The 61,453-nt window shown below is 41.2% G+C and overlaps 2 protein-coding genes across 2 annotated transcripts; one reads left to right on the plus strand and one right to left on the minus strand.

Moving 5' to 3' along the window:
* Nucleotides 1-2,272: 2,272 nt before the first annotated feature.
* SLC9A2 (solute carrier family 9 member A2) lies at nucleotides 2,273-35,122 on the plus strand. Its single transcript, XM_075137650.1, has 12 exons — nucleotides 2,273-2,549; nucleotides 8,059-8,522; nucleotides 14,003-14,253; nucleotides 20,965-21,182; nucleotides 22,535-22,737; nucleotides 25,576-25,665; nucleotides 27,089-27,159; nucleotides 28,635-28,796; nucleotides 29,376-29,472; nucleotides 30,380-30,511; nucleotides 32,416-32,506; nucleotides 34,641-35,122. The coding sequence occupies exons 1-12, from the start codon at nucleotides 2,273-2,275 to the stop codon at nucleotides 35,009-35,011; spliced, it is 2,427 nt and encodes an 808-aa protein (XP_074993751.1). The 3' UTR covers nucleotides 35,012-35,122.
* A 6,041-nt stretch (nucleotides 35,123-41,163) lies between these two features.
* Nucleotides 41,164-51,871, minus strand: SLC67A2 (solute carrier family 67 member 2). The gene is made up of 6 exons (XM_075136075.1): nucleotides 51,576-51,871; nucleotides 49,058-49,145; nucleotides 47,713-47,756; nucleotides 46,277-46,406; nucleotides 44,783-44,992; nucleotides 41,164-44,232 (listed from the first exon to the last, which is right to left on the minus strand). The coding sequence occupies exons 1-6, from the start codon at nucleotides 51,738-51,740 to the stop codon at nucleotides 43,442-43,444; spliced, it is 1,428 nt and encodes a 475-aa protein (XP_074992176.1). The 5' UTR covers nucleotides 51,741-51,871; the 3' UTR covers nucleotides 41,164-43,441.
* Nucleotides 51,872-61,453: the final 9,582 nt, after the last annotated feature.

The following is a 61,453-nucleotide window of genomic DNA, read 5'->3' on the forward strand; positions in this document are numbered from 1 at the left end:
CTGAAGGCACAGGTCAGGTAACTAGAGAGGATCGGTAACACTGCTCTTAGGAGAGCAGGTATTGACACTTTCATAATCGTATTTTTCAGGAAGGCTTTCTTCATCTGCAGGAAAGGTCATAAAGTGAGACATGCAAGTACAATTAAAGATCTTATGATTTTAGACTGAATTAAATTTATGATTTACAGTCTGATATGCATGCGAGAGATAATGCTATCTCCTTCACCCGAGTGTTAGACTTCTTTTCTTATGGATGGTCTTCTGAGAGGGACTAGGAAATTCAGGAATGAAAGGGCATTTTCTTTTTGTATTTTTTTTTGCATATAAAGGAAATGTCCTCAGAATTGGCAATATTTATCTGTTTCTCTTATTTCAGAGAATCTAATATAACAAATAAAAGGACCTATGAAGATATCACATGCAGTGAGAGGGTTAGATGGTGTACGCATTGGTTAGGTATTCAAGCGTGTTCTCCTGGCTGACTTCTAGATAAAATAAAGAAAAACCTTTTATTAGTGTCATGGTTTTAAATTTGTCATTAAAGCCATAGGCTTAGTGCCCTGTTTTCAGGTTGTAGGGTAAATGACAGCTACAGATACTCAGCTAATTGATTCCAACCCCCTACAGAAATGGTAGCCACTGGTTACTTTGTGCCATTTGGGGAAAAAAGCAGAGCTCTTACTACCTGCTTTAGTTTTATTTGAAGTCCAGAAAGACATGCTTTGTTATAAAGGCACGCAGAATGGCGTGCTATAAAGATTTTATGAGTTTGAGCTTTGGAATACTGTCTTACTCACAGGTGGTGAAGTCATGAGCAAATCATGGCTGAGATTCCATTCTTTCTGAAATACAAAAAGCCGGTGCTCAGCAGTATCTGATGGAATACCGGCCGTGCTGAAATTCATGGCAAATTCCCAATGCCTTCTGGAACAGGATTTTGCCAATCACATGTTCAATATTGGCAACACACACTCACATACACATATACACACACACGTAAATATATTATTATTTATATATTTATATATACATATATGAGAATATATGTATGAACACTCACATATGCTTATATAGTGTGTTCTTTTAACTCTCTGAATTAACAGAACGTAAATCTCTTAATTAACAGGAACAGGATTGTGCCTATCACGTGTTTGATAGGGGGCAACATATAGGTAATATATATTCATATACCTTATATTATTTTATATATTGAATATGTAATATACTTACACTATATAATTATGTCATATATTATACTATATATATTATATAGTATGTATATACATATATATGAGTCTCCATACATCTATGAATACAGAGTGTGTTTCTTTTAACTCTCTAAATTAACAGAATTTAACTCTTAATTAGCGGGAACAAAATGTTGTCTTTCACATATTTGGGAGAAGCACCTTTCCTGTATTTGGTAATGGCAACATATATATGTACATATACATATACATATACATACATACAGATGTACATACACATAAAAATTACTTTATTAAAATATATATACATATACACATCCATATGTGTATATATACACTTTTGGACATATGTATATGTGTATATATATTACTTTTAGATCTATCTAAAGTAATCTAAGTAATTTAGATTAACTTAGATCTAAGTAATTTAGATAAATGTATATAGACACTATATGCATATGTATGTGTATGTATATACAGGCATGTACATATCCATATAGAGTGCGTTAACTCCCTCAGTTAGTTTATATAAATATATATATGTGTGTGTATTTATACGACTGCATACAAATCTCGTTAAAAGAATACGCTCCGGCTATGCCTACACCTGTGCAGGCCCGTTCATTTCAGGATGCGTTGGGGGGCAGGAATCGGCGCTCGGGTGCCCGCGCACCCTCGCACGCCGGAGCACCGCACGCCGCTGGCAGGCTGGCCCGCACCCAGCCCCGACACCTGGCGGCCGCTGCGATCCGGCCCCCGCCCGGGCGCTCCCGCGGCGTCTGGCAGCGGCCGCCCGGGCCCGGGGGCGGCGGGGGCGGCGGCCGGCTGCGGCGGGGCCAGCCCGCGGCTTTGCCCCGCGGGGGCGGCCCCGAGGGCGGCCCGAGGGGAGCGGGGCGCCGCGGCCGGCCGGCCGGCGGCGCCGGGCCGGGACTCGCCCAGTCACCGGGGAGGAGGCGGAGCCGGCGGGGCCGCGGCGGCGGCAGGTGCCCGCGGCGGCGGGATGGTGGCGGCGGCCGGCGCGGGGCCGTAGGGCAGCGGCGCGCCGGGCCGGGAGCGGGGACGCCATGGGCAGCCGCGGCAGCCCCCCGCGCCCTGCCGCGCCCCTGCTGCCGGTGCTGGTGCCGGTGCTGGCGGTGCTGGCGGCCGGGGCGGCGGAGGCGCGGGCCACCTCGGACAGCCAGCCGCCCGGCGCCTCGGCGATGGGTACCGGCACCCCGCCGAGCCCCAGCGGCACCGCCTTCGAGGAGACGCGGCTCCACGTCTTCACCCTGGACTACCCCCACGTGCAAATCCCCTTCGAGATCACCCTCTGGATCCTGCTGGCCTCCCTCGCCAAGATCGGTGAGCGCGGCCGCCGGGCGACCCTCCCTCCCTCCCTCTGCCCCCCGGGCCCGCCGCGGGCAGCCGGGCTGGGGCGGTCCGCGCCCGGCGGCGGCCGGAGGCTGATGCTCCTTCGCGGGGCGGGATGCCCGGGCGTGATTTGGCTGGCAGAAGACGGGGGTTTCTCGGTTGGGAAAGGTGCGGGGGAGAAAAGAGATTACCTCCAGCCCTCGGCGGCAACGCGTAAACCCCGGGCTACGAGGACTGTGAAACCCGGAGTTCACCCAGTGCGCGACTGACTTTTCCTTGATCACCCTACTGTCATTTGAGCACTATCTTCTTTTTCCTAAAATAACGCCGGGTATAATGACAGTTTCAGAACAGAACAAGGGATCGATGGAAAGCAAATATTTATGAGGGTAGAGTAAGCCTCCTCATTGTACTTTCGCTCCATTCACCTATGTCCTGAGAAAGACAAAAAAGACAGCACTGAATGAGTAAGAAAGGCTGCCTCTTCCCTCATGTGGAAAATATTTGTATTGCATAGTTTCACTGTGTTTTGTGCAGCTTGTATATAATGTTTTTTAATTAGCTTTCTATGTTCCAAACGGAAAAATGAGTACAGTATTGTAATCTAAAGAATATTAGATAAAGGTGTACTAGAGAGCCATTTAAAAATCAGTAAATCTCTGCAAATTATGAACTTTGTATCGTCTTAACTAGAAGATAATCTTAGTGTAAGGAATAAAGCCATTGGAACAACAACACAAAAAAAGGTTTACTCATACTCCAGTTGTTTGATTCAGAAGTCTGATTTTGCAGCGCAGATTTCCATAAAAGCTATGATCATACTCATTCTGATAAAACGCTTTGATAAAACTTTGACTTCTGCTTGTGACTTTTAAATAGACTGTGTCACATTCTGGTTAGTGATCAGGTAATTAGGATTCTGCAAAAACAAAAATTTGTACTCGCCTCCTACAGCTAGCGTTGTAGTTGGGGGCCTGATCCTCTACCCAAGCAACTTGCTATAGCTTCATTACTTCCTGCAGAAATAGTGTATGTTGCATCCATTAAGGATGCATGTATCTTAATGCATTAAAGATGCATGCTTAGTCTTGAGTATGTATTTAGGTGTTTGCAGAGTCAGGACAGAGTTCAAATATGATACATTCAAGTATATAATGAACTGTAATACCAGAAAATACAGAGCTTGGTAAAGAACTCATCTCAGCCAATTGAATATTGTAAAATTGCTCTGGCTTCCGAGTTTAGATACAGCAAGAACTCTTGAATAAGCTAAGACTAGTGAAAAAGTTTCTGTTTTATTAAGGATTACAGGGAAGCCATTTGAAACATGTAAACACACATACGTACACAATAATATATAATTTCTGTAGTACTGTACATTCTGACTATCATGATATTTTGCTAGTGCATAGGCATTTAAAAAGCAAAAAAAAAAAGTGACTTGACTACTTTAATTTTCCAAGCTGACTGCACTACAGTAACCAAGCAAACAGCATAGATGAGGAAAAACGCATATAATTTTTAAATCTCTTCAGTTATACCAAATGAAAACTAGTGTGGCTAATCTAGGGCATTACCTCTGCTGTGCGTGCACTAAGCAATGAGGGCCAGATCCCAGAGAGGCCCTAGGTGTGGCACTGCTCAGCTTCACCACACCTATCTGCAGGTGCCCTGACTCTGGGACTGGAATTAGGAACATCCAGTTCTTGCTCCTGGAGCTCCTTCTGTGCTTCCTTATCCAGCGAGTGCATCAGGTAAACCTTACCAGCACAGACTCCCATTGCTCCCAAGTCACATTCCCACAGCGTCAATTTTTCACTCACTTCTGCCTTCTTTTATATTGAAGGTGGCCCAGATGGGCAGAGTTCTCTAACCACGGAGATACAGAAATGTTGGCTCTGCCACGTCCTACTGTGTTACTGAGGGTGGGCCATATGTCTCAGTTCAAAGGGATGGAGAGGGATTTTCCAGCCCGTCTCACTGCTTGTAGCCCTGAGAGCAGCCCTGAGAGAGGAGGCTCTCCGCTGCATTCCTCTCCTCAGCATTTTCTGCGGGCAGCGTAGGCATCTTGCCCCTGTCATGCCAGGCAGTGTGAAATCCACCTCGAGACCCACGCACTGCCCAGGAAACTTCGGTGCTTAATCTGGCATCGCAAATTCCTTTCTGGGGCTAGGCGCTGAATGCTTACGCTTGGCACTGCCGAGTAGCAAACCTTTATGAGCGGAGCCCTAAGGTCTTTTCAGCTGCAAGGAGCTCAGAGGTAGGGTCGCATTTAATAACAGCTCTCACAGTGTGTGAAGGATCCCAAAGAAAACTCTATTGCAGCACCTGCTTATCACCTGTCTTTTTGAACAAATGTGTTTTCACAGAAGTGCAGTTTCACTGGAGATGAAATGTTCCAGCATTTGCTCATTTTTGTAAGGGATTTACCTGAAAGGTTTCTCAGATCCTGGCTGGGATTGTGTCATTGTAGGCTAGGTTTAGAAGGAGCAAGAAAGACAGTATGAGAAAGGAAGACCTGAGGTTGTTGAGCAGAACTTGAACATTTTGACAAGGTACATTTTCACAAAGACATTAGTAACATGGTGCTTTTTATTCCAGCATAGAACCAGGGCACATTTTGAAATCTAAGCAACTGCCATGAACGGAATTGTTTTCTGGCTACCTCTACTTATTTATTGTCTTGTGTGGTGATACCATATAGGAGGTATGTTACTCACATGCTGGTGGACTCCACGAGTATATTAGGTGGGAGCCAGTGCACCCAAAGTATGCTGCAGTCTCTAGGCAGCAAGACTAGTCTACTTACTTCCCAGTTTTGCTTAATTCTTATGCTACTAAACCTACAAAATGTTGTCTAACAGATCCAGATTCCCATTACTTCTGCGTTTAATCACAAATGCACGATTAGAAGTGTTTCTTCTGGGAACTGAGCTGATACCCTTCCAACACTCCTCTCCTGAAAAAAGGTTTAACCTGTTCAGAGGGCCCTTGGAAAACTCACATATAGTAAGAAGTACACGTCTCAGTGGCATTTCCAGCATCAGAATGCACTGGATTTCACCCAAGAAGTAGGAAATCATGACACTAAGAACTTTTAGCTTGAAGAATACTGAACTTGCACTTTAGGCAAGTGTCCTAATGCCCAATGGCCTGAGGGTAAACATCTTCTGTGCTGTTGAAGTTGGGTCACTGCATAGTCAGGAGCCCAAGAACAGGGTCACATGAGGAGAAAGTAGCTGTGGTCCTGGGTTCAGCATAAAAGTCTGAGTACTCATGTACCGCAGGGGATCTGCTCCCAGGAGGCTCCTGACCACGTGGCTGTGGATCCGTCTGAGCAGGGGAGATGTCCCTCATCCTCCAGGGCACCTGCACCTGACTTGATGTGCACTGGATCCTAAGCCCTAGCTCTTTGCCCTTAAATGGGGAACCACAGCCTGTCCCTGATCACCTCTGAATGCCTTTTGTGGAGGCAGGCACTCTTCTAGGGGTTTTGATGCTGTTCACATGGATAAAAAGCACATTTAACTTAGTGGGAGCCTTTCCATCACCTTTAAGGATGAGGTGGAGACCCAAAAGCTCTGAGAGGTGTGAATTTTCCAGAGGGACTTGTAAAGAAGAAAAGAAAAAGATTTTTATTTTATATTCACGATAGACATTTCATTGCCATCGCATTACAACTGGTTGGGATGTTTTTGTTTTCATTAAAAGCTGCATTTACAAAAATTTCCTCCTCTTCATTTTTTATTGAGAAAATGATTTAAGATACTTTTGAAGGGCTTTTAAAAACTTTTCTTTTAGCAAAATCTACTTACTCAGGGGAAACTTCAGTCACTGTATTGGAAATTTTGGCGTCCTGCCACTGCAGAAACTAAGACAAACCATAAAATGTTTATGTGGAAGTGGCTGAAAGGTGAAGAGTCAAGTCTCCAACCGCAAATTCTTGTGTTTCCAGGGTCATTACCTGTTCTGCCAATATAGGATATTGGTGATTCCGGTTTCGAATAATGTCAGTGAATTTGGCAGTCCTTCTAACGAGCCACATAGGCTGTGTTTCTAAATATTAAAAAGCAGTCTGTATTCATCCAGAAAGGAAAAAAAAATGCAGCTTGAGCTGCTTACTTTTAAAAATAGCTTTAATAGTTATAGAACACATAAGTAAAAAATTGGTAGATGTAAACAACTCTCCCCTTAGTCCTCCTTAACTAGTTGTTTTTTCCTAATGATGAACTCAGGCTTTCTTTTAGCTGGAAAAAATCTATGATGAAAGGAGAAGTAACAAAGTAGGTGCCACAAGATACAGAAATTGGGAAACTGGATGTGAACTATACCAAGCTTGCACTAGTTTAACTGTTTCGACTACAGGTGTGATTTTTACTGACATAGTGTTACTGAAATAGACGCCCGTTATTACCACACCCAGTGTTTCCGTGCAGCTCTCATTTAAAATAATTTAAATGCTTTTTAGTTAGGCAGGAATTGTGGGATCTTGTGGGTGTGGATAGTTTTCTATATAATTATGTGGGCCAAATATAGATAAGGAGGAGCCTGGAAAAGATTGGCATCGCCAGGACCTGGAATGTGACCTTGGTGCATAAGGTTGATCGTTCCATCAGATTGGCCAAAGTAAGTTCCTTCAAAACTTTTCCCATTCGTTACCAAAATCATCCTTAAAACAGTCAACTTATGCAAGTAGTGGGAATCTTTAAATCAAAACTGCATGGCTTGGAGAGTTTTAGTAGGCTAAGGAACATTCAACCATTAAGTCCTCATTCAGAACCTTTTGTTATTCATTTTTTCAGTGCGTTGCACAGATCTTTACGAGACACTTCTGACACTACTGCAATTCATATAATACAGAAGAACGAGCATAATAGTACAGGCTACAACTTATTGTCACTTTATGGAAAACACGTTGGTTATTGTGAAATTAATTTGGAGGCTCCGCTAAGATTGAATGGTAATGTGGCTGTAAATGTTTCCTCATGGCGGCTGAGGTGCAGGTCACATGTGCTAGTTCCCCTCCCTAGCTTTGAGACTCTAGAAGACTTCTAAAAATGAAATGAATGTACTCCTTAAGCTCCTTTGTGAAGCTGTGCATGGAGGAAGGGGTGGTTAGTATGATTTTTTTTCTCTATCTAGATGTAATTGGCCCTAGAAAAGTATTTGGATTGTGTTCCTGGAGGATTCCACTTACAAAAATCCCCACACTTTCACAAACAGAACCCTTGCACACAGTTGCTCCAGCCAGCCTAGCTATTAACTGGAACATCTAGCTGTTAAATTGACTCTCCACCAACTTAACTGAATTAACTACCCTAGCTGACAAATTTGCCTTGACCTGTTGTGGTGGTCCAGTTCAGTCTTTGCAATGAAAATGAAATTGCCTTGCGATTGCTGTTTGTTTACTATAGAAACTACGATAAGAGAATCCAGAATAATCTTTTGGATTCTGCACAAATAACCATTTCACTTTCTTGTGTTTGAATTTCCTTTGAAGGCTTTCATCTCTATCACAAGTTGCCCTCAATAGTACCTGAAAGCTGTCTCCTTATTCTGGTTGGATTGCTTCTTGGTGGGATTATTTTTGGAGCAGAGGAGAAGTCCCCACCTGTAATGAACAGTGATGTTTTTTTCTTGTATCTTTTACCACCCATTGTACTCGATGCTGGATATTTTATGCCAACTCGTCTTTTCTTTGAGAACTTTGGTACCATATTCTGGTATGCCGTGGTGGGCACGCTCTGGAATGCCATCGGCATTGGAATTTCACTTTATGGAATTTGCCAGATCAGTGCATTTGGTTTGACCGATATCACATTGCTGCAGAATTTGCTCTTTGGCAGCCTCATTTCAGCTGTGGATCCTGTGGCGGTGTTGGCTGTTTTTGAAAACATTCATGTCAATGAGCAGCTTTACATCCTGGTGTTTGGAGAGTCTTTGCTGAATGATGCTATAACTGTGGTAAGTTACTTGATAAATGATTAGTTGATAAAAACAGTAAGTGATTGTTTGCATGCCACTCATATCTCTTTGTATCTGGTTATTAGAGTTTGCTAATAGATGGAAGTCAATGAGTGCTAATGTGTTTATGTAATTCTCTAAACTTTAGATTTAGAAACTACGGGATCCTTACTACACTGGAGTAATGTGTAATGGTAGCATATTTGCTCTAGGGATTTTATGACCTGATCTTTTTCGTTTCTGTATCTTTGAATTCTGTTACTTCTGTAATCTGAAACTGGAAGTTTTCCTCATCTTCAGAAATGTTGTTGGCCAGGAGAGGGAAAAGCACCAGCGCGGGGTGTCCCAGCATGTTCACAGGGAGAATGGGCAAATCATCGAGCTACCATAGGCACAGGACCCAGTTGATGCTGGCCTTTTGCATGTGCCCGTCCAGTTGGAACTGCACCGAGACCACTGACATATTTCTCCCAGGCCACAGATGAGATAGGACAGCCATCTGGAGGCAGTAATTTCTCAGCATTAACTAGCTGAACTGGGTTTGTGGTGCAGACCTGAGGACAGCAATCTGCAAATTCCATCAACACCCCCAGTGCCCCTTGTTTGTACCTGATGACACCACGTCTGGGACATTATGCCCATTTATCCATGCCTTAACTGAAATCCTGCCCATGCCAACAATGTCCTGGCATGCTTTCTGTTTTGTGAGACATGGACGTCCAGTTTTTCATATGACAGAAGGATCAGAAAGACTAATGAATTGGGTCTGCACCTTCCCTGTCTCTGTCACTGGCTTCTTATTCCTGTCCCATTCTATGCAGAATTGTCCTTCGGTTTTCCCCTTTTCTAGGACTTTGCCTCACCTACTTAGCACTTGTATATCTCATCATTTAATTTGAGCCTTGATACTGATCATTTCTGGTGTGTCTGTGGGAGTACTGGTTTTTTTTTCACTTACGCTTCATGTTTTACCTGATTCTGTTGCTATGCAGCCAGCTGAATCTCGTCTCTTATGGGCTTGCCTTGAAAGCCTAGCTTTTCTCATTAGCTTACGGCTGAAACTGCCTGCCATTACTAAACTGGTATTTAAGCCAGTCCTGAAAATAAGTGGGTGTAAATACTGAGTTTCAAAAGGCTTAGCAGTTCAGCCATGGCTGTGTCTGTCTCTATTCACTCTTAATGGCCACTCATGCGATGGAATTCTTTTCATACACGTTTTTCTGGGGGGAAAAGGTCTGGTTTTATGTTAATGTAAAGCTTTTATTTTGGTGGATTTTTCCAACCGAAATCACTTTTTCCAGTCACAAAATCTATCACCTTTCCACTGGAGCAGCAGTTAATCCAGCAAGATTTGCTAGGAAAACACTCATCCTGATGACGGAAGTATTCATGCGTGCCATTGCCCAATGGCAAATTACTCCAAAACACCATTTTTATAGGCGCTGGCATGGCAATTTAATAACTGTGATGCATGGCTTTCCTGTAGGCGTCATTATTGCGTTCTTTGTAGGTAGTCCTTTCTCACGGCACGCCTGCCCAGATGCCCTAACGCAGGGGCAGATACTCGGAAGAGTCTGCAGGGCCAGCCCAGCATACGCACTGGCCATGCATATATTCATGAGGCAGTGAAAGGAATTTAGAGTACATTCGATCTTACTTCCCAGCTATCGCTTAAAGGTAGCACTTGGCAGGAGATCAAGTGGTTTCCACATGCTAAGCATTGGGCTGCTAATGGTTCCTTGTTATGATTTTGCACACCTGAAATCATGTGATTAGACTTAAAACGTGACCCAGGCCGTCACACAGATTGCCCGTGGGGTGCCCTTAGAAGACCTCGCCTCCCCTACCCGTAGCGGTGCTGCCGGACCAGTCCTCGCTGTGGTGCTGCTGGGGTTACGCAGCTATCTGCTCAAAGGAGACGACGTTTTGTAAATACTCTCTCTTCCTCTGCCCTTGTTGTGTTACTGGGAGAGCTGATAAAACCAGCTAGCAGGCAGAGCTCAGCCCCTTCCAGCTTTCATCTGCGGGATCTGCTGGAGCCCTTGAGTCCCACCGACCCTGGCAGGTGCCTCCGGTGGGATGCGGGGATGAAGCGGGAGGGGAGCTGAACGCCATCCGCAGAAGCTGCCTAATTCCTATGGCCACTGCAGTATCAACTACACAGATGGGCAGTGCAGAACCGCGTGGCTTTAGTAAACGTGATTTCTAAATACTTTAAGCCCTTCTTCCTGCTATCCCACTTGCACTGCCTGGCTGCTCCTAATAAAAGCTTTTATTAGGATAGCGGTGTCATTATGCTTTCCCTTTTTAGAAAACGTGCTACCACACCTTCATTTTAGATACAAAGCGAGGTGGGCTTTCTCAGGAATCTCAGCTCTGCTGCATTTCTCTGATGGTCTTTCATGCCTGATGGTTTTTGCGATATGCCTGTGCGTTTGGATGATCCTTTTCCCCCACTGATGGCATTTTGGAGCTTGAATTTGGCCAAGGAGAATGTTTGCGAGTTGGCTTCTTGCTCAGAGTTGGTCCTTTACCGAAAGACTGGGTCAGTGATAACTACCACAGTGATATTAAATGGCGAGATCACAGTTAAGTTGAGTGTTAGCAGTTTAAATTCCAATTCTGGGCTTAAAATCACAAAGAAGGAGCCACTGTCATTACAATGATATTATTCCCATGTTAGAAAACGTTACAGCAGTGCTCCGTATTCTGCCTCTACTGAAAACATTATTTTAGAGTGCTTTAAAGTAGTTTCAGAATTAAAAACTAATAACTGAGGACTGATGAAAATAAGCAATTAGTGTCTAGGAAGAGCAGAGATACTCTGAGACAAGATTAAAAAGTGATTGGTGACTAATTCCTTGGTGTAGCCTTCAGCGAATTCAGCTGAAGGATGTTGAGTAAATGCAAATCTTGAACTTGGAAAAAAACCCCGTTCTCATACCAAACACATTACAAAATGTGACCAGAGTTTATGTTGTTTAACTCACCTGAAAGCTTAGAGAGAGCTGTAAAACTGAACTGCTGTAGAGTAAAAGGGAAGTGAACCTGATTTTGATCTCATTTACAGCAGTGTAAATAAAGAACAATAGGAACGAGATTAAAATCGTGTTCATGACATTCCGTAGTCCTAGCTGCTGCTTCTACCAAGGTGGTCTGGTTTTGATCCGAGGGACAAAGGAGAACATTACTTTTCTTCTTTCAAATAACTTATGGCAACAGACTTGAGATTTATGGGGATGTCTCTGTGTGGAAACAACAGGCTCCATTCTGTTTGCAGGGTGAATACTTGGTGTGAGGATGAGGTGATGTTATGGAAAGGCTATTGCCTTCTTTACAAGCAGCTCTCAGTGGAGACTTCCCTTATATATATTTATATAGTTACTTTTTAAAATATAAAAAAGGCTATTTAAAACTCCAATTAAAGAAAATAATCATCTTCCCTAATACGTACCAAGGGAGTATTCTGCCAGGTCAAATTCTGTAGGTGTCTTGAAGAATAACACGACTCTGGGGTAGTCCGAAGTTTCAACAAGTGACTCAGGGGAACTCCTCTCCTTGCAAACCACACAAATCAACAGTATTTTTCCTTCAGTCTGTGATTCATGGAGACTCCAGGAAGCCTGTGGACTGAGAGGTCCTTGTAAAGTGACCAACAAAGGCACACCTATTGTCAATAGGCTTAATTCTGGTATACTTCTCTTCATGACAATCCGTAAGTTCCGCAAATCAAAACAGCTTGAAAACCAGTGGAGCCTATGACATTGCTTTTCTGTCCTGCATAGGACATAGTAACAAGCAACAGGGCAAAAAAGCTGGGAATCTGCCTCAGAGCAACAAGATGAAGGAGTTTGTCCAGGTGAAAAAGGATGCTTCTCCCAGGTGGACTTATCCTGATGGCATCATTCTTATCAGATAAATAGTTCATGCTCCTGCTCTTGCCCTGTTTGTCGCTTTGTAATGAAAATTAGAAATTACTGGTGACCATGCTAGGTTTGATTTAGCCTTCTTTTTTCATGCTGGCTCTGGAATATATTTTTTCTTTTCTTTTTCAGTTCTTTCCTTTCACTTAGCCCAAAGGACCCATAATACGCCATGTCTTTGCACTAGCCTATAGTGAGAACTTTTGCCTCTAAGACCTATCAAATTTTGGCCAAGAAGAGCTGTACAACTTACTTTCTGTCATGTGAGAGAGAACAAGACTGCGAACATAACAAATCCCTCCCAGTCGCTATTCAAACACCTACATTGTTGGCACAATGCAAGTGCTGATAAAACATTGTTCTCTCAAATAGCATTTCTGATAGTGAAACCTGTTTGTTTTACTAAGAAGTCCAGAAAGAAAGCGGAGGTTTAACTCCTGCAGACTGTCCAAGATGACTAGTCAGGTGTTTATTACGACCAAGGTGGCTTAGCCTGTGAACCCACTCTCCACTTGTGGCTTAGATCCTTTTTGTGATAGGAGTAGGTCCCTATGACCAAGCTTAGACCTGTACAAGGGGACTATGTAGCCATCACGGTATCGCATGGCTGGGAGCATACATGCAGCACCAGGCAATGCTTAAATCTCCCAAGTAAGTCTGCAAATGGGGAGAACCTTTAAGGTTTCTTTAAGAGTAACTGATTCCATTCTTGTCTGTTTTGTAGTAACTAAAATACTGGATATTAGAGAAATGTAAAGTTTACAATGTGAAGTTCTGTTTCCTGTGTAAAACAAAAAGGCTCTCTGGCTAAGAAAATGTGATAATCTCATTGACCCAGTTTGTTTTGGAGGATGGTTATAAACTCTTTGAAAATTAAACTGAGCAAATACATGGTAACAGGTCTTTTAATGGGAATGAAATCCAAATGTCTACAAATTATCTAAAGTTTGAGATGTCTTTAAACCATTGGATTCTTAATGGTTAATATATCAGAGGAAGAACACTCCATGGATGCCATGTTTCTTGTACTCCTTGGAGTGGTCACTGTCCATCCCCTTTCCCCCCCCACCCCATGCCAGATGGATCTATGGTCTAATTCAGTACCGCAGCTCTCGGTGTCTTAGGTAGATCAAACACATTTGAAAATAAGCTGATTTTTCACTGATTATGAAACTGTATTTTTTCCTCTTCCTTTTTTATTTCTTTGATTCTGGGGAAAACCTGAAATGGCCATTTGTGGAAAAATTAGAAGCTCTGCAAATAAAAGAATTTAAAGAAAGATAGATAGATCTATGCTTCTGGCCTGCAGAATGGCATGGGTTAAGAAACCTGTCCCGTTTGCAAAAACGGGAATAATGATATTTACCCTTCTTTGTGTATCTCCCTGATATTTATGGATGACAAGTAATATGCCAGAGGTAAACAACAGCATATCTCAAAAGTGAGTTCAAGGTAGATAGAGAAATTCAAAGTTCAACATTGAAGCAGAGGAATATAATGACGTGAAAGGAAATTAAGAAGAGTTCAGAAACATAATGTGCTTTCTTTTTCTCTTAGGTCCTGTACAATTTGTTCAAGTCTTTCTGCCAGATGCGCACAATTAAGGTTATTGACATATTCGCTGGGATTGCTAACTTCTTTATAGTGGGGATCGGTGGAGTACTGATTGGAATCCTTTTGGGATTTGTAGCAGCCTTTACCACCCGTTTCACCCATAAAATCCGAGTGATTGAGCCACTCTTTGTCTTCCTGTACAGTTACTTGTCATACATAACAGCTGAAATGTTTCATCTCTCGGGCATCATGGCGTAAGTACCCCAAACTTCAGTAATAATAGCACCCAAGTAAGAATTCCAAAGGGAATTGCAGAGAGGATCAGATTTTGCAGACTTTGCCATACGGCATCATTCCATCGTGCACGGCAGCGATGCTGGCTTGAGGATTTCCGGCCTCTCCCCTTCCGCTTCCATCCCATTCTCTCAGCTTGCCACCACACCAGCTGTGTCACTAAAGCTGTTCAGGGCATCGCACCATAAACCATATCTTTGAAACTTTGTTCCAAGGTAAAAATAATCCCTTGTATTTTCAGTGGGGTTATTTTTAACTCAGATCAGTTTGGTGACCTGTGTCCTTGTGTGACCTTACAACTCGTCATGAGGGTGGCCCACAGAGATGTGAGGGCAGTGGTGACTGGGAGGAGTGGGAGTGGTAGCTGGGAACAAACTGGCTTCACTTCCAATGCCAATATATTGTGAAATTACGTGAGCAGCCGGTAAGTACCAGTCAATGAAGACAATGTATATATCATTAAGACAAATTCATGCTGGTTTACAAGCACAGTACGGGTTGGGTGAATGTAAAATTTTCAGAATCTAGTCCTATGGTGATATAACTGTTTAGCTTAGTATCTTGATACATGTGCCTGTGTGTTACAATGCTCTCTGTATACATCATTATGTATAAAATAATATTATTCCTCCCACTTCCAACAGATAAAAATATTTTCACTCCTGGTTTTTCACTCCTAGGCTTCAGTAAAAAGAGAGCACAGCCTCCCGCTTGATGCTGTTTATACTGTAACAACCTCAACTTTAGAAAGAGCCTTTATGACATTTGATATACTTAAACGGTTTGCCCTGGTTCCAAGTAATAATTTTAAAGGCCAACCTTCTTTAATGACTGCGTATTGTTCTAGTGGCAAATATGAGTCATTCAGGCATTAGGAGCATAGCTTTTTATGAAAGCTCAGATGTTACTTCTGAGTATCACTAATACTTGATAATACCTTATCTGATTATTATCTTTTAGGAAAGTGAAGATTGGTTTGATATCATAGTCATGCCAGTGTAAGTTTTTCTGGCCCTGGGAAGCCAGAAACTTACAGCTGATGATTTCAGTAGTATAAAAATAGAAATATGCCATGAAATGGGAGGGGTTAGTACTTTAATATAAGTGAAGAGCTAAAGATTGCATGGGTTTCTTTCTCTGATATGAGCCTAAATAAAGTAACATATGCATCCACTTTGACCGAGTTCATAAAAGTGCCGTCTCTTTCCCTAGCTTCTATTCATAGCGTTTGTGTGGTTTCTAGTTTCCTCCACTTCTTAAGTCAAATGTCCTTGACATCCTATGATCAAATACTTAAAGGGCTTCTAAACCAACAACATGTGGCTAAACTGTACATGGAAAAAAATGGCAGTGTGCATGAAAATACTGATTTGGACATGCTGCATCCAGGATACAATGGAAAGGGCACGGTGGGTCTGCTGGTGGGTCAGTGGACCCACCGCATGCCAGTGCCTGCAACCAGCACACCAGTGCTTCCCGTGGCACTAACAACCCATGCCTTTTCATTTGTAACAGTGGCCCCTGAGTGCGTGCAAAACACAAGAGGAAACACAAAGTATTTTTTCCCTCCAACAGCACAATAGAAAATAAGGTATCTTTAAAATGTCCGGTATGTTTTTTTGACTCTAAACATACTTTGTAATAGCTAACAGAGCTGAGCACATCAGTAACACCAGGCGGAGCAGGAAGGGCTCTCTGCAGCCGCGTAGTGTCTCAGCTGTCACGAGACGTAAAGCGTGCCCCCTCCCAGCAGTGCTGCTGAGGGCCTTAGAGCTCCTGTAATCTCCGCATCCCCTTGGAGTAAATCAACCCTGGGCTTTTCACATTTTGTTGGGCTTTGGATTGTGGAGAGTATTTTGCTCTGTGTCACAGTGCAACATGCACCGGTGTTGAGTTCCCTGTCGTTTTCTGCAGCGAATGACTCATGGCAGGATTGCTTGGGTCTGACTTCAAAGTCAGCCCTCCTTTGAGCATGTCGTTGGACCAAATGACCTTGGAGTGTCCCTTACAACCCGGATTGTTTATTCATTATATGCTTCTGTGGCCATTTATAGTTCAGCCTATAGGGAATAATTGCCTGATCTCCCTTTTTTCACCCGTGTCCATGTGAGTCTGTTACACTATTGATTCCCACTTCCTTCATAATAGCTTTGAAAAGATACTCAGCGAGACCTTGTGGTTGCATGCTGTACCATGCTTTAGGTGGAGGACGTGAGCAGAAGCATACAGTGTTACCAAGTCAGTAAGATACATACACAGAGTGCCTCATTTCTGTGCAAGTAGGAATTCACTGGCAGAGGAATAGAGGGGAATGAAAGGTGCTTGTCCCTCTTCTGATAAGTCTGAGTGCTCGTTCTGGGGACAAACGATTCTTGAAGCATCTGTGTATAACCCCTGCACCGGGTTACCCCGCTAAAATAGCAAAGAGACTGAACCATGTCCCTGTGAGCTGCAGTGAGAAAGTCCTCTCCAGAAGGAGAGGAAAGAGCTTCTACTGTAATTAGAGCCGGGCTTGAATTAGGAGCACGGCTGTAAATCAGACAGATGTGAATCTGAACTTTATTTGCTTGGTTCCAGTTCTAATTATAATGCTGCATTTTCTGCTTACTAATTTCTCATAAAGGCTGTGAAGCAGCAGAACTATTAATATGTGTTTCTTTTTTTTTGCAACAGTGAGTTAGCAGGCTGAAAGGAACAAACATTGAAACTACTGTAAATTTAGTAGGTCAAGGAAACTTGAGGATTGAACCCAGTGGCCTAGTTTATTGCCGTCATGACAGAAACTGTACTCTTTGTACGGGGCGACTTTTATTCTTCAGAAGCAGAGACAGTTGCAGGTTAATTGCAATTAGCTGTTTTTTCCCTCCCCTTCTTGACCAAGGGAACTACCTCAGGTCACAGAAGTGGAAGCCAGAATTAATGTGTGTGGATAAGAAATGTAAAACAAAACACACCTGAGCTTTTGCTTAGATTATGGTGACAGTAAACATTTAGTTTGGGAAGAACATATTATAATAATGTACATAAAACCTTGCATATTTAAAGAAATTGATTTTATATTAAATTCTAACACTATATTGCCATATCATTTTCAAATTAAAGAGACTTCAACATTTTTTTTTCTGATGTAGATAAGTACTCTGAAGAGATACCAGATTCATAAAGTGAGCAGTGATTAGCTGTGGAATATTACTTACCTGAAGAGTAACAAATAATGTACAGCACTATTTGTTATACTGGTGAACCAACTCATCAATTAGTTGATGCTAATTGAATAAAATGCAAAATGTGACTGAAAATAATATCATATATATGAGTGTCGTCCCTTTAAATTCTAGTGGTTAAGCATGGTAGGTGTTTTAAGTTACAGCTTGCAAAGATCCTGATTAATCTGGTGACAGATTCTTATCAGACATCTATTTACAGTGTCTCCATTACCTCAGGATCCAAAAACAAACCATGTCCAGAGCATGCTTCCCCACTCCCCAAACTGCAGGGCTTTCATAAATGACTATAATAATGAAAACTATTTATTTTAAGAGGGTAATAAAGAGTACTGAATGTTTTGTTGTGTCTTTCATGCAGACCTGACAGCCCTAATGCTTTGGGCAGTAAGCTGCAGCTTTGAGACTCTGAAATGACCGCGGGTCTGGAAATGGCTGTTTTGCAGCCCGCCCGCAGCATTCTTGCTATATTGCATTTGCTGCCCCTGCACTTGCCAGCTCCACTGTGTGTGCAGTTGGCTGGAAGTAGCCAGGATGCATCGGAGTTGTTATACTTGTAGAGATAAGCTGTGCACGCACAGGAGAGCTGTCACGACCCATGACATAACCTGAGCTATTTGTAGGTTTGTCAGTGCAGCCTGTGGGTGGCAAAGAGCTGGTTTGCCACTGAATGTGGGAGTTCTGGAGCGTGAAAGCATTAAGTAGACCTGAGACTCTTCTTCACGTAGACTCTTGAGATTGATCACGAGAACTATGTGTAAACTGAAGAACCTGGGAATGTTTGACAGCTTCCAGACTTGGGTGTATGTCCTGACCAAGTCATCACTCCTTGTCAGGACAAAATCCATGCATGACCCAGGTCCTCTCCCACCTTCTTCCTGAGATATGCAGACACGTATGTTTGTGGGATATATGGTGGGATCTATGACAAGTCCTATGGCAACTGTAAGATTAGAACAAGGAGGGGAGCTGTGAAGAGCATCAGCAGTCTATCAGTATTGGCAAAAATGCAGGACCTCTGTTGTCCCAACCACATGCTCAAACTAGAAACGTTACCTAAACCACTGAGTGTCGCAGGGAGGGAGCTTGCACGCTTATGAAGTCTGCATCATTTCTTCCACAGTGGATCCCACATAACCATGATGAACTCTGCTTCCCAGACAGCACGCTACTCTTGGGCCACAGAGGATCTTTCTGTTCAAGACCATGGTGAAATCAGCTGACAATAGGAGAGAGCTGACAATTATGTCAGTACTAAATGCAGTTGGGGGAGTCTGGGATAGTTTTAGTCAAGCTTTCCTTCTTCTTAATCTTGGGGTTTGCTTCGGGTTGGAGATGGTTTTTGCACGGCAATGGCCATTTTATTTTGTGCTGACTAGATCTGCCTCTCTATCACCAAGTGTAGGTGGATGAAAATGCAGGGTGAAGGCCAGGTTAGGTGCACTGTTATGCTAGCAAGCCCTCTCCACCTGTATTTGTAAGCCACTACCTGCCCACTGGACTGCATCTGTCCCCACATCAGACCCTCTTTCCTAGGTTTTATTCACCTTGATGTGCCTGCAAAGGCTGTGCTGCTTGACAGAGGTCAGTGAAGTACACTGTGTCCTCTCCCAGTGTCCATGTGTCCTCCCAGATTCATCCCTCAGAAGTAATGCTGCCCAGTCACTTTGGGGATGTGGATGTGTTAGCGGGGTCAGAGATCTACAACTATGTTTCAGATCTTGGCCATTGTCCTCCAAAGAAGGCCATGCTGCCTCCATGTAAGAGAAGGAAACTTCTGGACAAAACTAACTTTAATTAATTACAAGAAACATGTTCAGAGTCTGCCAATGACTACAGCGTCAGCTGCTGCTATGGACACCCTCTTGCAAAATGCTAAGAAAGTTTACTGTGCAAAGGTCCTTTTGAAGTTACTGCTGCTTCTGGGATTCCTCTTTCTGCTTTGCAAAATTTTTTTTTTTAATCTCTTCTTTTAGAAGAAAGAACCTAGACATGTGTGTTCATAATGTCAGTGAGCTTTTTCTGAGCTCTCCCTCAGTCTGCCTTTCCATTTACACTCATTCAGGGACGTTTGAGTTGTTCAGAGATGGGGCTTTTGACTTAGACACAGGACATGCTCAGCAGAAGACTTTCTGCAATAGGATCTCCATGAGACGTGGGAGAGTCTTCTTCAGCTTTTTCAAGAGAGATGCTGGCAAATCTACCATCCTCCTCCATGAGAGAGAGCAGTGTGGAGGTTTCAGTAGGAAGAAATATCCCCTGTGTTGGCAAATAATTATAAACTGAACACCTGGTGGAACTGGGGTAAATAACCGTAGGACAAGTCCTCATGGGCTGTATTGAGAAAGACAACATAAATACACATCCCTCTCTCTGTTTAGGTTTAGTGTACATGGTTTGACTGAGAACCCATACATGGGTATGTATAACGTTTTTAACTGGGAAATCAGAGAAGACATGTTTTTGCCCTAGATAATAGAACCAGGAGCGACAGCTATTTCACAACACATCTTGCCCTACTTGCCCACCCTGATAATTATTAGGCAATTCAGACTGTGCTGCCCTACACTGAGGCACTACCTTGAGGTTATCCTCCAGCCAGCTCTGCTAACTATCCTTAAACCTGTAAACTTTGTAGCTGAGTGGTCCTCAGCCATCTCTGCACCATGGGCAACCACACTGAGCACGTGATGTACAGCCAGTAATGTCATTCTTTGCTCTTCCTGCTGATTAAGGAACTCTGTTTACTAACACAGGCTTGGAGCATGGACACGTAGGAGTACTTACAGTAAGCCCTGTCTGTTCTCTCATGTATCAGCCAAGATGCCCATTTCATTCTTTTGTAGGTGCTTTAAATGTGCAACAGCACCAGCATGATTTCTGGGGGTGTTTTTCTCCTATTCAGCCCTATGCACAGGCAAAGCAAGCAGTTGCCTAAAGTGGTGGAGAATGACGAATTGTCTGTGGCCTTGCTGCTTACTTTGCCTGGAAAGAGGAGCTGGCTACTGTCACTGCCATTGAGGAGGGGAATGGTTTGGTGGGATAACTGCTGGTGGGAAGGGAGGGAAGTCCTGCCCCAGGACACGCAGTTGCCATCCTGTCCAACGTCCCTCAGCAGCAATAGAAGCAGCAAGACCCTGGCTCTCCTCAGCTTTGCCTCTTTCAAAACACAGAGTTTGAGTGACCCCTGCACAGATCATGTGAATTTAGTATGTGACAAAACTCTCCATGTACTGATGTCTTCTCAGAAAACTCCCCACTGCGGAAAAAAAATCTCATGCCCAAAACTGTAGGTTCACCAAGTCTATACATTTGAGATTGGTTATGGAATAAGTTATGCTTTGTATTTTAAAGAGGGCTATGGAAAAATGAATAATATTCTGTAGAAATGAGAAAGGCTAAAAAACCATCAAGCTAATGAAATACAGGATAATGTTTGCCTTTCAGGATTACAGCTTGTGCCATGACCATGAATAAATATGTGGAGGAAAATGTTTCTCAAAAATCCTATACAACAATAAAGTATTTCATGAAGATGCTGAGCAGTGTCAGTGAGACCTTAATCTTCATCTTCATGGGAGTGTCTACAGTCGGGAAGAACCATGAGTGGAACTGGGCCTTCGTTAGCTTCACCCTACTTTTCTGTTTAATCTGGAGGGCACTGGGTAAGCAAGTCTCAGACTACGTGTCAGTATTCTTTGCAAGTGAAACTTTTTACCTCTTCTCAAGTAGAAAATACCAAAATTTAGACAGAGTCCCACCAGCTTGTAGAATGGTCTTATTTGTAACATGTCCTAGATCGCAGGGTCAGCTTCCATCTTCCTCCAAAATGGAACCCAAAAATCAGTTTGGTTCTGATCCTGCCCATCTAAAGTCAGAGGCAGTTTGCTTGTTAATCAGAGTACATTTATTTAAGTAAACATTTATTTACAAATAAGCAAATTTTGCTTTAAAGAATTAGCAGTTGTACAACAATTAGACAGGTTATGGAGGGGAGGTATTTATGTTTACTAGCTTTGGGATCTTCCCAGTCATTGGCATAAATAGCATCAAAACAGGAAATGCTGTAGTTGAAGTGTTGTTCCAGTATATATTGTGAAGAAAAAAATCCTATAAGAAACTGCTTGATCCCTCCCGAGTTTGCAGTACTAGCTCTTTTTCTTTTACCTTGAGACCTAAGTGCACGTCGGGCTCATAGGTCTTAAACCTGCCCCTTGCCCCAGTATCATCCGTAATGATTCAGTCCCTCCATGTGTAAAGGAGGCTTATGCTGTGATCTGCCTCTGCACCCCTACTTCCAGCTCCCAAGTCTCCCTCCCGTGCAGAAATCTGGACTATTTTGCCTCCTGTGCCTGCAACCCCACAATTAACACCTTATGCTGAAAAGAAGCCAAGCAGTCTGACTGCTCCCCAGCTCTGGGCCCCCATGCTTGCTCCCTTCACCTGCCTTTATATCTCTACTCCAGTCCACCACATCCCTGGTGCCTTTGCCTTCGGTACACCAGCATGCTCTGGCATCTTCTCCCTCCATCCCCAGTCCTGCATCCTTCCTGTCTGTGCAAGTAAAATTAAGTGAGTGAATAGGAGTTTGCAGGATTCAAAGCACAGATTGATGGAGATGATAAGTCAAAGTGTTCAAAAGCATCTCAAATCCTATTAAAAAAAATTAGAGGAGTCTTGGTCTATACTGACACAGAGAATTATTGCTGTTCTAGAGGTGCAGAGTCTAGCAGATAGCTGTCTTGTGGAGATCAATTAGCTGCTTCAGGTCCTAAATCCAACTGACCTGAGGTGGTTAGCTCACTAAATATGTTTAAGATGATGCTCTGTGGGCATTTTACATTTTTCTTCTATGGTGTTCTCAAGCTGCTAAGTAACATTTCATTTCTTCAATAATATATAGGTAAGAAGCAAATAAAAGTGTTTTAAAAGAAATACTAGCATTGTGGGGGATTTCTGTGTAATTTAATTTCCCTTTTTTCCTCTCCTCTCTGTATTTCTGTTTTTTTCCCCTCAGGTGTTTTTGTTCTGACTCAGATCATTAATGTGTTCCGGACAATTCCTCTCACTTTCAAGGACCAATTTATTATCGCCTATGGAGGCCTCCGAGGAGCTATTTGTTTTTCACTTGTATTTCTGCTTCCTCCTGCTGTGTTTCCCAGGAAGAAATTGTTCATCACTGCTGTTATCGTGGTGATATTCTTTACCGTTTTCATTCAGGTAATGCCTTTCCTCTTCTGGACTTCTTCTTTCTCAGACAGGTTGTAAATAAGCAGTGGGTAGAAAAACAAATGTCCTAACTTACTGGAAGGAACATACTTGAAGGTACTCTCCGTGGTCATAGTTTAAAAAAAAATGCTATGCAGACTGCAGACACGTAGCAAAAGTATGCCAGATATTAAGTACTTATGCTAACATATAAGTAGTATTAAGCATTTAAGACCTAGTGCGGTTGGAGTAGAGATAAAAGGTAATCTGGGTACAGCCCCAGCACTAATTCCTTGTTAGAATATTTAAAGCTGTGCATTTACTCAGGAGTTCGGTGTTGGATACGATGCACAGTGAGCAGGGGATGGAAGACACTGAGGGCACGGAGAGGTGAGCTGGAGTGTTTGAGTCTGGGTGTTAGGCAGTGATTCTGCAAACCAGCTGGACATCCATCCAAAAGCACCAGGTGTGCGGAAGAACGTGAAGAACTTGTCTCTGGTGTCTACCTGACCGTGGAGGCCTGGTCAAGAGTGACCAAGAGAGAGGGAAGTGACTGAAACCAGCAAAATGTAGAGGAGGTTAAGGCCCTCAAATAAACACGTCAGGCTAGTCATCATCCAGAGCGGTGAGAGAGATGTGAGAGGCTAGTACATGGAATTTAAGGTCTGTGGGAAAAAATACATTTTTTTAGCCTGCCTTTTACATGGATGAAGGTGCCATGGGAAGTAGCAAGTATCTGTGCTCGTGCTTGGGAAAGGGGAAGAGGTGGCTGGAGCAGCTGAAGGTCAGTTAGTTGACCTTAGCATGTAAGCTGTGAAAACTGATTTTGAAGGATAGAATAATTTATAATATGGAGGTAAATGGAATGTGTTATGAAATGCGACGTGGTTTACCAAAGGGAAACCTGGTATCGTTCTTTGATAAGGCAATTTATTTTCTAGAGTAATCTCATCTAAAACTGGACTATTGTAAAATCTTTGGGGGAGGGGGCTACACAGGCGATTGTTATCTTAACTACTTGTTAAACTGAGGTTTAGATTGACATTAGGATGATTGTAAAGTGAATGAAGGAGCTGCTAGTTTCTCCTATAAAGGGAAATAGAAGCATATGGTCCTTTGGGTCAGAAAGGACTTCTGGGGGTCTCTACAACAACCCTGTGCCCAAAGCAAGGCCACCTTCAAAGCTAGATCATGTTGCTCAGGGCCATGTCAATCTGAGTTCTGAATATCTCTATGGATGGAGATTCCCCAGCCTCTGTGGGCACCTGCTCCAGCGTTCGGCCACCTTGGTCAGATAATAGGCTGATGAGATGTTATTAATGGAATTCATCAAGGATGGTTCCTGGGGATGGTTTTGTTTAATATTCTCGTTATTGACCATGGCACATAAATGTAGGAGGTTTTTATTGCTGATATTTTCTAATGACAGGCTTTGGAAGGTGTTCTCAGGGTGACAGCGAGATGGGGTATCATGTAGAAAGAAGCGAATAAGCAAGGGCCAATATGGTAGAAACAGAATGAAATTTAACAGTAATAAGCGCAAACATATTCTTGCTAGGACTTTCTTACTAGGGATTTCTCTTGTGAAATGAGAACCTTTTGTTTGGAAAAAAATAGAAAGGGAAAAAGACAGAGGTGTACTAGTTGATAACAGGGTAGAGTTTAAGCTGCCAATGCAGTGGGGACAGAAGAAAGGCAAATCTGATCTTAAGACATACTGGGATAGGTATTTCCATCAGAGAATAGTTTCGTGTTCTAGAGTGATCACGGGACTGGTAAGTCTGTCGTGTGAAAGGAAACCAGGATGCCTTGGCCTTAGTAAAATGAAGGAGAAGAGCGAATATAATTACTGTTTATATGAGGGAGTGAACACCAGAGAAGGAGGAACACTGTTTAAACTAAATAGACAAATGTTGGCACAAGAACAAAGTGGTACAAAGTGACCATGATGCAATTAAGAAGCAGCTTTCTAATTATCAGAACAATGAGGTTCAGGATGAGTGTTCCAGTATGAGCAATGGGGCAAAGAAACCTAACTACTTTTAAGATAAAGCTCGATTCATTTATGAAAAGAAATACGTGACCTGGTTGCCTGGGATAGTAGGGACTGATCTCAACTCCACAAGAGATTCATTCCTCTCCCCTGTGCCAGTGCACCTATACAAATAAACAAATTATGTCAATTCTTCCACAAATAATTGTTCAAAACCATGATATCATTCTGGGATAGCCAAAACCTTCTGTTCTTTCTCTGAGAATAGTTAGGCAAGAACACATATTTACAAAACAGCCTTAGCGTCACGGGTCTCGAATAGCAATTTTAGTGCTACTGTTGACACATCTTTGAGTACCTGTTTTGGAAGTAATCACTGAAAAAGAGGACTTTATATGTTTGCTTTGGAATGACGGGGATCTGTTTATTATAATTCAGAGAACAAGTGAGGGTTTTTCTAATACATAACAGAATTGAAAAAAAAAGTTTAAAAATACTATAGATGGGTAGCGACATATTCCTGATGGGGTTTGTCAGGTTGCCCCTCTTGGACCTCTTAGCTCTAGGGAGACCCTTCCTTCCTTCTGTTGCGTTAGTGGAGTCTGTGTGCTGACGAGGACTTCATAGCTAAAAGTGCAACACCTGCTAATCATAGGAGTGAGTTCACTATTATAATTATTGTGTCAGGCTGATTTTGGGATTGGGAAGGTGAAAGGGTATCTGGAGCTAAAAAGGTATTCACAGCCATTTTCAGTGCTCTGACTGAGATGGAAAAGACTGAAAGGCTTCATTTTTCTTTATGTTTATGGAAGAAAAACCAGAACTATTTGCCTTTTTTTTTTTTCTTTTCTTCATAGGGAATAACAATTCGCCCACTGGTGGAGTTTCTTGATGTCAAAAGATCAAATAAAAAGCAGCCAGCTGTCAGTGAAGAAATTTATAACAGGGTATGTTGAACTTTCAGTGTCATAGATGAAACGCTCATATAGATGAAATTCCTATGGCTTTCAGTAAGACAAGGATTCAGCATACAGTATTACAGAGACACACACACTCTTAGATTTCTTTTTGATAGCTGTTGAGCAAATGTATAGAATCATGGAATCATTAAGGTTGGAAAAGACCTTTAAGATCATCGAGTCCAACTGTAAACCCAACACCACCATGCCCACTAAACCATGTCTTTACAGCACAATAACTGTAAAGCTTCTATTTAACCTTTGGCAATTATCAAAGTTAGCATTATTAACTATCAATGTTTTGGAATCTTCAGTTTCATAAGTGTTCACCTCTTGGGGTAAATTAACTTTCTGTAGTTTCACATATGAGATTCATATTATTTTAGAACTTGGCTACATTAGGAAAGCTTTGGCAATTTAGTTACATTACATGGCATTTGAGTTAGTCTAATTAAACTAATGCAAACTCCTCCTAAACACATTCTTAAACTTATTTAACTCTCACATTATCACCCTCTTTCTGGATTTGTATCTGGTACGTGTATGTCTCCAATTATTGTAGTTTATTAGCCATGCATATTCTTGAATGTATTTCTCCTTGCAGCATACCTGTGGCAGGTGGTTTGAAATTCTAAAAATGAGGAATAGTAAGGGCCACATTCAGCAAACAAGTCAATCTAGGCATCTAAAAATCCGTCCTTTTAGAGCTTATCCTTTGGACATATCTACCACGATTTCCCCCTGAATTTGAGAGACTGCTACTATGGTACTTGAATTAAGAGCAAACAAGCTGCCTCTGGTGAGATCTTAGCTGAACTGATTCACTTTTTAGTAATTTATAATAGACTGAGGAAGAGTGTGTTTCTAATATTAGGTGCTCAGGAAGCTTTGAGGTGAGTCTAGACCACAATCCCCTAAAATAGGTGCTCAGGACCTGATGCTGGGTATCTCAGCTCTGTCCTGTGCATCCCGAGGGGCCAGTGCTGACATGAGGAGCTGCTGCCCATGCAGGCTCTCTCCTCTGCAAAGTCATTCCTGGTTCACTGTCAGGCCTGGGGAATTCCCTGGAGAAGTCCCAGGCATAGCCCTAAGTCGTTAGGGAACTTAAAAGAAATGAAAATACGGGAAAATAAAGCTACGGCCAGATTCAGGAAGAAGCTGAGCAAGACTGATGTTGAGGAAATTAGCAACTGATTTCTGTCCTTTTTGGGGCTGTGAGAGAAGGAGGCTCCAGGGGAACAAAACAGAGTCTGGCTCTGAGTTTGGTTAGACTGCATTTAGTTAAGCTGAAGGATCGTCCTGAATTCTGACTAGGCTTTTTGTTTTGAAGTAAGTTAGAAACTAATAATATCTAAGGGCAAGCCAAGTGATGACAATAAGTTTATGTAATGAACCAACGTTTCCCCTTTAGTTCTTTGACCACGTGAAGACCGGAATTGAAGATGTGTGTGGACACTGGGGTCACAACTTTTGGAGAGATAAGTAAGAATGTCATTTAAAACTTTTGTTACACAGGAGAGGCTAAACTAACTCAGCAGCAACAAACGAAGGCTGTTCGGCATCAGATTTCATTTTCAGCATTTTATTCTTGAAAGCGGATGGTTGTTTTTAGAACGTGTGGGTTACAAAGGGAAAGCAGCAAAACAAGGTCTTTTTACTAAACCACAAGCAAGTAAAACAAAATCTCCAGCTGGGAAGAAAGGCAGCCCTCTGATCCCAGGGTAAAGGATTGTACCTTCTGAGGGTGCCCGTCCTCTCCCTGTTTCTGACTGTTTCAGAGCATTTCCTGTATGTCTGCTGAGCCTTTCATCCCATCCGGCTTTCCTCCTGCAAATTGCACATCTCTGGGGTGTTAAGTGAGGGGTTAGTTCCCTGTTTGATGGGAAACACACAAAAGCTTCGGGACTTTCTCTAGAAAGATCAAGGCACTAGCTGGCATGAGGTGCATGAGAGATCCTAATGGCAGGCAGCTCCACAGTTCTTGATGGTATTATTTAAGACTTAGTGTCAGTTAAGAAGATTACCACTGGTAATACCTGAATAATTCATGTTTTCAATTTAGCTGCTGAATCATCATCATCATTGGTTTGGATCTAACTCCCTTTTCTCAGAAGCACACTCTTTTACGCTCAGATCCTTTAGACTCAGAGCGTGGGCATTGCTCACCCACCTTGTAGGCACTGTTCCAACAAGAATTTAAGTGTTGTCTACAAAGAGGAATAGCACAAGCCGGGAGGGCTGAGAAGAGCCCTCTCCAAACGGCTTGAGGGCATGACAGTGAGGACACTCTCCTGACTACATGACATGGGTACAACTTTCCTTTACTCAGCCTGGTTCTCCTCCTGTCTGTGTGAGATCTTTAATTAACAGATTACAGAGGAGGGTCTCCCATGTCTTCATAACCTTCAGAAACATTTTTGACCCAAATTCAAGAATAATTTCAGAATGGCCAGAGGGCAAAATATTTTCTGACAAACAAAATCACCCCAGCTGTAATCAATATTTTTTCACTGAGCTTCCAAGAGGGTTGCAGTTGCTTTAGAGGAAGGGAGAATTTCCAAAGTTTTACAAGAACAGGCTAAAATTTCAAAGAAAAAGCAGACGGTGCAAATTCAGACCTTTTATTTGTTATTACAGTAAATATTTAATGTTCTCTTTGTCTTGATGAAAATGGAGAATTAAAAATAATATTGTCTAATAAAATACCTGAAAGTTAAAAGTTGCTGCTAGGGAGACTGTCCATTAACATATTATCCAAAACACAGGTTAAGACTATCTATCTGAAGCAAAGATGAACTTGACCCTTTTTTATGTTCCTCAGCAGTAGGTTGTTAATATGAACAGACACATTCCCAGGGAATAAACTCCTTCACAATTGCATTAGCTACAGGATATTGGCTTTCCTTAACTATGCACAGTAAAAATTAACTGGTTGGGTTGGTTTGCCTCACGTACAGGTTTAAAAAGTTTGACAATAAATACCTGCGAAGACTTCTAATTCGGGAGAACCAGCCCAAATCCAGCATTGTTTCTTTATACAAGAAGCTGGAAATCAAACATGCCATCGAGATGGCAGAGAGCGGGATGATAAGCAAGGTCCCATCGTCGGTGTCTCTCAGGTAAGCAAGCGATGCCGAGCATTTCGGCTGGGTCACGTAATTTATTTCGCAGCCCAGTCTGTAGGCAGGATAATCACTTTGACTTAGGACGCTTTGTGTCCGAATGTCACCTGAACAGTGAGCGGATACGAAACAAGAGCGTTTTGCCTGCAGCCCACACATGAAGCACTTGGCGAGCTGTGCTCGTCCGGAGCGTGTAGTTTTACAAGGGCAGCTGCTCACGGGAACATTGATTTGCCATGTAGAGAGGAGCTGGACTTGAACCAGTGCCTGCCCATCTGCTGCAAATAGCTATGGGGGAAGCCTGAGGGGCATTTTGAAAAGTACCTTAATCAAATTTACAATTTAATGTAATTTATATCAAATTTTGGAGACCGAGTTTCGAGCCTTACCACTGACTCAAATGAGATCAAGATTTCGTTCCTACGTGTTATGTTTTCACCCGTTTGCCGATTGTTTTGAAATGTTGTTTCCAACTCTAACAAAGGAAATAGTTCAAATGTAATTCCCAACCATAAAAATAAAAACTTCTTCCACTCTCTCTTTTTCCTCTATTTTCCTTTTTTTATCCTGCCACAGTGAATATCATGAAGGAAAGATAAAGCCGCTTTCTCCCACTGAAATGGAAAACATGCGGGAAATATTAACAAAGAATCTCTACCAAATACGACATCGAGTAAGGATGAAGTTTTGCATAGTTAAATCTCCCACTACTCTTTGAATATACTGATTACCTTCCTAGCATATCTTTGGGCTAGTACATCTGCTGTACCATAACATAATAATTAATGCTGTTATTTACTTCTATTGCCTATGAATCCATATCCTATCATAGGTACAGCAACGTATTCATACTCCTTTATATAAATAGCTTACCTGATCTTACACTATTGATAAAGCTTAATGTTTTTGTCATATTATCTGCAATATACTTACATTATTTAAAAAGGATCATAGGTGCAAATTCAACCCAACGCTGTCCCCTTATATCAGTATTTTGGTCACTTCATGAGATGGAATTAGATTTCCCATTTGCCTCCAGTTGTGAAGTTGTTTGTATTAAGAGCAGAGGTGATGAGCTGGAAAAATAGTGAAATAAAAGCAAAAGGACATTTCACATTTACCCTCCTGTGGCTAAGTAGCTTGAATGCCTGAGCCCTTGGAAAACATTCAAAAATGGAGCAAGCTTCAGCTTGCTGGAGGTAAAAATGACTTCCCCCTAGGTGACTCATCTTACTGCTTTCAAAGGCGCGTCCTCTATTGACATATTGACTGAGCTAGTACAATGTGGGGGTAAACACTGTATTAAGCCAGCTTTTTCCAATTTCTCTTTCATTATAAATATCAGCAGGTTAAAAAAAAAACCAAACCAAACCAAACAGGTGCTTGTGAAGCAGATGACTAAAAAAATGCTGGCATAATTACTGTTCTTGTTCTTAATCATCTGCAATATGATTTTATTCACAAGGATTTATGATGCTTATTAAAACATTAAAGCAAAAAGCCTGTTTTGCACTATGCATATAGTTCAACACGTTTGACATTATGCTTTTCAGAATGTGACCACTGCTTTTATATTTCAGACAATGTCATATAACCGACATAGCCTGGCTGCAGATGCCAACGAAAAACAGGCCAAAGAAATTCTGATCCGTCGCCGGCACAGCCTTAGGGAGAGCCTGAGGAAAACGAACAGCCTGTCAAGAGAAAGACCGGTACTTGCATTTTTATATAGAAAGCAGTTCTTTGTAGCTAAATGTCATGCAGAAAAAAATCTTCTGAAACACAGAAAAAATAAATCCTGAGTTTGGAAGACAACTGCACATATAATGTTGCACTTACATCTTGAGTTGCACACATGGGCCCCTTAATTTGTGTTGACCCCTTCAGCAAAGCTTCATTCTTGTAGAATGGGATATGGGAGTGGGATCTGCTGCCATAATTTTATCTCAGAGGAGCTGAACAGGCTCTGTACACAGTGTACTTCTAAGGGGTGGTCAGTATTCTCTATCAGTATTTTGATGAAGCGTGGGTGATCGAGGTCAAAAATGACTTTGAGATAGACAAACTACTTCAAGAATGCTCCAAAATATGGGAAAGAGAACTTTTAATCGAGTCAGTCAGAGTGAGCTCTTCATTGAAAAAATGTTGTGGGCTCTTTAATATTCATAAAATGTAGTCAGGACTTCAGGTTTTAACACAGAATAGGAAGACCCCCTCTGTGTACAAGAAATGCTGTGGCATGATAATATTTGGCTCTCTGAGGCAATCCTGCAATACTTTCACTGTAAACTTCAGACCTTATTTGAATGGAGCACACTGATTCAGCAGGGAAGCTGATCCCCCAAATCATCTTCCCATTTTAGGTATCAGGGAAATTAACCATCTTATAAATAGGTATTTTCATGTTACAGGAATACTTAGTGACTGTTGTCTTCATTGATAAAGTTGTCCTTCAGCAGCTGAGGCTGGAATGATGTCTCCAATAAGCGCTATATCTCATTTGTGATCATTAGCAGGGCTACTGTGGTGTTAACTGTGACAATAAGTCTGTTTCTGAATGATTTTTTTCCCTCTCAACCACAGTTACATATGTTGTCTTTGTCATACAAATGAATTATTTACTAGGTGGAATAATGAAGAGACTCAGCAGGACTGAGACATTTTTGGGGCAGGGAGAGAAACAGGGTGTCTAACAGCTTTTTAAAATGCACAGGCTGTAATTTCAAAAATAATCGTCCTTGGATAAATCCACCACAGAGGGAAGCATAGTGGTCCTGAGCAGCACAACAATATCCAAAGAGGAAAAATGTCTCATGGAAAATAAATTTCCTTTCAGGTTCCCTTTGAGTGTGCAGCAATGAATGGTACAAGCAGGGGAGAGCTGGTAGACTGTAAAGGTTTTAAAAAATCTTTGTAACAAATGTAAGAAAGAATGCTCTTGAGAAATTTTTGAATTTCAAAAAAAAAGCATCCTGTCCTGGAAAGTACCTCTCATGTTCCAGGAAGTATGAGGTGTGCCCTGCACCCAGGGCCTTTAGAGCTTAGTCCTGGGAAAACAAGGATTTTATGCTCTGAACTGGTAAATGATCACGCTGGTGCCTAACTTCCCCATCAACTTCAGTGTGACTAGTCAACTGTATAAAGTCATTTATATGTATAAAGCGCTTGCAGGATCAGAATACAGATTAGTTCTTGTGCCTGAGCTTAGTCACAACGAAATTTTTGCAGCCGACAAATAAAAAGTTCCAAACTGGAGTTGCATGAAGTTGATGCCGTGCTTGCAGCATTTGCCTTCCTTAGGAAAATCTGTACAGGTAAGGTTGAGGTTAGAGAGCATACATTTATTAACTTCGATCTTAGAGGGCATATCACTGGGCTTTGCTTTGATTAAACTGCTTGAGAGTACTCAGTCTTTACCTTAGTTAGCACAGACCTCAACCAGCAATAAGCGTTAACTTGAGTGTGTAGTAAAAGATCACGTATTAGCTAATCCCAAACTACTCGCTAGCCCTTTAGCTACATAAACCCGTTCAAGCCTCAGTCGTGTATCTTAACATACATTATGCAAGTGCTTCAGTCTGCGGTAACCTAACATTTCTTATATTTCTTTGCACAGGCTGCTGCAAATACAAAAAGATTCCTTTCACTTCCTAAAAACACTAAACTCCCAGAGAAACTACGAGTGAGAAATAAAACATCTTCCAGAGGTAATGACAAATTTTCTGCTGTCTCTTACTGTGCTGCAGTCATTTTGCTTACATAGAAGGAAAGTTTTTCTAGAGGTGATGCAGAGAAATGAGCGTATTAATTTTCCAATATATATTAAATGTTTTATGTTCACATGCTTTCATTCTAGAGTTAATACCTTCATAGCATATTTCTAGGTGTTGGGTATTTAGCAGGGGTCTTGGAGTATTAAAAGCAATGGGTCCTAAAGCAGGTATTTGAGTGTAGAGAAATGCCCCAGCAAACAGAGTCTTGTGGGGCTTTCTCAGTCCAAATGCCGTAGTGGTGTAGTCCTCGCAGCACATCTCCTCCTGTGAGCAAGCAGCAGCCTGAAACACTTCTGCACCAGAAACACTGCCATGTCTCATTCTCCTTGTCTTTATTCCGTAATGTCCAGATCTCTCCCTTGGATTATGAGCCTATTTGGTTTCTTTTCTCACTGGGGTCGGGGTAGAGACACTGCCCTGAGAATCAAACCGGAGAGGAGAATGAGGACATGAGGTCTGGTTTATAGTTCTTGTGAAGAACTTCTCAAAATCCTGTGGTTTACAACCAAAATATCAATTTTTTTTTTTTCTGCCTAAACTCACAGATGTTTCATATTGGAGTTCTTGAATTCTAACAAAAAAATAAAAAATCTGGAGGAAGACAACCATTTGATGTGAAAACTTTGCCCAATTCTATATATTACTTTCGATTATTACCAGTTGCATTACCATGCTTATACCATGCTCAGGAGCATTCCCTTTCATGACAAGCAACCATCAAGATCTCTTGCTGGAAAGATTAAATCTCTGCACGATCACTAAAATGTCTTGATCCCCGCCCCAATTAGTTTCCCACTCTTCCAAATTAATTTAGCAATAGACCATGTTTTTGTCTGTTAATAATGACATCTTTGCTCTCCTGAATGTAGGATGCCTTTTATTCTGTATTTATGTCTGCAGAGGTCACCTACTGTCACCTATAATTAAAGAGGAAATGTGCCTCCAGATTATTCAATTGTCAAAAAATATATTATTTGACATATTTAGGGGGGAAAAAGCCTGCAAACGCAGTCTGATGAAGACCTTCCTTGATGTATAATTATCTGGGTGAATGGACAATTATGTGGTGATATATTTTGATGACCCCTTCCTCACCTTTTTAAAAGAAATAACATGTAGGCTACTAATGGAAGTTGTTCTTATGACAGTTGCACAATACACAGTTCTTTGCTTTGATATATTTGAAACATCATATCTGACTTAAGTCTAAGAACAAATCTGAGGCATTCATAAATGATTGTTAAAATGATTATCAAATGACTGAAGTGTGCAAGTTTTGATGAAGACGTTAGTCAATTTAAAACAAGTCTGCTGGGGAAATATATAGACATATACACATCCAGAATGTTTCCAGCTTGGTTTACCTGATAGTGATCACTTAAGAGTATTTCCTGAATGATTAAGCCAGCTTTCCCTTGACCATTTTCTACCCTGCTGTGATGGGGTGAAGGAGTCTGCAGCACTTGCAGCCTGTGAGATTTGTCATGTAGATTTTCTTTGATATCTTACATTTGGGCGTATTAAGGATGGGATGTTTCCTCCCATCTGTACATTGACCTTGGGAGATCCTTTGCTCGGTGGACTATTGACGCTCCTTTTCCGAAGTCAAGTTCCTAGAGCCCCTGTACACGTTGTGCTCTGGAAATGCCTCTCAGATTAGATTTCATGGGATGTGAGAGTGAGAAATCTCACTTCTATATCCTGCTTGAACGTAAACAATAGACCCCGAGTAGCTCAGAGACAGGTTTTTCCATGTCCAGAGCCAGAACTGGGGAAATAGCAACTCAAACAGGGGGGCACTCGGCAATTAAGGAGCAGCTGAGTGAGGGCTTTCTAAAAATCACAGTTTTGAGGGGAGGGATGTTTGTAACTCAAATCTATCCTCTGTCCTGGCGGAGTTAAATGTCTATTACTGGTCTATAACTGGGTCTAATCAGAAAGCACCAAATTTAGGAAACACAGGGAAACTTTCTTCTTTGACTGCTAGTGCTCAGTGTGCTATTATTTGAATATTCCTGGAACGGTAGTGTTCTGCACCTAAAATTTTAATTTTGTTTTCAATTAACAGTGGGTGACAGCAGTGACTCTGAGATGGATGCAGCTACCACAGTGCTCAATCTAAGACCCAGAGCAGGGAAAATCTTGAGAGACCAGAGACTGAGACAGCAGAGGCCACCGCCTGAGTTCAGGGTGGAGTGGAAGAACGAAGTTGACGGGAGCCCGGACGGCCGAGGAGAGCAGCAGGAGCCGAGCGCCTTACCTCAGCCACCCATCGGGTTCAGGCAGCCACTGCTGACGAGACCAAGATTCGGCACTTTGAGCAGGGAAGATTTGACTGCAGACCAAGGGTCAGCAAGACCTATGCCACCACCACGGTTAGTTAGGCAGGCGTCACAAGGGGAAAGGCAGAGAAATAAGCCTGAGAACCAGCCGTATTGAACATAGCAAAAAGAGAACTATTGGTAATAAACCATGGATGTATCGAATTAGGATTCTAAACTATCTGATCAGACTATGGGATCCATTAAAAAAAAAAAAAACAAGCCTCAATGTGGATCTAACCACTTCCATTTGGGGAAAGTCATGCCATTAACTAAGTGAAAAGAATACTGGAGCAATTGCAAAGCTGAAGATATAAAGACATAAAGACATAAAAAGGAAAAATCTCTTTTATAAATAACTTATGGCAATGCTTTAATTACATTATTTCCACTATTAAGATAGGATGGAAATGTGCCTTATCACATCATCGCTTGTGGAACCAAGTCATACAAGTTCAATACCCAGTTATCTATTGAAAATCATTGTTGAAAGTTGGGTGATGAATGGGTTCTTAAAAAAATTCTGTAGCATTTCAGATTTTATTTATAATCAAATAATACTTGTTTTAACCAGAGCTTTAATATGAGTAACACTGAAAATTGCACAATGCACCTATCATACAGACTTTGTAAGAAGAATAAATATATTCCTGAAGCCCAGTTTGTTTGAAGAGCTGTGATGCAGAAAAAGAGGAAGAAGAGAAGGAACAAGCTGTAGGAGCAGAATTGCAAATACAGTTTATAGGGAGGACTTGCAACAGAGACAAGACCTGAATAGCTTGAATTTTTACTTTCTGAATTTTTGGCAATATGTAACCTTTGAAAGGTACTGAGGATCGCCAAGGGAAGTCTGAATGACCTTGACTTTCACCAATGTCAACAAGAGCTGAGAGCACCTAGCAGGGCACCAGAAGCCCTAAAAAGAGAAAACTTCAAGCGGATAAATAATGTTCTTATTCAAAATTGCTTTTTGCACCTTAGTTTCTCGGTTGCAGTGCAAACACAGCAGTAGAATAGTTGCAGAGCGCTGCACATAGACAAAGCGAGCAGTCTCCTGTTCGAGTCAGGGACCACTGAGACTCAAGAAAGCTCCTTCACTCATGCTTGTGACCCTGGTCAACTTCTTTTACTTTTTGTTTCCTCATCTGTAAAAGGGGAAAGAAAATCTTTTCTTTGGCTGAGCTATGCACTCCAAGGAACAAAAATGTTCCGTCTAATTTGTTTGTACAGAAAAGTAGCACAGCAGGGCCCTGGAATCAGTTGAAGTCGCTGTGCACCTTAATAACACCCGTAAGAAACACAGACTTCTTCATCCTAGCGTAAATGGCTGCCATCTGAGTGCATATGGGAGGGAAGGGAGGGTGCATTAAAATAAATTACTTAACTGTAGCTCTCAGGAATTTGCACTTTCTGTCCCACTTAATTTGTCTTAAGTTTTGAGCTTGCTTTAGCACAGATACACATTTCAGCACAATGCAGAAATCATTTTCATTCTATTTGTTGCATGATTGATAACTTTCATTGAAGAATGTACACTGTGAAATCATAATTTTTCTTTTTCATTAGCACATTTCTAAATCTGTGGGCAATAAGATTCTTTTTTTTTTATTTAAGCTTGTTTTGAAAGAACTATTAAAAATCAGAATTTCCTTTTAAAATCACAGGGTAGATTTCTTTCAAAGGTTCGTGGGCGGGGTTGATAAATTGGTTTTATAAATGGGGATTTAAGACTTTCCTTCTTCTAACGGCTTTTCCAAAATATTTATTTCACGTATGTATTTGAAATGTCAAACCTTCCTAAACTCTTTTATCGGCACAGGTCTCTCAGTCTTTTTCCTCTGTTCCAGCTATGGAAGTTTCTGCTGTGTGTCAAATGCAAAGTCTAAGCTGCAGGGGGATGGCTATGTGAACCCTAGAAATCTCAGTCAAATGTTCATGGCTGTTCTCAACAAATGATTTTTGTGGAAGGCAATACTTGGCTATCCTTTAATGATCATCTCCTGTTTGGAAATAAAACTGGGTTCAAACAAAGCCAGCAAGCTTTAAAAACAAATTTGAATTTGTCTTTCAACAGGAAAATATGTTTCATCATTAAAATGGTCAACGGGTACTCTGTCACTGCATTATCGGGATCACGTTTGAATAAGAACAAGCCTTGCATTTGGATTTCAGTTCTGAAACCACGTCCTCCTTGCAGATCAGACTGTTTAGATTAGGTGCTTGATATCAGGCCCATCTGAAATCTGACCAAATAAATAAATAAATGTGAAATGTTGCACATCAACATTTAGTTTACTCCCTGTGGAGTTTTCTCTTCCATGTGCTGGTAATGACCAAGCAATTGGCTTGTATCTGGGGAAACCTGCCTTTTTTTTCAAATGGTTGTAATTTTTGTTGGCACAATTTTGAATAATGAATTCAGGTTTCAGGAACCTTACTGCTCTGCTGGTTGTCCATTAGTACAGTGCAGGCTCAGATCATTGGTACTTAAACTGGGTGCTCCATAGTACAAGCACATCAAATTGGAGGTTTTTAGGAAATATGGTCTTAAGCTCTTGGTGCTTCAAAACATGCTAGCACATTGTTACCTTTCCACAGCACTTTGAGATCCACGGCAGACAAGCATCAAGGCAGATCTCCAGCACGGTTACACTGTGAAGCAGAATCACCAATCTCCTGGGACTCTGTCTCCTTGCAAGTGCTCTCTCCCTTCCCCAGTCCTGCTCCTCCCACCCTTTTCAGGCTCTTTTCCACTATGCTGGGTCAGAGCCTTATCCCCTCTGGGAACTATCCTGGTTGTTCTCCTTTTCAGTAGCCATGACAGCAGCAGGTGACAGCCGCTAGCCCTTCTCATTCACCTCTTGCTCTCGTTTGAGTCAGAAGTTTGCCTTTTCCTATCCTTTTTTTTTTTTCCTTTTCCTGCAGAGGAAAAACAAGTTCAATAGCACTTTTTGATCTTTCTAAAAGGCCCATCTAACTTTAGCTTGCATAAGAGCCTTTTCCTTAATGTTGCATCAAAGAGAGTTTGTCCGCTGGAGAATGAAATGCCCAATAAATCTGTCCTCGAGCACCATCTGATGGGGAAAGTCGTGTATTGACTGGGGACATGTTTTCCGCTTTTTCAGGAAACCACATCTTCAGCAGTGACTGGAAAACTTGCCAAATCCACATACAAATTTTTTGTTTCCAGATGAACTCCCCAGTACACTCTGTAGTATTGACATTTTACTGCCCTGGTGAAGAAGCACAATGCCCAGTTGTCCAATTTTAGGGACAATAGGAAAATGTATATGTTACACTCTGAATTAGGGTTTTCTGAAAATTTCTTTCCCCTTTCAGCTGCTGAGAGGCCTATAAAGCGAAAGTGAATAGGGTAAGAAAGAAGGTATAGCAAGGGCTAGGGAGTAGATAGACATCCAGTTATCTGTTTTAAGCAGATATTTGAAAGAGAAAATGAGAATGATTTGCCATAACAGACAAAATTTTAAGGGCTGTCCTGGTACTGAAGTATAACGCAAGCTCCACTGAAACTACAGGTGTTTAACAAAAGAAGCCCATGCTGCATAACAATTTAGAAACTTGAGAATATCATCCTCTGCTGAAGCCAAATAAAAATCACGTGGAGAAACAAAGTAAAAAATTTGGCCAAAATAACATGCATGCTATTACGAAGAGTATCTTGGGGTCTCTGGGAGCAAACACACTGCACCCTGCATAACCTTTTTCAAGAGGTCCACCAATTCCAGGCACCAGCAACATTTTAAGGCTGACACTGCAAGAAATGCTTCAGCTGGTCACCACTTCCAAAATTGTCCAAGTTCTGCCAACATCCCCCAGCTCCTGAAGAAAAGGTGAAGGATTTTGAAATTGGCTGGAGGAATGGATTTTGTACTGTAAGAGCTCTGATCCTATAAAAATATGCTTGTGAATATGCTTAAAACATGGCATCTGCAATACAGAGCCCCAGCCAGGCCAACGATAGATTGGAGGCTCAGCTCAGGAAACAAAATGCAAGCAGCAGAAAGAGGAACAGCTTTAGGACACAGTAGAGAGAGAAGTTACGGGCTACCTAACTCAGCTGATTCAGGTGCTATTTAAATCCAGGAGAGATGGGAGGACTAGGAGTCTTTTTCTCTCTCTCATTTTAGCAGATCATGATGTAACTTGCACTTTCTAGATAAACCTGCAGCTGTGCTTGACACCATCAGTTGTGTGAACGACCGTGAGGAAGCTGTCTTACAACTTTCAAGTCAAAGGGTTTTACCTCCTTCTTGGCCTATTTATTAGACGGCCAGCTAAATGGGGAGCTACTTAAAAAGAAAAAAAAAGCATGGCAGCTTAATTCTCTGAACATTTGAAGGAACCTTAGCATTTGGGAGTTATTTGAAGTTGGGGCTGAAAATTGTCCCTCGTGGATATTATGCTGAGCCACTTGAGAATCTTCTCCATCAGAAGAATTCTTCGTGCAGGTGGTAGACAGATCTTCTGGTAGGACAGCACAATGGGAGATTGGGTTAGCATAGGGAAACACTGATGCAGTTTCCGTACAGCACTGACGTGCCTTGGAAGCCTTTTTATCCTGTGAGATTTGACAGAATATGAGGAACTAAGATTGCAGGAAGGAAAGTAATAGTTACTGGCTGCTCTGGTGAGTCTCGGTTTCATGATCTGAAATGTGCTCAGGGTTACATTTATGATTTGTGAGTTACAACAGCACCCTAACTGCCACAGGTTTTGTTTCAAAAAGTAATTTTTTGCCACAAAAAGGAAAAGGCATTTTAAATACCCCAGCTTACTTCATTCATTTTTCATATCTAAGCCCTCCTATTTATTACAAATTTGACAGAATGGAAAAGCAGTTCCTATCGTGTAGCACAACTCAAGAATAGTCCTTTGATGCTAATATAGGATTAAAAATAACTGGAAATTTGGCTTCATTTCTCCTTGTAAGTTAACACGGAAATTTTCCAAAACTCCCCTTTAAAACAAGCTCTACAAACTTTCATTTTTACGAGAAAGAAGTCTGAGCTCCACTCACAATCATTTGATTCTCAGAGTTCAGGCTACAACATACTGCCTTACAAGATTCATGATCAGTTCTTCATGAATGAGTCTCCAAAATTACAGCAATAACAGCACGGCTGGGTCTTGGGTTTTCGAATCCCAAAGTGTCAGGCTATAAAACCTCACTCACCCAGGGGTATTCCACAGCACCCATAACCAAACAGGGGCTGGCAGCACCTGAACATACCCAACAGAGGTTCCCATCAGCTAGAATGCAATGGCATGACAGAAGTAACGAGCTTGAAGTAACGAGCAAGCCAGTTAGTAAGCAACGCTTGATCTGTTTTGTTGCTGTTTTATCTGCTCAATAATCAACTTGTCTCAGAAAATGAGAATGGTACTGACCTCTGCGATGGTGCTGCGGGGAGTAAATTCAGAGAAAAGAAAACAGGGCGAGAAACTGAAATCTGCAGAACTGGTATGTTTATAAAGGATCTCTTCAAATGTATGCAGTATACACCAACATGGAATAAATCTTACATTTGCTTCATCATTTAAAAGCAACAAAGTCAGTGCATATCATATGCTACCAGCTGTTTTACAGAAATAAATTACTATATTGTATACACAGCCTCTTCAACATCAGCTGATCATAAAGGTCGAAAAAGTAGTCACTGTTAAAGAAGTGAAAATTTCAAAAGGTAAAAAGCAAAAAAAACCCCAACCCTGCCTACAAGCCCAAGAAAACCAACCCAAAACTAAAGTAACAGCAAGCAAAAGAAAAATCTTAATTTGCAGTGATTTGCAGGTAGAAACTTTTTTTCTTTAGTCCATATTCAGATCTGTTTTGTTACAGTCTTCAGATACCACAGCTGGATTCAAGAAACTGCTGAGTAATTCAGTAAAGCCCACTAGCCTGAAGCTAAAGCTGCTCCTCCCTCAACTTAAAAGGGGGAGTCACATCTCCTCATCTCCAGGGATGTCATTTACTCATCACTCTCTGAACTTGCATGGTTATGGCAACTAAGAGACAACACAGGGGATCCAAACATGGTCTCCAGGCTCTAGGAACAGTAGCTTTAAGCACTCCATCTCAAAACTGGTAAGTTCCCTATTTTCTTTTATTTCCTCTTTTTCATTCACTGTCAAGCCACTTCTTGGTTGAATCCTTGGCTCCTGTGTCTTTTATGTGAAAAGTAGGCAGATTCAAATGATCATTTTAAGGAACAGCTTGAAGAAAAAAAAATAAAACATCTGCACTTCATATTGACTTGAACACCTTTATTTTGTGCTATAGTTTCAGCAGAGGAAGAGGGGAAAAAAACCCAGCAACAAAATGATAGACGTGGAATGTCACTTCATTTTATTTCTATTCCTTAAAAAAAAAAAAGTAAATTAGGGCAACTTTTCTGTAACTGAGTCTTTACAAAGAAGGAATGTTTCTGCAGTACTTCAGAAATCATTTTGGCCTACAAGTAAAAAACTTTTCTTCTGTAACATCAGTTGCAACATGTCCCTGAGACCATAGCTTTCCACAGATTTCTCAATTCGATTATTTAATTTCATTTTTATTTAGTGTATACAGAGAACTATTTTTCAAAATAAAAGAAAACTATTTACTGATTGTGGAAAACACATTTTTCACTTATGTATAAGCAAAAACAGTGAAGTTCTGAAGTTTTTGTAAGCAGAAAAGCAATATTCAAGCAGCTGTATATGTTAGTATAAATTGAATTTTCTGGTGTTTACAGAATTCAGCTTTAATCAGTGCAGCAACTTAGAAGGGTAAATGTTATGTTACCTCATATAACCAACAAGTATAGTAAAAACAATTGAATTTTTCATATATATTAATTTTTGAGGGTTTTTTCTCTAATCCTTTTCCTTCACCCCTTGCTATAGTTGCAAAACAGAAGTCCCTGACTTACAGACGGGTGGTTTTAGGTAAAAAAAAAAAAATTTTAAAGATGGAAACAAAGGAAATAAGACACTTGAAAATGCCTCAAGTTCCCAGGGAGAAATGAAACACAGATTATCACAATAAGGAACTCCGAGGAGATGTACTGAAATCATAGCAGTAATAAGACACATACTCATTATGTCAATATATAAAATTAAAACAACTCAGAGTTCTATACATATTCCCATAGTGCTGCCACTGGAATCACTGAGGTTTCAACAAAGTTTTAAATGATAGCAGGCACTGGAGAAGGTAAAGAAGAAAAAAAAATAAAAAATGCAAAATACCATCTATGATTCTCCTGAAGCAGCTATTTGCACGGATGTGTTCAAGGAGATAACTAAATTGTTTTTAATAAAAGGAAACTCCCAACAGTGATACATAATTGACTTTGTACTTTCATCAAGTGATACTAGGAAAAGCGCAAAATACCTTTTTCGTATGTTTCAAATGGAATGCAAACGGTGACTGGCAAGGAATATGAGCTTGAACAGTAAATAGCACAGGAGAGTGCTACAACTCTCACTACAGCTCTCTGAGAGTAACCTCTCATTAGTTAAGCAGGGCAGACATATGAAGACTAAAATACCAACAAATAAGCAATTTTTTTCTTGTCACTGAAATGTCACTTATGCCTCCAGAGATGAGAGAGAATGCATTAATCCAGATCCATGAACTACTGCTAGTTGCTCAAGCACACCTTTACAGTCATTCAAAAAAATTAAGAAGCAAGTTTATTCTTAAAATGAAGACAGAAAAATTGCACAGGAAATATTAACAAATAATTTATGACAAAGTTGCTCAGTAGAAGTTATTAGTAAATAGAAGCCACCAGGTCAAGTTTCAATAAAGCTTACACTCAGTCTCAGTTTCGGTCTGACTGACCCTGTATTATTCTAAAATTATCCATTTTAGGCCTTCTAATACATGAAGTTAGCATATACCCAATTCTGTTACCTGGGAAAGACCAGGAATCAGCAGGGGTCGGATGGCTACCCCAAGGTGCCTAATCATGCTGTGCAGCAAGTTTTGTAGACAAAGTATGCTTAACAAAAACACATAAGCAAACACTCTGTTAATTAAGCTACTGTCACAGCAGACAAATGGCAGCAAACCACAGCATAAGAAATCAAGGCTAACGAGCTATATTGCAAATTCTCCTTCTGATTAAATAATAAAAATTCACCTCTGATTAAATTATAAGAATCAATTTCTGTCTTTTAACAATCTATCAATCTAAACACCATTTCAAATGTGAGCTACAAGCAGGATTTGTGTATTTCACGTCATTCTTTTTTTCCCCTCCAAAAAGGTTAAAAATCCATAAAAAAATCCCAGCCAGTACAATACAGCAACACCTGTCCCTCTCACAAGTGTTCTAGTGGTACCAGTTAGAATAACATTTTTCTAGAGTTAACATCCCTGCAGCAGAAATATTTATATATACTTGCCTCCACATGAACATAATGTGCCCTCTTAAAAGATCCTGTTACTACTGTACAAGTCTGGCAGGTGTAAGCATCACCCCAGGTCGATTCACTTTGCCTCTCCTGTAAGATACATCTATGCAATCCAAATTTGCAGCTATTGATTTTTTAACTTAACATTTCCATGGCTACAGTATTTTTGCTTGTTTGCATTCATTATCAGAATAGCTACTAAAGCTAGTCCAACCCCTAGACTTGGAGGGCCACAAGGACTGAACTCCTGAGCAATACCTGAAAGGAGCGGGGCAACTATACGTCCCACTGATGTCACAGACTGTCCAACACCTAGGAGCGTACCGCTGGCCTCATTCCCACCAATGGTCAATTCCAGATCAATGATACAAGTACGACCTATAGTTGTTGAAAAGGCTAAGAATGTGGAAGATAAAATGACCATCCATATGCTCAGCGCTGACGCATACAGGAGAATCAACGTGCAGGTAAGAGTGCTGGAGTGCAACAAAATTCTGTAAGTGTTGTGCTGATAGAGTCTTGTTATTGGTCCGAGCAGACAACCGGCCAGGACTCCAAGTGCACTGCTATAGCTCATTAGGTATCCAGCGAACAAGGGTTTCACCCCAAATCTCTCCTCCAAGGCCAGACTAAAATTACTATAGTACAGCAGTATAGCAACAGACATCAGCAACCGCACTAAAAATATATCCCACAGATCAGAGCACGCAATTCCTTTAATCCTCTTCAGCACTGTTGCAACTTGGATCCACGGAGACTGGAAAAGACTGTCGCTTGCCAAAGCTCCATTAGTTGCTGATTTCAAGTGCAGGTCATGCTTTGCTTTTGCTGAGAAACTCTCTGTTCCTTTGTTGCCTTGTCGATGTTCCCTATTGCCAGCGTTTTCTTCACTCCAGGGTAACATCCAGACAAGACCTACATAGGTCAAGAAATTAGTTGATTTCATTCAATTGCGTTAACTTTACGTGGAAGACGTTGGTCTGATTGTAACAGTTTACTTAGTGTAAAGATCAAAATTCAAGAAAGGACTTTGACCATCATTTCACTTCAAAAAACTACAAAGGTTAAGTTTAGTGTTATTCACAGTATCAGTTCAATTTTAAATGTGGTGAAAGCAAGGAAGGAAAACACTGAGGTGACACATTCGCAACATATAAACAAATCTAAAGGCTAAAGCCAAAATTCTGATTTCTAGTCTTCATCTTTGGGCACATGAAAAATTCCCATTCCTGTGTCTGAATGTAAAAGTGATATATACAATAAAAAGGAGAAGCATCCGGAGGTTAACTGTTTCAAAATTCCCACCCTTCAACACAGGTTCAAATTCAAAGGGTAGTATCGGTATACAGAACACGTATGCCATAGGTGATAAACACACCATGAATTCAAGGTATTACAAATGGCATAAAAACACAAAAGTGAGGAACGAAGGGACCCAAGATGCAAAATACAACATACAACTTACCAGCATTCAGAAGGAAGATAGAGGCACAGAAGAAAGACGTTTGATAAAAGCCATCTTCCAACTCTGTAAGGTAGCCACCAACGACAGGCCCCAGAATGAAGCCCACACTAGAGGCTGCATTGAAGCGTCCCATTACTAAAGGGCGGTCTCTCTCAGAAACCAAGTCAGAAAGCAGGGCTTTAGAGATGGAGAGTGTGTGTTTGAAAATACCTGCAACATAATAGAAACAAAATAATAAACATGTATTGCTCAGTTCAAAAGATTAAAACTGACAGGAGCTATGTGAGATATCAATGTTCAAAATCTATTTTTAAGATGCCATAAACCACAAGTTCTTTGATGCTAGTGATGCAGCATTTTGGGCCATAACCATCAACCTGGCTTTCAAGGATTTGGACTTAAGAATCAAAATTATTCATGCAACTGTGCTGAAGGAGTGCTCCTGCAGCCCTGCTGAAAGAAGAACTAACTATGCTGAGTGCTAGAGCACGCTACGAATAAAACAGCCACTAAAATAGGAACTTGCGAGCGGGCAATGGTGGAGTAGGAATGGCGTGTCTGTTTATGAATATAGCTCTGTACCTCTGTAACTTTGCTGAGTATGGAGATTTCCAGGATTGTAAAATACCAAATTCATACGGGAGACTGGTGGGTGGCAAAAGAAGAGCACAGAAGGGTAAGCGTACTGCAGGAATACTAGTAATGCAATCTTTTATGCTCCTTCCCTCTGACCAGAGCAATGCTGTCACAGTCACAGTGCTGTTAGCATTAAAAAGTATTACCTCTACTGAGTAATCAAATATCAACCAAATAATCCGTTAGCAAATTGTCTTTAAATTAAGAAACAATCTTCCTAAATCAAGACTATGGGTCATAGAAGTGCCCTTTAGTAGATGTGTTCATAGTAACAGCAATGCTTATTAGATCAGAATATATGCAATAGGTGTTCAGCTATTACAAGAACTCTGATACGAACCCAGGCACAAACTTAGCTTCAGCGCTGCAAACATACATGCTTTTGCACAACATAAATATTCTGTTGAAGCAGTGAGCTAAAATTTCAGCCACATTTTGTAGTATCACTTTGAGGTATATTTTCAGCATGAGAAAAAAACAATTATGCATATATCATTCCATTCTGCATTGCAAGTGCAGGCCAAGATTTCCAGCAGTGATCTGGTGTATTGTGTACCTGTTATGACTAACCTTACAATAGCCTCTTTCAAGGAATTGCTGCACTCCTATTCTCATAAAATCCAGCCACTCAAGGTGGTATAAAAGTTGTGACAGTTTTTGAGTATTCATTCCAAATTATTTTCAGAAAAAATTCAGGACAGTGTTTGATTTGTAGAGATTTTTCCATTACTAGGTTTCAGCTGGTGCTGCTGGATGATGATGCTATGTAGCCATCCACATACCATGTTTTCTCAAGTAGTAATTCTCAAGCTGAGACTAGAGGGAATTTAAACTGCAAAATGCCAAGCGTTTACTCACCTACAGGGACTCTAGAAATGGCAAACAGGAACACAGTGGTAGATGTTCCAAGAAGGAAGTAACCCAGTGCACTGAGAAGAATACAAGAAAGCAGGGAATACCGTCTTCCTACTATATCACTCCAGCAGCCCTTTCATAAAGCAGGAAATAAAGTTTAGCTTTTTATAACATTTAACTATGTACAGTGAACAACCAGTACTTCTGAATTAAATTGAGAAAAGGGATCAAAGGACTGGCAAGGAAAGCTTAATAAACTTATTACACAACATTCCTAAGTGCTCAAAATCTGGAAGTGATGAGCAGAGTTCTGCCCTGCCAGTAGTGCACCTGCTGAAACTGTCATTCTATTTAATGTCATGCATATAGCTTTTTTTAAAATAATTTCTCTCTTTTAAAAATACAATCCTGCAATAAACACCATGAAATATTAGTAGTAGGGGGCCTCTGAAAATGTTATCATAACCGACCACAAATATTTCTTTGCAACAATGGTCGCTATGTACTAGACACTTGTTGAGCATCCTAAAAGGAATGATCTTAGCTATAAGGAGTTTGTCATCTGAGTGCAGACAAGTAGGAAGTATTTATGAGAAGGACAAACAGTAAATTTGCATGTAGCATGCTTATCAATTAGCTTGATTCCAAACAGGAAGGTTTTAAAGAAAGTAGGCAATAAGTCTTGCCGTTCAAAGAAAATGCCACAAGATTCTAGAAGCAAACTATCCCAGGTGGCCTGCATAACAAACCCTGAAAGAGTTTTTTTCATGAGATGCTCAAAATCCGCTCTCTTGAAAGCTAGGAAGTACCAGGGAAATATTAAAGGTGCTCCTGGCTACATATAGGGATATAAGGTATCGACAGGTAAAGCATACATTCAAGAGGTTCAGCCTTGGTGTTTAGTCTTTGCACTCTTGCTTAGATTAGGATGTAAAAAAATCAAAAGCTCATAGAAAACAAAACCAAACAAAGCTCAAAGGCACAATGCATGAATTTAGGCCTTATGGCAAATTACAGGGCGCTACTCATTAAGCAGGGAAAGCAAACTCTAGATAACAGGCTTATGAAGAGCTGACTCGTGAGACTGCATTTTGGACAGGCTACTGCATTGGAGAAAACTGCTTCACTAGCACCAACACTGAAGAGAACCCTGTGTGACTGAGCCGTGCTCGGTAATGTATGATTGAGCCCAAATCTGGATTCTAGTTTTTGTCTGAAGACTGTATTCTGTTTACGTCTGAAAAATTTGATAATTCCCTATAAATGAAACAAACATTTTCCACACACACTAAAAACTGGATCCACCAACCAAAAATGCTTATATGAATACTATAAACATTTTAAAAATTTCAAGAAACACTATTATTAACCTCATCCTTTTTTCCCCCTAAGATCCATAGAAATAACAACATACTTAGGAATGCAGTGCTAGAACTCACCACAAATGTGCTGGAAAATAGTTGCATTATACCATAGAGAGATCCTAAAACAAACAAGTAAAATACCAATGTTAAAAATTAAACTGAATTTTTTTAAAAAATGAAAACTGCACAGAATTTTTAAATGAGGAAACAAGAAAAAAACTCTGGGAATAATTTACTAGAAGAATAGGAAGAGGGAGCAGGACAAACCAAGGGTGGAGTTTATAACACAACCAAGGAAATAGTTTCTGCTGAAAACTTGTACAACTATGTAATGAAGAAGGATGTTGCTTTGTATGATGTATTAAACATTGGCATTTATAATTGCTTTCTCAGAATCAGGAGAGAATTTCATTTCTGGGAGGCACTAATTACTTTCCACTTGGCACTTCAATGTGTTACAGAAGCCCTGAAGAAACCACAGACCCTACTCTTCCATTTTGGAGTCTGAGTTTAGCAGCAGTTAGTAACAGAAGAGAAGAAGCAAGGAGAGGCAGAGAAAAACATCTGCCAGACTCTTTCATTTATAAAAATACACCTCAAAACCCATTTTCTTTTAAAGTTAAAAATCAAAGCAGACTGTTGAAATGATAACATGTTTTTGATGAATTGCTGCTTAAAATAATAGTCTGACAACTCAGAGCAGAACCAGAATTATTTAATGAAAAGTGTTAAATTTCACCCAAAATAAAAAAGCAAGGTAATAAAAAAATCAATAACAGAGCCCATGTCAATCACACAGAGCTATAAAGAATATCATACTTATATCATTACAAACCATAAACAGTACCATAAGATATAAATAAGAACTCTAGAACCATGGAACTTCATCTTACCACTTCATTTTTAAGATAAAATTCTAAACCTTCAGAATTTACTTGTAAACATTCCTTAAAGATGATAAATATTTTGCCAAAAGATAACTGCAAGGAATTTAATCAAACTGGGAGCAATCACAGGCTTAGGAAAGCTCAGGAGAACCAGCTGCACAAGTACTGTTTGCAAAGCCTGTAAATAACAATAAAACTAAAAGCAACACCTCTGGCTCCCAAAGTTGCTGAGCTGTGAATTCTTGGATGCTGAAAAAGCATCTGTAAAAGTATCACTGCAAGACTTCCCTGTTCTTTCCAAGAATGCTCTTTCCCAAGCACCTGCTTTTGGCTACTGTCAGTATGCAAGTTTGGACAGGTCTTTGGGTCTAACGCAGTATGGCTGCCCTTACAGTTTTACTTGGAAATTGGCCTTACTTTTTATTATGCTACTAGCAAGGAAGAATTATGTTACAATCTCCTATTTGCAGTAAGGCATAATCCAGTTTATATTACCTTATTCTTTGGTAAATCAGTCAAGTACTGCAACTCACCTATTATTCCAGCAACTGTATGACTTGCTCCTAGAGATTTGATATGAAGGTTCATTAAAGGAACAACCATGCTTACACCAAATAAATCCTGAAAAGAAGGCAGGAAAAGTTTTAATAACTGATCACTTTTACAAAGATGATGGCAACCTGGCTTAATAACAGTCAATGTTTTTAAAAAATGTAAATTACTTCCATATCAATACAAGATTAAAATAAAATGTGTCATGGCTAATGTGGTACGTTATAACCTCTACAATGCATCCAGTATGTACAAAATTACAAAAACACATAAACTGAAAGATAAAGGATTACCTCACAGGGGAGTTAAAACTATGAAAATGGCTATCCTCTTTCCCCCTCCAGATACAATCATTCTGAAGATACATATTTAACATTAACTATTCCTTTAATATATATTGAACTTTATCTGTTTAGCAAGAAAAGTACTTGGTACTTTTAAATTCAAAGTGGTCTGTAATTTCAATCACCTAAAAATACTTTTTACCTGTCCAAAGAGAGTATATTTGGAAAATCTACAGTACTTTAACTCTCAACCACAAAGGGGAAGAAGCTATGGTAGATCTAAATCTACCTACAGACTGCCTTTGTGTATAACTTAAGAAATGTAGTGAAAAGACAGAACATAAAAAAAAAGAAAAAAGCAAAGCATAAGTGAAAAATGTTTTATAAGAGGAGGGTGAAGGACACTACCCGTCCTGAACAGTACAAGGATCTCCTAGTCATTCCTTTTGATTTTTTATCTTTTGTTAAGCTAACCACATTGACCCAGTAGCTCCTTCAGCACTACTATCTGGCACAGCATACAGTGTCCTATATCAGAGCAGAGCTGTACAGAGGATCTGTTGGAGCAAGATCACCTTTTATCAGTGACTGCTTGAGCTGAACTAGACTAGCCCTTCATAGTATGCCCAAAGCCTGAATAACTGTAACAATGTGTATCACTAAGTAAATTCTCAGAGTCTGTCATTAAGTGTCTTTCGATAGTTGAAATTGAGACTCACAAAGTTAGAATCATTATTAAATACATTAGCATGAGCAAACAGAGCACACGACTTACGAACATCTTCAATAACACAACCCCAGGTGTCATCTGCAAACCTGAAGAGAGAGAGGTTCAATGACCTCGTCCAGGTCATCGATAGAGACATTAAAAAGGACAAGTCTCAGGATATACCCTGGCAGTACTGGACTTGTCATAGGCATGTAGGTAGCGCAAGATCCATTAACCACTATCCTAGATGGGTAGTTATTTCTTATTTCACCTATAATTTTTTATGTCAAATGATAACTGCACTGTATTTCCTTGGTTACAGGAAGCATCCCAGGCAACAGCTCTTTATTACAATATTTCACCACGCTCTACACCCTCTAAAAGGGCACTCACTTCTTGGTTGATTTCAGTGCGTACTCCAGCTCGGTGTCAGCAAGGTATTACAGGGTGGTGGAACCACAGTGTTTAAAAGTGAGCTAAGAAGCAAAGCTTGTTCTAATGCACCTTTTCCTGGAATATTTGCTCCAGGACTCAAACCAGCCTAAAGGTAGGTAACATAATATATACTGCCCAACCTAAGGGAAGGTTACAGAATATATACTGCCCAACCTAAAGGGAGGTAACAGGGTAACAGAAGATACCTACATTTCACAGTGCAAATTTGTACTCATTTTGTATTCATTTTCCAAGTTATCCTTTTTAATTTCAAATTAATTAAATGACATTTTCCCAAGACTCATGAATCACTACAGAATACAAACCTTCTTTAAAGCCTATACACCATGTTCTTTCAGTAAGGGGTTTGGGTTTTTTTGGTTTTTTTTTTTTTTTTTAGAAAAAGCACAGGTTTTTTTTGGGGGGTGGAGTTTTTGGTGGTTTTTTTTTTTTTTTAGTTTACACTAAGCACTGCTATTTCAAGGAAACAAGGAACAGCTCTCTGATAAGCATAAGGCAATACTTAGCTCTAAGGGCGCTGCGCTATTCCACTTCATTCACCGGATAAAAATCTCACCTTTGTATTAGACTGCACGACTGTTTGCGTGTTAGAAACAACAGAGCCACTACAAACCACTACGGCTACAAACATTCAAGCTCCCAAAAAAGCAGCCGAAGTGATATACCTCAAAACCCAGCAGCTTTACCTGGAGCGTAACGGGGGAGGCCGCCACGGGCTGGGAGCCGGGGGCGGCCGCCAGCAGCGGCAAAGGACTCGGGGAGGGAAGTGGGGGGGTTGGGGGTGTGAGTGTGTGTGTGTCTGTCTGTCTGTCTGCCCGACTTCGGGCTTTGCAGCATCTCCTGACAAGCCTGAGGGGACCTCACGGCTCCGGAGCCGGCTGCGGGGCCGTCCCCCCTCTTCTGCCTCCAGCACGGCCCCTCCAACGGCTGCCCCGGAGCCGGGCAGCGGGTCGCGTGGGGCGGGGAGGACTTCCCTCCTCAGGCACGGCCGCCCGTCGCAGGCCGCGCCGGAAGGGCGCCATCGCCGCCGCACCCCGCCTCCCCGCTTACCAGGAAGCCCACCGCGTAAAGGCACCGCACGAAGCGGCCGGACGCCGCTGCCGGGCTCCCCGCGGCTCCCCGGCCTCCATCCTCCTCCTCCTCCATCCGGCCAGCGGCGGCCGCGGGCCTGCGCCCCGTAGCGGCCGGCGGCGCGGCGGTGGCGGCGCTGGGCATGCGCAGTGCCGGTGGCGCGGCGGGAACATGGAGGCGGTGGGGCAGGGAGCGGGTGCAAAGCCTGGTGTTTTGTTTGCGTTAACGAGTGTATTCTTCGTGTTTCCTCTTTTTCAGGCGAGGAGGAGGAGGAATAAGGATCCCTGCAGGTTTCCGAGGCCGTCGGGATCCCTCCCCCCCTCCCCCCTCCAACCTGTAGGACTTTGCCCTTCCTGCCGCCTCTTGCCTGTATGTAAGCGGGGAGTTTTGCAACCCGTCACCTCAGGGCCTGAGGCTCAGGGGAAGCAGGAAGAGCTAGCTAGGGTGGAGGGGCTCTGGAGGCAGAAACACACCCTGGGAGCGTGGTAACGGGTCCCCTGCACCCTTCTCTCGGGTGGCTTTTGAACCTGTGCGCCTCGGAGCCTGCCTCCTTCGTGGGGAAAAGTGGCTGCTGCTGCTGGGCCCTCTGACGGGATTCAGCCCCGTGCCTTCATCAAGTGCTTCTGATGGCGAAGTTTTCCTGCCGTGTTTCGTGGCTGGTGGTTGTGGTACTGCGCCAGGGAAGAAGGGCATCCCTCTTTCTGCTCAGCATGTGCGCTGCTGTGCTGCGTTTCTGTTAAAGTAGGGATAGCTGGAATTGTGGACGGCTGTTATAATGTACTTGCATCCAAAGAAGCAGAGCGGCATTCTTAAATGTCTGAGATGCACGGGTGGAAGCGATTGTCACATGCAAAATACCTTTGTGTTGGAGGCAGGGGATTTTTTCTATAGTTGCTAGGCCGGGGATCAATGAAAGGGCTGCAGTTTTAAACAGTTTAAAAAGACCCAAAAATGCAGAAGGGAACAGGCGATGCTTTAACTTGTTTTTAATTATCAGTAAGAAGAAACTTTTGAAAAATGATGATGATTTTTGAATTTTAAAAGCACCAGTTGATAAAGTTTGAGAATGATCAATCAATAACTGACAATAGGATAACTTCAGTTCTGTCTTCATGTTTTCAGAAGAAATAAATATCACAGCACCGAGGGCCTTCAGGAGAAGGGAAAGTGGTTTTCCTTATGGTTATGAAGAATTAAGCTCAAAAAACCTCCCAAAACTGGAAAGCAAGATATATTCCTAGATACGCAACTTATTTATGAGATACCAAGGCAAAGCTTAGCCTAGCATATGCATAGGGACAAAGATGTTATTAGAGTCTCCAGAATAACTCAGTTGCTTAATATCACAGTGGCTGTGATATTTTATAGTTGGCTTAACCAATACGTCCTATTAATTTAGCTCTCTGAGGCCACTTTGAATAATAAATCCTTTCAGTGAGATTTTTAAAATTCTGGATATAACATTAATGGAGATCACAGTTGCATACAATTCCTCTGAAATGGACAAAATGGTTACAAGATACTGAGATATTAGAGCATCATGGGAATTGACACTACATTTTCTGCTCAATATTGCACTAATTTTACCTTTGATCATTTTAACTCTGGTAGAAGAAATGGAAGAGGCCTGAAGATTTATCAGAGGAAACTGTTAAAGAGGTGAATGATTAAAAGGTGTTGCAAGAGTTTAGGTACTGTTCCTGGGGTATACGGCAGACTGACTTTTGTGCAAACACTGAGCCAAGTGAAATTTTTCAGGTTCTATCTAAATGTCAGTCTCTGCTATAAGTCTCAGAAACCAGAGTTAGCAATTCTGCATTCTTCTCAGATTCTGAAGATGAAAATGATCTAATATAATGGGGACAAAATATTGTAGGCATGAATATTGAATTCCTGGACAATGAAGACTCTTTCTTAGTTTCGCCTATTATTTCAAGCTATCTCCATGCAGAATGGCTTGTAAAGCAGAGAAGAACTGAACTTTTTGATGCTCCAATAACATTGTCAGTGCAAACTGTTCACGGAGAAAAATAAATATTTAGAAAACATAGAAGTGTATCTTCCTTTAACAGATCTTTTACTGCTTTTCTACTGGCAAACTTGATTAGATTATTAAAGAATTGTGCATATTACATGTTTACTTTTGCATAATATGTAAGAAAAAGGCATTAATATATAGTAACCTGGCAAATATATCTTTGAACTGAAGGCAGGTGGTTCCTCCTGCCTCAGAGGTTCCCACTTATGTTCTGTCATTGCAATTACAAAATTTAAGATAAAGGCTTCCAAATAAAGAAATCTTAAGATAAAGGTTCCCAAATAAAGTGATGGTATGACTGGTACGGGAGTGGACTAACAATTAAAGGAATGAAATACAATGAAGACCATTTATCACAGTCTTAAGGAACCAGTCTAATAACTTTGGGGGCAGAATTACATAGTTGGTTGATTAAAATGGTACTATCAATATAGTACACTTGCATTACTTTAAGGTATTTGACTTGTTGTTACTTTAAGGTATTTGACTTGTTACTGGGTGATTCCTAAAGACAGTAGAGCAATACATACTCAGAAATGGCAAACAGCATGTGGATTCAGAATTGTTTGATACGCCTCCAGACTATATTTGTGAATGGATAATCTGCCCTGAAGAAGGAGTATGTCTAGATGGTCTTCTCATTTCTAACCCTTTTTCCATGACCTGGAAGAAGAGTTAGAATCAATATTATTGATTGTATGGAAAATGCTAGGACCAGGAAAATTATGCAGGCTACTGACACAACACAGTCTGAGTACTCAGCTTTGGTCATATATAAGTATTCTAAGTGTAAAAGCACAGCTAGAAGCAAAGCATGATGCATGCTTAGGGGGTGCACCTCTCTCTTGTGCAAGTCAGTGATTATGAGATGAACTTGGTTGTCGTAGTAAATAACCAGCAACCATAAATTTTTATTGCTATTCTGTGTCCCAAAAAGCAAACTCCATCTTTTGATAAGAAATAGAGGAACCTGAAGTAGAAAAGCAGGAAAACTTGTATTACTTTTGTATCAGGGATTTGGTCTGAATACTAATGCAACATTGTGTCTAGTTCTGCTGTCCTAATTGAAGATCAATGTTGAATAAATGGAGAGGGTTAAAAAAAAAAAAGAGACTTTAATGGCAGAAAGAACCATTTTTTTAAAGGTTTTTAAAAATGGCAGAAAGAACCAGTTTTTTAAAGTGTCGGGCTGCTGGAGATCAGACTGTCCTCAGCCTTCCCTAGTGAGCTGTTCTTGCCTCAGATTATGAACGGGAGGAGAACTAGTCGGGGGGAGAATGTCTGAGGTTCAGTTTGCTAATGAGGAGAAGCTGAGGGATCTGCAACCCGTTACTAAAAACACCCACTGTGGCAAATGCTTGGTGTCACCTGCCGAGCAAGGGCTTGAGGCAATCTGCAGCTGCCCTTCCTCAGCCAGCTCTGTGGCTGTGTGTGCTCCAAGCCATGGCAAAGTGAAAGCACTGATGGAAGTCATCTGAAATCTAACAAAAGTTTGAAAAAAAGATCCTTTCATTCCTTCAACAGGGGAAAAAAATTTAAACCTTATAAATTCTTAAGTAAAGTTTGTAAAATACTTTTGTAAGACAGATCTAAGACAACTACAGCAATTTATCGCTGTTAAATGGAACATATTCTTGGATTCCCGCATTACAAATAGGTAAGGTCAAGATCCCCAAATGTACAATTTGTCATCAAATTTAGCGAATCTAACAATGACTTATTTCATTCTGGTTTACCGCTTCAGATCATTAGGGTAACATTCAACAGTCATTTCAACTTTTCATACACAAATTGAGCCCAGTAGAAAAAGTTACAATCCAGTGGTCCAGAACATTTTAAGAGGTACTGTAGATGAACTTGCGTTTGGAAACTGCTCTTAATCTTAAAGACATTTAAAGTGTAGTCTCTCTGAAAAGATCTGCAGATTTGAGGAATGTGGAAACAAACCTTTTAATTGACTCCACCCTCAAAGCTGTAAGTGCTGGTGGGCATGACAGAGTGACATAGAAAGCATTTCTAAAAATCTTGGTAAAAGAAGGACTTATTTGAGGCATTGGGCCTAGTTCTGTCCAGGAGTTTTCCATGGCAGTGTAACTAAGACCGCGTAGCTTTCCATGTTTCTTTCAATTAAGGTTTAACAGATAAAATAAATACGCTGGGAATGGTTTAGATGCTATTAATCCTGCTCTGGAGCAGAGGATGGCCTGGATGATTCCTGTTGACTCCAGTCTGTTTCCTGTCGTACTACAGTACCCGTATTTCACACGCACACACAGCCTATGATATGTTTTTTTTAACCTCGGGAGCTCTGTAGAAGCTGGAAGTGTACAGAACGGACTGGAGGCTAGTTCCTCAGACTTCCTGAATAAAATCCTGAAATACGTACTGAAGTGTCTGTGCAGTAGATGGGAGGAGTTACTGCTTCTGAGATTCATCATAGCTTCCCGCTGTGAAAGGACACATGTAAAACAGCAATCGAAATGTTGAAGAAGGATGCAGCTCTCTATTTCTGACTATTTCTAGGGTGCAGGCGCATAACTGCTTCCATGAGAAACTGCCTGAAACACCTCCTAAAATTAGTCAACTCATTCATTTCTGTATAAATTGCATGCAGGGATGAGTCATTCCCTTAAAGCACTGCAGGAAATATTAATGGTATTGGCCTGGCTTTCTTAACTGTACGAAAAGTATAGAGCACTCATTAAGGATGTAAGAAACTCAGATGCACCTTCTTGTACCTCTGATGGTTCTAGTCACCTTGCCTTACTTGCAGGGACATGGATTCATCACAACTTGAATCAGTATCAGGACTCGATTTAAAAATATTGTACCTTCCCATATTTTTTATCTATTTTATCCAATGTAAATTTAATGTAAGATATTGCAGAATGGGATACATGAAACAGAGTGACCCACTCGCAGTCATGCTGAAGTTTTCTCTTCCTTTCTGTGATGCTTTCGGAGTGTCAAATTCCTGAACACAGAGAGGGTATGAGGGAGGGTCCAAATGGGATATACACCCTGCAGCTGTGTTCATCTGGATGGCTGCAGATGCATGTTGCACCAGATTGTGCTAATAGAATTGGGAGGGGGAGGCTGTAGTATCTATTACCTCCCACACAGTAAATAAGCAGAGTGTGTGATATAATCCCTGGATACATAAAAATGTGTAGATATAATTGCTCATAAAGAAGATTGTTCCTGTTGGTTTATTAGAGTTCCTGTTGAAGTTTGTTGCTGGGATATGGGCTGCCTCTGCCCTTATGTCAGAAGGGTAGTCACCATCATCTACCTCTTCATGAGCTTAGAATAGCTGATGTGGAATGAATGACTTAGTGATACCTGTGTTCAGAATGGCTTGATTTCATCCATGTGTGGAGGACTTGTACTCTCTACAATCTCTACTCAGGTTTTACATGAGCCAACAATGTGCCCTTGCTGCAAAGAAGGTGAATGGTATCCTGCTCTGCATTAGGCAAAGCGTCGCCAGCAAGTTGAGTGATGTGATCCTTCCTCTCTGCGCAGCACTGGTGAGGCCACACTTGGAGTGTTGGGTCCAGTGGGCTCCCCAGTACAAAAGAGACATGAACATACTGCAGAGTGTCCAACGAAGATGATGAAGGGGCTAGAACATCTCTCCTGTGAGGAAAAGCTGAGAAAGCTGGGACTGTTCAGCCTGGAGAAGAGAAGGCTCCGGGGATCTTTTAATGTCTATAAATACCTGAATGGAAGGTATAAAGAGGACAGAGACAGGCTCTTTTCAGTGATGCCCAGTGACAGGACCAGAGGCAATAGGCACAACCTGAAACACAGGAGGTTCCCTCTGAACATCAGGAAACACTTTTTCACTATGAGGGTGACCGAGCACTGGCACGGATTGCCCAGGGAGGTTCTGGAGTCTCCAGCCCTGAAGATATTCAAAAGCTGCCTGAACATGGTCCTGGGCAACCAGCTCTAGGTGGCCCTGTTTGAGCAGGGGGGTTGGACAAGGTGACCTCCAGAGGTCCCTTCCAACCTCAATCATTCTGTGGTTCTGTGATTTGAGGCCTGATTTACTGTAGTACTGAGATAAAAGTGGTCATATCTCAAACGAGTTATTCCAGGCCCCCTTTTAGTCAGTGGAGGAAAAAAAAAAGGAGAAAAGTAATTGTCCTTTTAGGGCGTGATTCATTGCACATTGAAGTAGTCATCCAAAAATAGGTCAGATGGACTGTGCCATAAAAGTGCCAATATGACTGTAAAGGAAACCTGAGGTGACCAGCTTAATTGGAGACAGCTACCCTGCAGCTGTCTAGTGTTAGGTAAGATGAATCCCAGCCAAAGATTTAATGGACAAGGTGTACTATACTCTGTACGCCTGCCCAGCACGCTGCTGACAATTGATCGTGCAGGTGCAATGGATGACATCCTGCCCAGCTGGGGAGGATGGACAGGATGAGGATCTGAATCAGTGGGTGAGATACTCCATCGCTGTTCAAAATGTTTTTCTTCAACAGTAAATGGGCAGTGAGGTCTCAGAAAGACTTAGCTCTGAGGCAGCTGCTGAAATTGTTTCTTGGTGTATAGTGAGACATGCAGCCAGTTCTAAAAGGCTGTTTTTAGATCATGGACATATCTGCCAGCACAGATAAGGAGCTGCCTGGCAATTCCAAACATACACACACGATATTTACTCAATCACACACAAACATAAACAAGCAAATAAACAACCTTCCCCTCCCATAAACTAATCAAGCTTTTTCTCCTTCAGATGGAAAAGGAAGAAAGAAACAGCCTGCTATTGTTTTGGTTTGTTTTTTTCTTCTTTTCTATTTTTAAATACAAGGAGGGGCTCAGATACTATGTTGAAGCTGGAGCTATTTAGATACATAAATAAAATATGCAGATTTAGGAGTCAGTTTAGCCCTATCTGTCTGGAAAATAAACGGAAATAAAATCATAAAACTTTTGCCAGCTTTGTTAAATGAGATTGGAATCCATCCATTATGTGGGGGCCTTCAATCTTTACACTATGAATCAACAAAATCAATGAATGTTGGGCTTAATTGGCCAAACTGATTGTATATTAAAACTGATTTAATTACTTCATTGTCACTATAGTAGGGATAAATTTGGCTAAGTCACTTTGGTTTTAAAATGCCAGTCTTTCTGTAGAAATTTAGGAGTTTTGGAAGCAGTTGGGGAATGACTTTAAGATTCAGAATAATGATTGTTTTGGCTTGATAAGTCTGGCCCTGTTTTCCCTGCCTTGAAACTTTCTCTCTTCTATTGAGGAACCTTCAGAATTTAATTTAATTGAAGAAAAAGTGCCCTGAGACTTTCTGTGAGTATTCAAGTAGTGGATAACATGAATTTTTAAACTGACATAACAAGTCTTAACATGGCTTCTGATTCATTCCTGACATAGCCGGGCATAATACTGGAGATGTTAGAGTATTTGGAAGATAGGACTGCCAGAGAATGTGCCATAAATATAAAAGAGAATAATTAAATTAGATCCTCTCGGGATGAACATGCTGAACTGAGACCAGAATGCATGTACAGTATGTTAAAAAGAAATACTTGTACTGCACAGGCAGTGATTCAGCTGTCATTTGAATTCAGTGAAACTTTTCATGCAAACTAATTTCAGTGAAGCTACTCATGAGAGGAAGTTACTCTCATGCAGAAATGGGTTTGCGGAGTCACTGACTGACTTCTGACCTGAAACCAGGTAGGTACAATAAGACTGAAACCAGCCGTTTTATTTCTTTTATTATTTGTGGTTCACTGGCTGAGTCAGGTGGCTGGAGTTCTCTTTTTACTTCTGGTGTAACATTGAAAAGTGTTTTTATTATTTTCACTGTCAGAATTCACCAAACTCAGGCTTGTCCTCTTTTGAAGTGCTCATACAAAGCACTGTCCAACTGGTATTTTGGAGGTTATAAACACCTATCCTATAATGCTGAAAAATAACATTATTTAAGATGAGCTAAATGGCGTTATGTTAAACAGCACATCAGAAGTAATTAAATTTTATCTGTTTTTTTTTAATGGCTATCATGAAGAACTTTGTATCATTGATTTTGTTTATGTTGTGACTATCTGCATCTCTGGATTTCAGTGAGTAAAATTTCTTGAGCTTTGGACCAATGTTTTGTAAGGCCACCCATACAACAGCAAAATGGTTGGCAACACCAGTCCACTGAGTGGAATTCAGTTCCAGATTAAAACCTTTGCATTCAGACATCTCCGTGTGAAATAGGGATCTGTGCTGCGGTTGGAGTCGATGGAGGTCTGGTTAAAGCAGTCAGTAGTGCCTCCAGAATGACCTGACCAGCTAACGGAGACTGGTTTCAGCTATCTAAACAGAGGTATCTAGCATCACTTTTATGTGGTGTGAACGTGGCCTGTAGTTGTCATTCAAGAAAGGTGTGGGCCTCCTTTAAGTCCCTTGTTATGCCTGCCTGCCAAATGTAGATGTCTTGGACATCCTGGAGCATCCAATGGTGAGAGATGAGAGTATGGCAACCGTATCCCTCTGTTCAGGCTCGATTCAGTCACCATCACGTAGGGTCCTAGTGCCATTTGAGGTGGTAGAGGGTACCCTACCCGACCTCTGTGTGGGGCCAGCAGATATGGTTAAAACTGAGAGAGCAATATGCCCTTCTGGAGTGGCAATTAAAGGCCAGCAGGATACCCTGGGAACTAGTTGGAGTGAGGTGTCTGCCTGAGTGATTGAGCTGAGCTCTCTGAGTCTCATCTAGGTCATGCTGAACCGCTCTCCAGGCTCCACTGACTGTATTGACTATTGATTATAATGGAAAAACATCTAGCTCATGTGAAATTGTCTAAATTTGGGCATGTTAGTCCTGAACTGAATCCTACCTTTTTTTTTTTTTTCCCCTTTTCTATTTTGGACACATTAGACTAGACTAGACTAGAACATGTCAGTTGATAGGGACCTACAACAATCACCTAATCCAATTCTAGGCTGACCAAAAGTTAAAGCATTATTCTAACCTGCAAGTAATCCTTTTCTAAAATATACTTTATTTTTTTAATAGCACATTCTGTGTGTTCTACTTTTTCCTGAAGATTTTTTTGTTCTTTAATAAAGTATGTAAGACATCACTTTCCAAAGTGATGTTTCCAAACATCACTTTCTGCTATAGCAAAGTGAACTGCATCGTGGCTGTCAGGGAAAGCAAATATGGCAAAAAAGAGTCTGTTTGACTGAAAATTCATTGACTGTTCTGCATACACTGAAACTGTGCAGTGCAAAAAGGCCATAAAATATCAGATGTGCTTGTGTTTGAAGTTAGTATAAGGTTTGAATAAAATATGACTTGTAACAAATGCGAATATGGCGTTGGGCAGATAGTGTAGTGTTATAAAAACACTCAGGACACATCTCTGGTTCATCTGTCCGGAAATGAGGAGAGGTGCTCACCTTCAGCACACTGGTGCATGTTCCAAACAGATACTGTGGTATTGGAAGTAGGAGTCCCTCTGGAGACCTAAGTCTGTTGCAGTAAAATTTTGTGACGAATGTTTTCTGGAGTAAACTGACTTCATCTTTCTCTTGGTTCTAGCACTTCCCAGCATGGGAAATCAGTGGAATATTTTCTACTCTGGTGTTAGATAATGCCAGCGGAAATTTGTTGGGTAAGGACTGCAAGACCTGGTGCATAATGAACTCAACAAATCTCTACAGGAGCATGCCTGGTAATCCACTAGAGATGTTCGGGAAGGCCTGCTTGGCATGAAAAGAAGTTATTGGAAAAGACTTTTTCTTGTGGAGTGAGTCCTTGGCGTTTAAATGTGTTACCTCATCACC

This window comes from Calonectris borealis, chromosome 1, assembly GCF_964195595.1.
Source record: "Calonectris borealis chromosome 1, bCalBor7.hap1.2, whole genome shotgun sequence".
NCBI classification, from domain to species: Eukaryota; Metazoa; Chordata; class Aves; order Procellariiformes; family Procellariidae; genus Calonectris; species Calonectris borealis.

Bases quoted from the DNA above. Each gene is read 5' to 3' on its own strand.
- SLC9A2 (XM_075137650.1), top strand. From the start codon at position 2,273: ATGGGCAGCCGCGGCAGCCCCCCGCGCCCTGCCGCGCCCCTGCTGCCG. The intron at 8,523-14,002 runs GTAAGTTACTTG...TTTTTCTCTTAG, and splicing joins TGAATGATGCTATAACTGTG to GTCCTGTACAATTTGTTCAA. The intron at 21,183-22,534 runs GTAAGCAAGTCT...TTTTCCCCTCAG, and splicing joins TTTAATCTGGAGGGCACTGG to GTGTTTTTGTTCTGACTCAG.
- SLC67A2 (XM_075136075.1), bottom strand. From the start codon at position 51,740: ATGCCCAGCGCCGCCACCGCCGCGCCGCCGGCCGCTACGGGGCGCAGG. The intron at 44,993-46,276 runs GTGAGTAAACGC...ATTATGTTGCAG, and splicing joins CATTTCTAGAGTCCCTGTAG to GTATTTTCAAACACACACTC. The intron at 44,233-44,782 runs GTAAGTTGTATG...TGACCTATGTAG, and splicing joins TATCTTCCTTCTGAATGCTG to GTCTTGTCTGGATGTTACCC.